This window comes from Chrysemys picta, chromosome 12 (assembly GCF_011386835.1).
Source record: "Chrysemys picta bellii isolate R12L10 chromosome 12, ASM1138683v2, whole genome shotgun sequence".
Lineage (NCBI taxonomy): Eukaryota > Metazoa > Chordata > Testudines > Emydidae > Chrysemys > Chrysemys picta.
Genome location: NC_088802.1, coordinates 2,931,171 through 3,000,309, shown reverse-complemented (window position 1 = coordinate 3,000,309; position 69,139 = coordinate 2,931,171). Strand labels below are relative to the sequence as shown.

At 54.4% G+C, this 69,139-nt stretch overlaps 4 protein-coding genes across 8 annotated transcripts in view; 2 read left to right on the top strand and 2 right to left on the bottom strand.

The window, feature by feature from the left end:
- The window catches only part of LOC101940633 (uncharacterized), a 10,703-nt gene extending 2,535 nt beyond the window's left edge, over positions 1-8,168 (bottom strand). The window contains exons 1-2 of the mRNA XM_065564104.1: positions 8,045-8,168; positions 1-1,374 (exon numbers count right to left, since the gene is read on the bottom strand). The exon at positions 1-1,374 is cut by the window's left edge and continues 2,535 nt beyond it. Of these exons, the coding sequence (XP_065420176.1) occupies positions 1-1,189 (1,189 nt within the window). The 5' untranslated portion in view covers positions 1,190-1,374; positions 8,045-8,168. The remainder of the gene's footprint in view (positions 1,375-8,044) is intronic.
- A 12,108-nt stretch (positions 8,169-20,276) lies between these two features.
- Positions 20,277-23,870, top strand: LOC112061335 (uncharacterized). Of its 3 annotated transcripts, none has more exons than XM_042846755.2 (3): positions 20,277-20,405; positions 21,198-21,343; positions 21,925-23,870. In XM_042846755.2, exon 3 carries the CDS (start codon positions 22,004-22,006, stop codon positions 22,928-22,930), a length of 927 nt encoding a protein of 308 aa, XP_042702689.2. In that variant the 5' UTR covers positions 20,277-20,405; positions 21,198-21,343; positions 21,925-22,003; the 3' UTR covers positions 22,931-23,870. The 3 variants fall into 3 exon arrangements, with proteins under 3 accessions (XP_042702689.2, XP_065420174.1, XP_065420175.1); XM_065564103.1 differs by having other exon boundaries at positions 20,306-20,405; positions 21,198-21,318; XM_065564102.1 differs by lacking the exon at positions 21,198-21,343 and having other exon boundaries at positions 20,279-20,405.
- A 5,267-nt stretch (positions 23,871-29,137) lies between these two features.
- LOC135974679 (uncharacterized) lies at positions 29,138-39,134 on the bottom strand. 2 transcript variants are annotated; one of them, XM_065563098.1, is made up of 2 exons: positions 38,609-39,134; positions 29,138-36,838 (listed from the first exon to the last, which is right to left on the bottom strand). In XM_065563098.1, exon 2 carries the CDS (start codon positions 36,739-36,741, stop codon positions 35,806-35,808), a length of 936 nt encoding a protein of 311 aa, XP_065419170.1. In that variant the 5' UTR covers positions 36,742-36,838; positions 38,609-39,134; the 3' UTR covers positions 29,138-35,805. The 2 variants fall into 2 exon arrangements, with proteins under 2 accessions (XP_065419170.1, XP_065419171.1); XM_065563099.1 differs by having other exon boundaries at positions 38,904-39,134.
- Positions 39,135-49,283: 10,149 nt separating this feature from the next.
- On the top strand, positions 49,284-63,436 carry LOC135974678 (uncharacterized). Of its 2 annotated transcripts, XM_065563095.1 has the most exons (3): positions 49,284-49,603; positions 54,896-54,981; positions 56,440-63,436. In XM_065563095.1, the coding sequence occupies exon 3, from the start codon at positions 56,898-56,900 to the stop codon at positions 62,700-62,702; it is 5,805 nt and encodes a 1,934-aa protein (XP_065419167.1). In that variant the 5' UTR covers positions 49,284-49,603; positions 54,896-54,981; positions 56,440-56,897; the 3' UTR covers positions 62,703-63,436. The 2 variants fall into 2 exon arrangements, with proteins under 2 accessions (XP_065419167.1, XP_065419168.1); XM_065563096.1 differs by lacking the exon at positions 54,896-54,981.
- Positions 63,437-69,139: the final 5,703 nt, after the last annotated feature.

The window sequence follows — 69,139 nt, the reverse complement described above, 5'->3', positions numbered from 1 at the left end:
TCTCCTTGACCTTCTCGGGAGTCCCTGACAGACCCCTCACCTCCCTCCGCACGCCCTCCAGGTTCTCAATGCTCAGTGGCTGCTCAGAGAGATGCATCCTCTCCTGATACATCGCCCAGCTCTTCACCTTCACCTCGTAGCTGGGTTTCCCGTCACAGCAGGTCACGGAGACCTCGCAGTCCCCATCTTCGGAGATCAGCCGCAGCTTCGTCTCGTCCCAGGAAACGCACATCTTGGCGTTCTCCCGGACGCACTCTGGCTCCTTGGGGAATTCCCTCAGCACCAGATCAAAGGAGCATCTCAGCTCCTTGGTCATCACCCCCCAGGACTCCAGCCTGTCCCGAATTCTCTGCAGGCTCCCCACGCTCAGCCTTTGTGGGTGGGAACGTAACCACTTCCAATACACCATCACTGTGGACTCCTTCACCTTGTAGCAGGGCTCCCCGTCACCTTCAGACACAGTGATCTCGCATTTCCCCTGGCCCGACACAAACACCAGCTCGGTGTGGTCATGCCTGATCACCATCTGGGCGTTGCGCTGCACACACCGAGGCTCTCGGGGGAACTCCACCAGGGCCCGCTTAAGGCAGGCTACCAGCTTCTTGTCCGGCACCCCGCGCTTCTCCAGCGCATCCTGCACACCCTGCAGGGTCTCCACGGTCAGCGGCTGGGGACGGGAGCATAACCTGGCCAGGTACACATCCCCTGTGGGCTCTTGCACATGGTAGTGGGGTTCCCCATTGGTGTGGGACACTGTGATCTCACACCTGGCTGCTCCAGAGACAAACACCAGCCGCTGTCCCCCCAGCTCAATGACTAACTGGGCGTTGTTCTGCACACACAGGGGCTCCCGGGGGAACTCCTCCAGGGCCAGCTCAAAGCACCTTCTCAGCTCTGGGTTCATCAGTCCCCGGGACTGCAGTCGGCCCTGAGCTTTCTTTAGGTTCCCAACGTTCAGCTGCTCTGGCCCCTTCCACCTTTCCACTTTCTGAATCAAGGGCTGCGGGGCAAAGCGGTACCAGGCACTGAGCATCAATTCTGTGGCAATAATGAACATCCTGAAGGGCCATTTGGGCCAACGGATAGGAACCCCGGATTCTGTGCGCAGTTCGGCTCCTGCAGATTGAGCTGGCGGGATTCTCTCGACCCCTCGGATCCTGGAGGTGCGCTGCCTCAGCTTAGGAAACATGTTCTGGAGGGACTCGAGGCCTCTGGACCCAATGAGTCTGAGCTACCAGCTGTGCTTCACCTGATGCGTCCAGTCCTCGCTCTCTGGGGATGATCCGAGGGGTGTGTGTGTGTGTGTGTGTGTCATGCACGAGCCATGGTGTGTGGGAAATTCCTGCTTCACCCAGTGCCTGCTTCTCTTGGGATCTGGAAAATGAACGAGATCATCTCAGCTGGGGCTCGATGGGGAGGGACAAAGAGCTACTCGAATAGATACAGTCAGATCTCCAACAGCAGTAACTCAGCACCGCTCCGCTGTCAGAGCTACACCAAGTAGCTGGCCCCATTGACTCCAATGGAGCTACGGCCCATTGACTCCATCTGGATCTGGCCCCATTGAGTCCAATGGAGCTATGGCTGATTTAGACAGTCCTGGTGAGAGTGAGGTGGGGGGGGGAGCACCATTTCAAATTTTTTGGGGGCAGGGGTAACTTTCACTGTGATTCTAGGGGCCACACTTAAGCCACAAGTAGATTTGAAAAATTATAACCCCCCACCACTACCCTGCAGATAACTACTTCAGACCTTGTGGTCCTGCAACGATTTGGATGATGCCCATGAACCATATTTCATTACACCCTAACGGAAAGACTGTCTCATGGTACCCGGCAACTGAAGCGTTTTTTCTAGCAGCGGTTTCTGTATTTTTACATTCCCAATGCACAAATGATTGATGGACATTCTAAACCGAGTAGAATTTCAAATCTATTATTGAAAATCTTGGAGCCCCAAGATCAACACTAAAAAGCAAAGAAGAGGGGCCATATTCTGTTCTCATTCACACAATTCCAAGTTCAGAATAATGGGTGAAACCCAGGCAGTTACTCCAGATTTCCAGCAGTGCTGAGGAGAGCAGAATTTGCCCCTTTCTGTTTGTTAGTTGCAATTTCTGTCGGAAACTGTGCTAGAGACAGTGATGGGGAGGGATTCTCCACTAAAATCCCTCATGAAGTGAAGAATTAAGTTAGCACAATGTACGGTAAGTGTTAAAGTGTACCTCATTACTAGCACTTACTGATGTTTCTTTGTAAAACTGCTATGAAGTAGAGATTGGAACAAACTCAGGCCCCCGGTAACATCAGACCTTTGTGTAGGACCGATTGCAATGAATTAACTATGGTAAAAGGTCCATCTGTATGGACATCATCCACAACAGACCCTTTCATTGGGGTGGGGGGGGTGAGGGAAGGGGGTACCTAGATATAAAGTTGAACTGGGGGCTAGATCCTTAAACACATACATCCCACGTTATTCTCATCCAATGCTTGTGCCTAGGGAAACAAAGGTGGTGGCTGCTGCTCTTTTTGTTGAAACGGAGGAGATTGGAAAAGAAACCCCTTCAGGTAATTCAGAACCAGCCCAGTGTCTTGCATCTCTTCCTGTCTCTGAGCTTTTTCTGATCATTTTTTTAGGGCTCTGTTCTAGGCATTTCAGAAATGGGGCTACGTCATGCCCGTGAAAGCACTGGCATTCGGGACTGCCTGGCAGACAGCCATAGATGTCATCGGTGAAAGGTCAGAAAACTTCTTGAAAATACGACTGACTCAGCACAGGTGACATAAATCCATTGGGCAGATAAGGGCTTGAGAGCGGGCAATTAAACCCTCTTTCGGGGAAGGGAGGTTGCAATTTGCAGCCCGGAGGATGAAGGAGAGGCAGGATCCAGGGACCTACAATCCACCCCTGCCCTGTCCACCCCAGGAAAGTTCAGCGAAATAGTCACCCAGAATGGTGCAAGCCCAGGGCTTTGGCCGGGGGAGACAGGGCAGCACCTGGCACAGAGCTGTGTGTGAGAGGCAGGCAGGGAAGAAGTGAAAGCTGGTTCTCACACACACACACACACACACACCAGCAAAATGGGCCCCAGCAACACTGTAGCAAGTGACTACTAGTCTGTTTTAGAGACCCATCGCGGACACTCACACAAGACAAATTGTGCAGTTTTATGTTACGTTGTTGCTTTTTTTAACCTTACTGCTAGCCCGGCGCCATAGTCTGGACTCCAGGGATGAGAACTGCAGAGCGCTCCAACGTGAAAAAACAAAATCCTGGCATGTTAAATCTTTTAACTGGCAAGGCAGCACAAAAACTGGCCAGGTGGCAACCCTAGTACCCCCCAGGGTCATCACATTGCCCGCGATAGGGTGGCAAAGGAGCTGTTCCGGCTGGGTGTCCTACGGGATGGGGAGTCTTCTAGAGGCAGAGGACTGTGGGCTCAGGACTATGTGGGCGGAGCCAGGGCCAGATTAACTTTTTGCGGGCCCAGCGCCAAACATATTTGTGGACCCCCATTGGGAAATAAGGCATGTGCTGGGGGCGGTCCGCAGCACGAGGGGCCAGTTGGGGGCAATGAGGCGCAGCGGGAGCAGCCCCCCTCAGCCCAGCACAAGGGCACTGTTTACAAACCCACAACTGCTATATGCACACTGGCCCGCCCATCCCTGCACTCCCAGTGTGTCCCTTCCACACTGCCCCCTGCCCAGTGCCCTGATCTCATGCCCAGCACCCCCTCACCCAGAGACCTCCGCCCCACAGAGCCCTACGCCCGGCGCCCCCTCACCCAGAGACCTCCCCCGCAGATCCCTACGCCTGGCACCCCCTCGCCCAGAGACCTCCCCCGCAGATTCTTACGCCTGGCTCCCCCTCACCCAGAGATCTCCCCCGCAGATCCCTATGCCCGGCCCCCCCTCGCCCAGAGACCTCTCCCGCAGATCCCTATGCCCAGCACCCCCTCGCCCAGAGACCTCCCACGCAGATCTTTGTGCCCAGCCAGCACTCCCTGCCCAGAGACCTCCCCCCATGGATCCCTACGCCCGGCGTCCCCTCGCCCAGAGACCTCCCCCACGGATCCCTACGCCCGGCGCCCCCTCGCCCAGAGACCTCCCCCACGGATCCCTACGCCCGGCGCCCCCTCGCCCAGAGACCTCCCCCGCAGATCCCTACGCCCAGTGCCACTGGATCCTCTATGCCCAGCACCCCCTGCCTAGAGACCCTTCCCACTGACCTCCCACCACAACTGCACAGCACCCTGCACACCACACCCCCTGCCCATATCCGCCCCCCCCCAGATCCCCGACTGCCCAGCAACCCCTTCCCAGTCCCACCATCACAGCTGTACAGTGCCCCACAGTCCTGAGGGGATTCGGCATCAAATTCTGTGCATCATATTTTAAAATTCTGCCATTTTTTGTTACAATAAATGAATGTGGAAGCTGCACCATGGCAGGAGGGAGCACAGGCCACTGGGGTGGGAGATCCCTGCAGCCTCCCCCTCCCCCTGGAACAGGGACTTGGCCGTGAGGCTGAACCTGACCCTATCCCAGCACAAGGGTCAGGCCTGCCACAGAAACACCCTGGGCCCAGCCCCTTTTGTGCCAGGCGCCCCAGATGTGGGCAGGGAGGCTCAGCCCGGCAGCAGGATCCCAGTGTAGAGGGACTTAGTGTGGGGGGTTCCAGATGGGGATCAGAGGGGTCTGTGGGGGGGGTAAGAGGGGTCTGTGTGTGGGGGGCAGTCTGGGTGCAGGCAGCTCCGTGGGGGATCTGGATGCACAGGGAGGTGCCAGGTGCAGGGGCAATGGGAGTCTGCAGGGGGGACCAAATGAAAGTGTTTGAAGCTCAGAGGGGGATGGGGTCTGGGTGTAGGGTGACCAGACAGCAAGTGTGAAAAAGCAGGACAGGGGGTGGGGGGTGATAGGAGCCTATATAAGAAAAAGACCCAAAAAATGGGACTGTCCCTATAAAATCGGGACATCTGGTCACCCTATCTGGGTGCAGGGGAGATGGGGCTCATTTGAGAGGGGGTCCAGGTGTAGGTGGTTGTGACTCAGTGGGGAGGGTCTCTGCGGGGGGCTCATTGGGGTGGTACAGATGCAGGGGAGGTGGGGCTTGTCAGGGTGAGGGTTTGATGGGCCTGCTTAGCAGGGGAACCCCAGCTGCTGCCAAGGGGATCTGCATGCTGGGCTCCTGCTCCTCCCCCGCTTCCCCTGCTCCCCTCTTTCCCTTCCCCACCGCTCCATCTCCTCCCCATCCCACCCCCTTCCTTCCCCACTGCCTCTTCCCCCTGCCCCCGCATCCCCCATCCCCTTCTCTTCCCCACCGCTCCATCTCCTCCCCATCCCACCCCCTTCCTTCCCCACAGCCTCTTCCCCCTGCCCCTGCATCCCCCATCCCCTTCTCTTCCTCACCGCTCCATCTCCTCCCCATCCCACCCCCTTCCTTCCCCACTGCCTCTTCCCCCTGCCCCCGCATCCCCCATCCCCTTCTCTTCCTCACCGCTCCATCTCCTCCCCATCCCACCCCCTTCCTTCCCCACAGCCTCTTCCCCCTGCCCCCCATCCCCCATCCCCTTCTCTTCCTCACCGCTCCATCTCCTCCCCATCCCACCCCCTTCCTTCCCCACTGCCTCTTCCCCCTGCCCCCGCATCCCCCATCCCCTTCTCTTCCTCACCGCTCCATCTCCTCCCCATCCCACCCCCTTCCTTCCCCACTGCCTCTTCCCCCTGCCCCCGCATCCCCCATCCCCTTCTGTTCCCCACCGCTCCATCTCCTCCCCATCCCACCCCCTTCCTTCCCCACTGCCTCTTCCCCCTGCCCCCGCATCCCCCATCCTCTTCTCTTCCTCACCGCTCCATCTCCTCCCCATCCCACCCCCTTCCTTCCCCACTGCCTCTTCCCCCTGCCCCCGCATCCCCCATCCTCTTCTCTTCCTCACCGCTCCATCTCCTCCCCATCCCACCCCTTCCTTCCCCACAGCCTCTTCCCCCTGCCCCCCATCCCCTTCTCTTCCTCACCGCTCCATCTCCTCCCCATCCCACCCCCTTCCTTCCCCACAGCCTCTTCCCCCTGCCCCCGCATCCCCCATCCCCTTCTCTTCCCCACCGCTCCATCTCCTCCCCATCTCAGCCCCTTCCTTCCCCACTGCCTCTTCCCCCTGCCCCCGCATCCCCCATCCTCTTCTCTTCCTCACCGCTCCATCTCCTCCCCATCCCACCCCTTCCTTCCCCACAGCCTCTTCCCCCTGCCCCCGCATCCCCCATCCTCTTCTCTTCCTCACCGCTCCATCTCCTCCCCATCCCACCCCTTCCTTCCCCACTGCCTCATCCCCCTGCCCCCGCATCCCCCATCCTCTTCTCTTCCTCACCGCTCCATCTCCTCCCCATCCCAACCCCTTCCTTCCCCACTGCCTCATCCCCCTGCCCGGCTTCCCCCATCCCCTTCTCTTCCTCACCCCATCCGCTTCCTTGTCCCCACCCCACCGTGGGAAGTCAGTGTTGTACAAAATGAAGATGGCCCCCAGCTCACAGAAGGGAGCTCGACCAGCACAAGCACCCAGACGATAGTGTCCAGCTGCAGAGTCCAGGGAGCTGAGCAGAACCTTCTCTTTTCAGCCGGGCTGTGCAGCTCTGGGGTCACAGAAATGGGGGGGGGGGGGTCAATGTCATGTGACCTTGCACCCCCATGTGGCCCCATGGAGCAGAAAAGGTGGTTCCTGCCTGGGAGGAACACCCTGCTTTGGAGGTGACAGCGCCAGCCGCAGGAAACAGAGGAGGAGGGGGGGCTCCATCTCTGCTCCCAGAAATGAAACAGGGTGTTTACAGCTCCAGCCGGTCTAAAGGATCATCCTAAGTGCAGGCTGCAGGCCGGGCCGGTGCAACCACTAGGTGAACTAGGCAGCCGCCTAGGGCGCCAAGTGGTTGGGGGGTGCCAAAAAGTGCACTCAGGGGAGGTGGTGGAGTGGAGGTGAGCTGGGGCAGAAGAGCACGGGGAGGGCTGCCCTCAGCAAGTAATGGGGTGTGTGTGCGCGCATGGGAACCGCTCCCTGCCCCAGCTCTTTGCTCCGCTTTCTCCCCTGAGCATGCAGCTCTCGCTCTAATTCTCCTCCCCTCCCAGGCTTGCCATGCCAAACAGCTGATTGGCACTGCAAGCCTGGGAAGTGGGAGAAGTGGAGCAGTGCCGGCGTGCTCAGGGGAGAAGGCAGAGCGGAGGTGAGCTGGGGAGGGGAGCTGCTGCGGGGGGGGGCCTGCCTGGGCAGAGGGGGGGGCTGCCACAGGGGGTGCCTTAGGGTGGAGCGGGAAGCTGCTATGGGGGAGCTCCCCAGGTGGAGGGGGGCAGGGAGCTGCCGCGAGGGGGGCTCCCTGGCTCTTCTCCATGGCCCCTGCCCTGGCACAACCCCACCTCTTCCCTCCCCTGCCCTGCCCCGGCTCTGCTGAAGACTGCAGCCAGGCCCGACCCTGCACTCACCACATGGTAAGTGGAGCGACCTGGCCCCAGCCTGCTCTGCTCCCCTGGCTCCCAGGCTTGGGGGGAGGGGAGAACCGCCCCACCCCCGGCACTCGCTGGCGGTGTGGCTGGGAGCCAGGGGAGTGGAGCAGGGTGGGGCCAGGTCACTTCACTTCCTGCAGGAAGTGGCCATCCCCCCAGTCCCTCATGGAGGCCTGGGGCGGGGCCCCACACAGCCCCCCCACGGAGGCCTGGGGCCCCTCCTTCCCCCTGTGGAGGCCTCGGGCCCCACACAGCCCCCCACAGGGGGCTGCGTAGGGCACCAAAATAGCTAGGGACGGCCCTGGCTCCCCGGGCAGAGTGGGAGGGCGCAAGGTGGAAGTTTCGCCTAGGGCGCAAAATATCCTTGCACTGGCCCTGGCTGCATGCAAGGATCACGGGGGGGTGGGGGGGTGAGTTTCCCACCCTGTGCTGCGCAGGCGAGATCATCGGAAGGGCCCTTTGTGTGTTTAACACCCACGCCAGCCCTGGGGCTTTGCAGGGAATCGGCGCAAAAACCAGGATAGAGAAAAATGTGAGAAACATCAGTGCTACTTACTGGGGGGCAGCCAGCAGTGAAACTCCCCTGCTTCTTCCAGCTCCTCCAGCGGGCAGTGGGCTGAAGGATTTCAGACACACCCCAGCTGTGACAATTTTCCCTTTCACTTTCCGTTGTGTTCACAGAAAGCACGCCGAGACGCTGGAGAAAAGCGGAAACACTCTTGGTTGAAAACTGCCACGTCACATGACGTTATCACTGAAAATTCAGACACAGGCTGGTCCCGAATGCGGTGGAGCAATAGCTGCGTTCGCCAAGGACGCGGGGGACAGGTCTTAACCAGGCCGCAACTTTATTAGTTTCCCTCTCCCAGCCTGATTTTCCCCCGGGCAGCAAGGAGCAGGAGTGCCAGAGTCTCCCTAGAATTGGAGGAACCACTGTCCCTGTCCCCACTCTGCCCCTTCTCCTACACCTGCACCCCACTTGCTCCTCTCTGTCTCCTCCCCACATCGCTTGCTTTTAAGGCAGGAAAAAACTCATGGGGCTACGGTCCTCTGGTCCCCTCTGTTCAGGTGTCCCTGGCAATGCCCCGGTAATAGGAAAAGGAGGGGCTGATGTTTGACAGCTGGGTCGGGGTAAACTGAGGCTGGGCCAATTTACAGTGGGGAGGAGGAGCTGGGCCACCTCACCAGGGACTGGGCAATCGTCCCCCCCCCCGACCTCTACTCCGGGTTCCAGCCCAGGGCCCTGTGGATTGCAGCTGTCTGTAGTGCCTCCTGTAACAGCTGCATGACAGCTACAACTCCCTGGGCTACTTCCCCATGGCCTCCTCCAAACACCTTCCTTAGTCTCACCACAGGACCTTCCTCCTGGTGTCTGATAACGCTTGTGCTCCTCAGCCCTGATTAGCCTGCCTTAATTAATTCTAGCAGCGTCTTCTTAATTCTTAATTGGCTCCAGGTGTCCTAATTAGCCTGCCCGTCTTAACTGGTTCTAGCAGGTTCCTGATTACTCTAGTGCAGTCCCTGCTCTGGTCACTCAGAGAGCAGAAACCCTGTCTGACCTGGGACTCATAGATCACTCTCCTGTAGCCCTCTGCCCTAGAGGGAGGGGGCTGCTCCTTCTTCTTCTCTGCTACCTGCTTGCTGGCTGACTAGCTGCTAGACCCACCCACACCTTGGGTGCTACTGCTCCAGCTACAGCCCCTTGGGGGGGGCCTGCTGGCCCACTCCCCAGAGGAGCGGAGGGAGAGACCCCAACCATTGCTGCTGAGGATGCCACCACCATCTCCACCTAAGAAGGGTCCTTCCTGCTGGTCACCAGACTATCACCTGGAGCTGCTGCGTTTGCTGCTGGGGAGCTGCTGGAGCCCTGAGGAGAAGAAGAGACCATCTGCCAGTGGGGGAGCGTGTAGTAATTCTACAGACCACCGTGGAGGGGGCCCTCCCGGACTGAGTAACTTTTGAACTGTGCTCTTGTGGTGGGGATCTAGACTGTGTTTGTGGAGACACAGGGGGTGTGGTGTGGAGCCTGCCCCCTGGTCCATCTGTGTCCCCCCCCCGTCCCCACCACCACCATCATCGTTGCCCCCTCCACCACCCCCACTGGCTACTCACCATCTGCCTTGGGCTCCTGCCTCTGGGACTCAGCTGCTCCCCAAGGCTTGCCACGCCCTGTTGCCACCATTGGGCCTGACGCAGCAGCCAGCTTGCAAGGACTTTCTTTTTTGTTGCAAGCGCACGTGGGTGCACGTACCCCCCGCTTTTGACTGACCCCCTCCCCCCTGCAGCAAGCCCCCAGCTTTGCCCCTGCTGCCTACCCATTTGCCCCTTGCTGCCTTTTGCCCCTCCCCCTTGCCCCAACCCCTCGCTAGCTCCAGTTTGTTTGCCTGCCCCGCCCTTTCCCTCTGCAGCCTTTGTCTGTTTGACCCGCCCCAGCCTCCGAAGCTAGTCCCGTGGTTCCTCTGCCCCATTTCCCGCCTGGTTACTCCCTTCCCCCTGCGGTCCCCTTGCCCTGATTAGCGCCTCCCCTCGTACACCCATGTCCCCTCCTATGCGCTTGTGCCCATCTCCGTTTTAGTTTGATCTATCTCACTGCCCCCTCCCCCCAATGCTGTGTTATCCTCTCTTCCTTGGTGCAACAAGAGGAGCCGGAAACCTTCCCTGAGTCGGTGACTGACCCCTAGCCCTTGATAGACCCCCATCCACCCCCCCTTTTTTGGCGCCCTCCTCCCCTGCCTACAGCCTAGCGGGGAGGAGTGGTCGACCTGCTTCCCCCTTCCCTACCCCCCTCCAGTGTTTGCTCTCCCCCCGTCCTCATTATGGCAGAGGATGAGGAGAGTGAGACCCCTCGGGCAGACCCTGCTGCCCCTCCTCCACCCGCCCCACCATCTTCCCCCATAGCCTCTACCTCAACCGCCGCTGCCGAGTCACCTGCTACCATCCCTGCTGGAGCGCCGGCAGCGGTGGGTAACGAGGTGACCTCCGCTGCTGCCACGTCCCTCGCCCCCTCTGACTCTGGGGGAATCCCCCCAGCCAGCAGGAAGGGCCAGGGCACGAAGAAGGGTAAAGGCCCTGCTAAAAAGCCAGGCCCTCCATGGCAGGGGGTGCCCCCACTGCCACGGCCCCGCAACAAGCCGCGGCGTCCCTCCCTGCTGTTCCCTCCACCAGCTCTATGGGTGTCCCATCCCCAACTCCCAGGGCATACGCCCAGGTGGCGGCGGCCCCCCCCGCCTGCCGCTACGTCATCTCCCCCATCCACCACCTCCGCTACCATCTATAGCGGCCGGGGCCCCTTCCCCACCTTGACCAGGAAGCACGGCGTCCGTTGCCTCCTGGTACCCGCCTATCCCCACGTGGAGACCTACGTGTGGGCATTGGCGAGGGTGGTGGGGCCCACGGCCATTGTGGCGGCCTCCAAGATGTATGGAAAAGTAGTCTTCTTCCTAGCATCGGAGGCCGCCGCCCAGGAGGCAGTGGAGAAGGGCCTGGTGGTGGGGGGCATGTATGTCCCCCTGGAGCCGCTAGAAGACCTGGGCGCCCGACTGGTCCTGACTTCTGTCCCTCCCTTCCTTCCAAATGCTGCCCTGTTACCCGCTCTCTCTACCCTGGGGAGGCCGATCTCTGTGGTCAGCCCTCTCCCATTGGGCTGCAAAGACCCCGCCCTCCGTCATGTCCTCTCCTACCGCCGGCAGGTACAGTTACAACTGCCACCGGCGGCACGTGACGGTGAGGCGCTCGAGGGGTCCTTCTTGGTCCCCTACCAGGGGGCCCGCTACCGGGTACATTATTCAACGGGGGAGGCCCGGTGCTACCTCTGCCGGGTGATGGGACACGTCCGGAGGGACTGCCCTTTGGCCCGGCACAGAGGGACATCCGGGACCCCCGAGCCCCGGCAGGGCGCCGGCCCCATCATTGCCGGCGCCCCGAGCTGCCCGGCGCCCGAAGCCGCCCCTCTTCCTTTCCGGTCCACCAATGCTCCCGCTCGGGCCCAAGGGGTATCTCCCCCAGTGCGCCCAGACGAGCGAGAAGGCCCCGTCTCTGCCGCCTGCGATCTGGCGGGGCCTGTGGAGGAGGGTGAGGTAGGGATATCGCCGGCATAGAAGACGGCATTCCCCAGAGAGAATCCTCCCTCCTACATGCTGCCCCACCATTGCCTCTCCGAGTCCCTAAGCCTTCGCTCTTGCTCCCTGACCCGACTCCTGTTAGCCAGCCCCCGGATGATGCCATGGAGGGCTGGTCCTTAGTGCAGGGGAAGCGGGGCAAGCGGAAGGCTCGAGCTCCGCTCCTTCCATCTGATGCGGTAGCCCCCCCGGAAGACCAGGAAGGGGGGAACAGACGCTGAGCCTTCCGCTTTGCCTCCGGGTGGGTTTTGTCCACCATTGCCGGCTAGGGAAGACGTGGCAGCATCGGAGGAAATCACTACCCCTCCTCCGGTGTCCCTTCCTATGGAAGGCCCTGATGGAGCCCCTCTCGCCCCCTTACAATCTGAAGCCCCTGCACGCACCAAGGCAAGCGTCGCTTCGGGTGCAGGAGGGGAGAGCCCTGGGGTGGTGGAAGGTGATCTCCCTTCCATTCATGAGGAGATCGAGGCCCTGGGTCTGACCCCGGTTACCCAGGGGGAGGACAACCCTCTGCCAGCGGGCCTCGATCTGAGCGACCTCGCCTTGGCCCCCCTTTCCCCGTATTCCGTCCCCTTACCCACTGCTTCCACTCCCGCCTCCGAGGAGCCCCGGGACTCTTCCACCATCCCAGCTGCAGATGGCACCCCGCTAGCGGCCACCGAACCTCTTGAGGCAACGGCCAGTGCCACGCAACTGGGACCCGAGTCGCCAGGGGACTCCCTCATGGCTGAGGGACAGCCGACCTCCTTTCCGGGTGGGGGCCTCATCGTTGATTCTCCACCTACGGATGCCGTGGCCTTACCGTCTGCCTTGGAGCACGAGTCTGGCATCGCCGAAGGCCCACCTCCCTCCCTGCAAATCCCTGAGCCCCTTTGTGGGGTGCCACCCCCCCCACCCAGTGGCCTGGCTGCTGAGGCCCCGATCCACTATCGCCCCTTCCCCTGTCCCTATTCCTGACTCCGACCCTGCCCCTGTCACCGACCCCGTCCCTGTCCCCTCCACTTCCCATGATGCTATTGCCGCCCCTGGGGCTGTCTCCTTCCATATCCCAGAGGATGACCCCTAAGGAGCGGCCTTTGTATTTCCCTGTCCCGACCCACCAGGGGCTGCTATTTTCCCTCCACCGCCCCCCATTGAGCCAGGGTCTGAGGCGGGCCACGTGGCGCCAGCCCATCGGACGCCACGTCGAGGGTCTGCCCCCTGCTTGCCCGTCTCGGTGGGCCATGGGGCTGTGACAGGGGCCCCGCTGGGGGATAGCCATAGATCAATAACCCCACCCCCCCATACGCTGAGAGAGGAGCTACGGGAGTTCCTTGAGGACGTCCGTGGCTCCCGCAACAAGGTACAGCTTGCACTCTAGCGATGGGGGGATTTCCATCAAATCCTCTGGGCCGCGAGGGCCCTCATGGGGGAGGGTAAGAGGACCGGGAGGCAGGCCGCCGCGGCCTACCAACGGGTCCGCCTCTTCCAAGACTCCTTAATCGCCTATGGGGTAGGTCACGGATTGTTGCACGGCCCGACTGAGGCCGTGGGCATCTCTGCCGGCGAGGATCCCCCCCAGCCCTCCTCATGGCACTGATCATCTTTGCAACATTGAACACCCGGGGCTGTAGGGTGGGTCTCCGCAGGAGCCAGGTGCTCTCCTTCCTTCGGGAGGGGGGGTACTCTGTGATTTTCCTGCAGGAGACCCATACGGATCCGGCCGCTGAAGCTAGCTGGCGGCTGGAGTGGGGGGACAGGGTCTATTTTAGCCACCTCACAGTTCATACGGCTGGAGTGGCGACCCTGTTCTCCCCCGACCTACGGCCCGAGATGCTGGGGGTCACCGAGGCTGTGCCGGGCCGCCTGCTGCACCTCCGGGTCTGCATGGAGGGGCTTGTAGTTAATCTCGTCAACGTTTACGCCCCGACATTGGGCCCGGAGAGGTTGTGTTTTTATCAGCAGGCGTCCGCCTTCCTCGGCACCTTGGATCCTCGTGAGTGCCTGGTCCTGGGCGGGGACTTTAATGCCACTTTTGAGGAACGGGACCGCTCGGGGACCGAGCAGCATCCGGCCGCAGCGGATGTCCTCCGGGAGATCGTCGAACATCACTCCCTGGTGGACGTCTGGCGCGACCACCACCCGGATGACGTTTCGACATTCACTTTTGTCCGGGTGGAGGTCCATCGGTCGTACCATTCCCGGTTGGACCGCATCTATGTGTCACGCTTCCATCTTTCCTGGGCCCACTCCTCCAGCGTCCGGCCGGCCCCTTTTTCAGATCACCATCTAGCCACCGTGACAGCCTTTCTCTGCGCGGAAAGGCCGGGGCCGGCTTATTGCCACTTTAATAATAGCTTGTTGGAGGATGTGGGCTTCATGGCGTCCTTCCGGGAGTTCTGGCTAGCCTGGCGAGGGCAGCGGCGTGCCTTTCCCTCGGCGCGACGGTGGTGGGACCTGGGGAAGGTGCGCGCCCGGCTCTTCTGCCGTGACTACACCAGGGGCGCCAGCCAACGGAGGGATGCGGCGATAGGGCAGTTGGAACGGGAGGTCTTAGAGAGGCGTCTGGCCGCCAGCCCCGGTGATCCATCCCTCTGTGGAGCGTGCCGGGAGAAGCGGGAAGAGCTGCGGACCCTCGAGGACCATCGGGCCCGAGGTGCCTCTGTTCGATCCCGCATCCGCCTCCTTCGGGAGATGGATCGCGGTTCCCGCTCCTTCTACGCCCTGGAGAAAAAGAGGGGGGCTAAAAAGCACGTCACCTGCCTTCTAGCAGAGGACGGCACCCCCCTCACGGATTCGGTGGAAATGTGCGGGAAGGCCAGGGCCTTCTACGTGCACCTTTTCTCCCCGGATCTGACCGATCCTAACGCTTGCAGAATGCTCTGGGATGAACTCCCGATGGTCAGCGCGGGCGACCGAGACCGGCTGGAGCTGCCTCTCACTCTGGCAGAGTTCTCTGAAGCCCTCCGCCGCATGCCCACCAATAAATCCCCGGGCATGGACGGGCTGACCGTGGAGTTCTACCGCGTGTTTTGGGATGTCCTCGGCCCGGACCTTGTCACCGTCTGGGCCAAGTCCTTGCAGGGCGGGGTGCTTCCTCTTTCGTGCAGGCGAGCTGTGCTCGCCTTATTGCCGAAGAAGGGGGACCGCCATGATTTACGGAATTGGCGTCCCATCTCGCTCCTCAGCACGGACTATAAAGTCGTGGCGAAGGCCATCTCGCTGCGGCTGGGGTCCGTGCTGGTGGACGTGATCCACCCAGACCAAACCTACACCATCCCAGGCCGCACCATCTTTGACAACTTGTATCTGGTCCGGAACCTCTTGGAACTCGGGTGTAGGGATGGTCTGTCGTTTGCCCTCCTGTCCCTGGATCAGGAGAAGGCGTTCGACAGGGTGGACCACGGGTATCTCCTGGGCACGCTGCGAGCGTTTGGCTTCGGGCCCCAGTTTGTGGGTTTTCTCCAGGTGCTGTACGCCTCCGCAGAGTGTTTGGTTAGGCTCAACTGGACCCTGACCGAACCGGTCAGCTTCGGGCGAGGAGTACGTCAAGGGTGCCCCCTCTCAGGCCAGCTGTATGCTCTGGCGATCGAGCCCTTCCTCTGTCTCCTCCGTAGGAGGTTGACTGGGTTGGTGCTGCGGGAGCCGGAGCTGCGGCTGGTCCTGTCGGCGTACGCCGACGACTTGCTCCTCGTGGTCCAGGACCCGGATGACTTGGTGTGGGTGGAGGCTTGCCAGACCATCTATTCGGCAGCCTCCTCCGCCCGGGTCAACTGGGTCAAGAGCTCTGGCCTGGTGGTAGGGGACGGGTGGCAGGCGAGCTCCCTCCCACCCGTGCTTCAGGCCGTCCGGTGGAGCGCGGGTCCGCTGCTCTATCTCAGCATTTACCTTTCTGCCACACATCCGTCTCTGCCGGAGAATTGACTAGGTTTAGAGGGCAGGGTGTCGGAGCAGCTCCAGAAATGGACAGGACTGCTCCGGTGTCTCTCCCTTCGCGGGAGAGCACTGGTGCTCAATCAAGTGGTCCTGGCCATGCTATGGTACTGGCTCAACACCCTGGTCCCGGCCCCGGGTTTCCTGGCCAACCTCCGAACGTCGATTCTGGAGTTTTTGGCCAGGACTGCACTGGGTCTCTGCGGGGGTTCTAAATCTACCCCTGGAGGAGGGAGGGCAGGGCCTGAAGTGTTTGCACGCTCAGGTCCACGTCTTCAGTCTCCAGGCCCTGCAGAGGCTCCTTTATGGTGCAGGTAGTCCGGCATGGAGAGTACTGGCACATGCCTTCCTGCGCCACTTCCGAGGGCTCCGATATGACCGGCAGCTCTTTTGTCTCCATCCGAGAGGTCTTCCGGGAGGCCTCTCCGAGCTGCCAGTCTTCTACCAGGACCTCCTCTGGACCTGGAAACTGTTCTCAGTGACCAGGTCCGTGGCGGCCACCGTGGGGGCAGATCTCCTCGCGGAGCCCCTGCTACACAACCCCCAGCTCCGTGTGCAGGTGGCGGAGTCCCCCGCGGTGCGCCAGAGGTTAGTCCTGGCAGAAGTCACTAAAGTCTGAGACCTCCTGGATTACGACCGAGGAGACTGGCTGGATCCCCTGACGCTCGCTCAGCGCATGGGGCTCTCCAGACCTCGTACTCCCCGGCGCGTGCTTCAGGAGGTGAGGGCCGTTTTACTGCTTGGGACTATCTCGACCGGGTCCTGCGAGAGGGCACGCCCCGCCCACCCTCCACTCCGAGCCCTGCAGACCTTTTCATCGGGCCCTTGCCCCGTAGACCTAATCGGCCCCCCCCCACGTCCCTTCACCATGAGCCGGCTGCACGATCTGCAGCCGGTTCTGTTCCGGACTGCGCCAAGGAAACATCTATACACGCTCGTGCTCATGTTCTTCATGTCCTCACCCTCGTGTCCTGCCCTGATACAAAGTGGCGGGACCTCCTGCCACCTGTGGAGGGTGAGGAGCCCCAGTGGGCCAGCCTTTATTCTGCTCTGATCCCGAAGCCCACTGGGGACATCAGTTGGCGGCTCCTTCACGGAGCCGTGAGCACGGGCGTGTACTTGGCATGGTTCACCCCTATCCCAGACACCTGCCCCTTCTGCGGCGTGAGGGAGACCCTGGCGCATGTTTACCTGGAGTGCGCCAGGCTGCAGCCCCTATTCCGGCTCCTCACGGATGTTTTGTTAAGATTTTGGTTGCACTTTTCCCCTCACCTTTTTATTTATGCACTCCCTATCTGTCGCCCCACAAAGTCACGGGACCTCCTGGTCAACCTCCTCCTGGCCCTAGCAGAACTGGCCATCTATAAAACCATTGAGAGGAGGTTGGCCAATGGAGTCTCCTGTGACTGTGGGGCCTATTTCCGGTCCTCCGTTTGTTCACGTATCCGGGCAGAGTTCCTCTGGGCGGTGTCCACTGGCTCCCTTGACGCCTTTGAGGAGCAGTGGGCACTGTCCGGGGTTCTCTGCTCGGTGTCCCCATCTGGTTCCCTTCTTTTGACCCTTTGACCTCACTCCTGTCCCTGTTCTTTTATTAGTTGTCCCCCGTAATTTTTGGTCTCCAGGCCCTGTGGACCCCCCCTTAGGCTGGGGGGGATCCTTTAGCAGCCTGGATCCCAATAGGACCAGACTCCTGTACCCCACTGGTCTGGGTCTGTCACACTTACACTGTATAAAATAGTATGTGGTACAAGTTCATATTGTTCATCTCTTTATCAACAAAAGAGATGCACAAACTGTTTGCCCCCAAGTAACAGTTACTTACACTCGGTTTATTAATAAACAAAAGTGATTTTATTAAGTATAAAAGGTAGGATTTAAGTGGTCATGAGAGATAACAGACAGAATAAAGTAAGTTAGCAAAATAAAACAAACACGCAAGGCTAAGCTTAATACACTAAGAAACTGGTTATAAATGATCATTCCTCACCCTAGATGTTATGTCAGGTAAAGTCTCTCTCAGGTCAGTTGCCTTTTCTGAGCTGGGTCCAGCCTGTTCTCTCCCATCCCTGTAGTTACAGTCCTTTTGTTTCCAGGATTCTCTTTGGGGTGGGGAGGCCGCCTGTTAAGCCATCTGAATACCCTCATTGTTTGCTTCCCCTGCCTTAAATAGAATTTCCCTAAGGGATTTGAGCACCAAAAAGCCAGACATGTCCGGGGAAATCCAGACATATGGTAACCCTAGGAAACCTATGTTTGATTTCCCCACCTCCCTGTGGAAAAATACCAGCTTCAAGATGGATTCCCATATCAGGTGACATGGTCACATGTCTCTGAGACCCCAGTCTCCATTCTTTATTGGCTGACCCACACGTACACAGGAAGGCTTGCAGGTAAACAAAACCATTTTCAGCCAATTGTTCTGGTAAATGAGAGCCAACGAGTTCCTAAAGCACCATTAATGGCCCTTAGATTTATCCTTCATATTCCTAACTTCTAATACAGGAATGATACATACATAGAAATAGGAAAATCACATTCAGTAGATTAGAACTTTTCCAATGATACCTCACATGAGACCGTTCGCCTAAAGCATATTCCAGTTATGTCATATCCATATTCATAAGCATATTTTCATAAAGCATGTGGAGTGCAACGTCACAATACATCCATAGACAGGTGTGAAGACACAGCTACACAAGGGGAGAGCTGATAAATGAAGAGATAATGAAATGTGTCAAACTTAGGAATTCTGGTTGAATGGTTTTCCAGTTGCTGTATCATTGCAGAGCTATCGAATATTCAAAAGCTATTTACGGAGCTGGGACAGACGCTATGGAATCAGGACGCATTCAAAGACTGTCGTGTCAGCTTTATAAAATGTTTAGTGTATCTTGCTGGGTTTGTTACTGGCTGTCTTCATAGCTCTAGGCTTCCTGTAATGCCAAAGGGTCCTGAATGCCAAAGCAATGCAGAGAACAAGTGCTTTTTAGTTCCTCCCCTTTGGGGAAAACAATCCAGGCTGGTGTGACCTGGTTCAAAAAGTTTAAGAGGACAGAGGATGTGAAAACCGATCTAAAAATGACAGGGAGAGAAAGATCTCACCAGAGAACTGATAGGCGTGAGACCGTGACTACCAGAACTAGGTCTTATGGGAGGACCTGAGGTCTCTTCCAATCCTAATCGTCTATGAGTCTATGTCCTGAGTGATTTTAGGTTGCTCAGGAGCCCTGGTAAGCTCGGCACACTAAGAAGCTGTTCATTGTTCTAAGATCAGTTTTCTCTGCAATGCTGTGAGGGTTTATGCCCCTCGTCACTGGGCAGCATGGCCTAGTGGCCAGAGTCCATAGAATTGCCCCTGATAGCAGGGCAACACGGCCTAGTGGCCAGAGTCCATAGAATTGCCCCCGGTTGCAGGGCAATAGGACCTTACTATTAGCTCAGCGGGGTGTGTGTGTGTGTGTCCTACTGAAACACGCTGAGGCTTACCGGGGGCAAGGTACCAGTCCATCACCCCCCCTGGGTTGCTTCCTACCAGTTTGGAAGTTGGGTGTCTCCCACGATTCCCTGGGTTCTCCGCGGGTTTCCGGATCTCTCTCCTCCCCTGGTTCCTCCCGCAGTAGGGGTCCGCGCTGGTCTGTAGAAGACTCTGTTCCCAGCAGCTTCAAGAGTGTTGTCTGGTCATCTGCAGGAGCTTCCCGGTTATGTCCTTCCCCTGCGGCCACCAGCCCAGACTGAGCTGAGTTCCCTCCCTTTATACTCTCTGAGCATCTGGAGCATGCCCAGTACGATCGGGGCGGGACTTACTCTGTCAGAGCTACTGGTCTGACGCCGCTGGGGCTAGTGCGGGGCGGGGCTGCCCCGTCACAAATGCTCTTGTCCTGAATTAATAGTATTTTGCTTAATGAAAACCACCTGGCCACTGGATATCCCTGCAATTGTCCCCAATGATAACAGAACTCCGCCCACAATTTCAACTCCTCCCACCACCCAAGCTCCACCCTGAAGTCTCTCACAAAAGATTGTGAAGATTTTATAATAGACTAATCCCCCTTTCTTCTTGATTGCTTGGACCAACAGCAACACAGTTAACAATCAAACCATATAAATAGTTACCATTAAGTTCCAGAGTTAACATCCTCCTAAAGTGAATCGAGGTAGCTCACAGCCTTCAGAGGGGTTACTGAAGGCTGCCTGCAGATTCACACAGATGTCGCAGCCTCAGTGATACAAGTTAGAATATTCATTGTCACCATGAAGGCCAGAGATGAAGTGTTTTTAATGAAAGCTGAGAGGTGGGTTTGTGTGAGTGTGTGTTGAGTCACGTGTGTTCTGAGTACATCTCTGCAGTGTGTATTTTGTTATCTGCAGATGGTTATGTGTTTGTTGCATAGTTGATCTGTGTGCGTGTATTGATCTGTGTCTGTTGTTTATGTGGTTGTGTAGATGTGTCATCTGTGTGCATTTTGTATATGTTTTTGTTGCGTCTGTGTTGAAATTTTGTGTAGATTGCACGAGGGGGGGTTGATTTGTGTTGATTTTGTGAGTGAGCGGCACGTGGTGATCTGTATCTGCTGCATGCAGGCAAGTTGGTCTGTGTGGTTTTTGAGTACATGGCTGTCTGTGTGTGTGTTAAAGACCCAACAAACACTCCCTCTCACATCCCATCTCCCTCCCACAGGTAGCTTTGAGCCGGGCACCCAGCCCATTTGGCTCAGGGAACCCTCAGCTCCGATTACAGTAACGGGAGTCAGCGCCTGTGTTATTCAGAGCTAAAAATAAGGGTCTGAGAGCTTGACATTTGGAGAGAAAGTGAAAGTGTCGGTTGTTGTGAGGCAGGGGATAGAAGCTGGGACAATTCCCCCCCAGACGCTTCCCCAAACCTGGCAGGTAGGTCACATTACTCTTCCTTTCCTCATTGTATCTGCCCCAGCCGTCCCATCTCAGCTCTGCTATGGTCCCTGTGTCCCTTCATCCCCGGGTCCCCTCGGGAGCAGGCAAGCTTGTTCTGTGGCCTGAATTACCCCTTGCACTCTGAGCTCCGGGGGAGCCGGGAATACAAAGCCTACAGGTGAGAGGAGTCATTTTGTCGTCCTGTCCCACCGCTCAGGGGGCTCGGGGCAGAGCCACGTTCAGCATCACCTCTCAAGACAGTTCTGAAAGTTCAATGCGTTTCTGCCCCTCTTCCTGCATTGTCGCCACAAACAGGCCTCAGCTGGAGGGAGGGACCGGGAGCAGGGAGTTCCTATTGCAGGCAAATGTCTTTGCTTCTCCGTGAACCTTACACTTAGTTTGAGGAGATGTGCAGGTGGTAACAGTCTGGTTGAAGGGCTGTACCAGCTGTAGGAAGAGTTAAATTAAGACCCCGGGCCTGTTCCGGCCGCCCGTTGGGCCCTTGGCCCGGTCTGGCTGCCTGTAGTGTTGCCAACCCTCTGCATTGTCCTAGAGTCTCTAGAAATTGAAGATTAATTTTTAATGAAAGATGTCACAGGATGAAACCTCCAGGAATATGTCCAACCAAAACTGGCAACCCTACATTGGGCGCAGGCCCCGGGCTAGCTCTTTGAAGGCCCTTAGGAGTCAGAGTCCAAGAGAGAGGCCTGTTTAGTAACTCAGGGGGATCAGAGAAGGAGGTGTCTAAATTCAGGGCCCTTTTCAGAACCTTGTTCCCTTATGTTCCAGCTGGAAACACCAGTCCCAGGAGGGAAGAGCACTTGGGGATGGAGGGACACGGCCCCTTCGTTGGGACCCTGCGTCCGGCTGAGACAGAGGAGACGGACCATTCCTCACGCACACCCAGCAGGCGGCTCCAGGAGCTGGAATTACAGGTGGGAGGCTCAGACGGGCTGTGGTGAGGGGGATTTGGGCACCGGGAACATCAGCAGCTAGGCACGCATGGTGGCCATGAGAACCCCTGGGGTGAAGTTGGTGGATGTCCCAAGCTAACGAGATGGCTTCAGTTGAGTGCAGAGGAGGCACGGAAGGATTATCGTGTGCTTAGCCAGCCAGGCAGGGACTCAAATCTTGGATAGTCCCACACACAGCTGTGCCTGTGCCTCTCAAACCTGACCCACAGCCCCTGCTAGCCCAGCCCTGGGCTCCCCCCAGCTCTACTAGTGCCCCTCACTCCCGACCCGCAGCCCCTGCTAGCCCAGCCCTGGGCTCCCCCCACACACAGCTCTGCCAGTGCTCCTCACTCCTGACCCACGAGCCCCTGTTGTCCCAGCCCTGGGCTTCCCCCACACACTGTGCCCATATGTGGTGGGGATTCCCTGTTATGGAAGAGCCCCACCTTCTAGCAGGCACCTACGATTACAAATCACGCTTCACTCACCGGGTCCAAGTTTTGCGACATTCACCAACCCCACTGCCCTCAAACTGAGACCGTTGTCCCTTTCGTTGGCTTCAGGTCCCGAGCTAAGGAATTGCACCCGAGCGTGAGCTGGGCTGCGAGGTCCAGGAACCGGGACCTCCGGTGAGGAACCAGAATGAACGTGGGGCTGAGGAGCTGCGTGAGGCTGGTCTTCCACTTCCTGCGGGGAACATGGTACATCCTGGTGCTCTGCATCCGAACTCGGATTTGGCCGATATTCTTGTCCTTCACCAGGGGTTTGAAGGATGTGGTCAAGAGGGTCTGGAGATTGCTATTAAGCCAAACACATCAGAAACTGGTGCTGTTACTGCTGCCTGCAGCGATAGGGCTCGCGGTATTTTTCTTTCCCCATGGGACAGTGAATTATGAAGCTGGAGAACCAGACCCCTTAAGTGTCGTCGACCTCCTGAGAGTGCAGGGTAGACTAGAAGCCCAGGGGAAAATGACTGACAATCTGAGAACCTGCATGGACCTCGCTCTGCAGGAATTCATGAGAGAACCTCCAAGCATACAGGACAATGCCCAGATGCTGATCCAGTGCAGAGGAAGGGTGGTGGAATTTAAATCCGGAGATGGGAAACACGAGATCTACATATATTACCTCAACGGGGAACCCCGGTACGACGTGAAAGAGCCAAGAATGGACGTGTATCTATCCCGGCTGCACTCCCACCCGGAACGGCTGAGTGTCGAGAACCTGCTGAAGGTGCAGAACCGACTGGAGGCCGGAGAGAAGATGACTGAGGTGCTGAGACGATGCTTTGAACTCACCCTGGAGAGATTCCCCAAGGAGCCGGTGTGCCTGCAGAACAACGCCCGGCTGGTGATCAGCACCGTGGGAATGAGGATGGTCTTTCTCTCTGGAAGAGGGGAGAATGAAATCAACGTGTATCCCGACAACACGGGGCTCGTTCAGTATGTGGTCAAAGTGCCGGGATGGTTGGCCTGGGTAGCCAGGAATAAGGTGATCATAGTTCTTGTTACAATCCCAATCTTCATTTGCCAAATGATGATCTATCAGAAAATTAGGCAACGTCCTTAAAAAACACTTAGCTTTAGAAAACTACGTCCACCGAACACTGAGTCCTCTGTCTCCAACCAGACAAATTTCAATGTTGCCAACTCTTGCAACCACAATATAAGGAGTTTTCCTCAAGGCCGCCTGCCATTTATCGGCTAGCTGAGAATTTCAACTTCCCTTTAAAGTACAAAGTAAGTTTCTAGCTCTTACGGTAGCTGAGCGAGCCATGGGAATGAGACCCCTAGTGGCTCAAAATTTAGAAATGGAATAAACAGAATCCAGCACAAATACAAAACGGGGAATGCCTGGCTAGGGGGAAGTATTTCAGAAAAGGATCTGGGCGTTATAGTGGATCACACATTGAATACGAGCCAACAATGTGATGTATGTGCAAAAAAAAAAGGCTAATATTCTGGGGTGTATTAACAGGAGTGTCCAATGTAAGACACGGGAGGTAATTGCCCTGCTTGGCACTGATGAGGTCTCAGCTGGAGTCCTGTGTCCAGTTCTGGGTGCTGCATTTTAAGAAAGATGTGGATAAATTGGACAGAGTCCAGAGGAGAGCAATAAAAGTGATAGAAGGTTTGGAAAACCTGACCTAGTGAAGCAAATGCCAAGACATCTATTGATTTCAGGAGGTGCTGTAACAGCTCCAAATGCATATTACAAAAACATAGACACATTATTCCCAAGGGCTAGTCATCGGATGCCTGTACACGACAAAATTCATTGCCATAGAAGCAATGGCCAGTCGTACATCAAAATCCAACACACACTCTTCCATTCTGAGCATAGTAACTATGTATTGACCAAGCGACATATGGTGATTGTGGTACATACCTAGTTTCCATGCAATCCACGGCTCCACACGCATGTTCCATTTGCTCTTTCGTGCTGTTCCAGCTACTTTGCATGTACAATTAAAAGAATAAAAACCTTTACTTAAAAGAAACAAAACAAACCTATACTAGGCGGAATAGTGAAATCTGAAAGAGAGTAAGTGAAAAGGATGGATTGATCCTACAGAGATGAGGATATAGATCGATATGAAGAGAATGTGAGATGTAGGTATGAAGACACCAAGAAGAATAAATGAATAATATGGAGGGTGCAATAAAGGAGAGAGAATGAAAGCCTGATATAGATAGACCGGAAGAGAACAACAGTGATCAGATAGATTGGTGTGGAGACACTGTGATAGACAGATATGAAAAGAGAGTGAGAGATTAGATACGTACGGAGAGAGGGACAAATTAAGAGAGAGAGAAAGTTAGATATATAAAGATACAAAGAGAGTGTGACAGACACAGCTGAGCATAGAAACATGAGAATGTATAAGGATGGTGTAAGTGACCAGGGCGTAGTCGGTCTGGCCTAGTGTTCACAGCTGGGCTGAGGTCTCCCCACCATGGACAGGAGTCACCAGGGCAGAGGGGGAAGAATTGCAAGGCCAGATCCCATAAACAAGAGTCAGGGTGAGGCTGGCTACCAGGTTAGAATCCAGGGGGAAGAATTAGGGTCAAGTCAGGCTGGAGTTAGAGACCAAAGGTCGGCAGATGAGGTGAAGTCCAGCAGGCCGTGAGCCGTGTGGTTGCTCAAACAACTTCCTGGGCTTACTCCTGGGGTTAAGTAGGGGCACTTGACCAATCAGAGGGCTGCAGGGTCCTGTCACTCTGGGTCTTGTGGGCAGTATTTCCTGCAGTGCCTGCTCTGCACATGCTCCCTAGCTATACTATCATAGGGGCTCCTGATGGCAGTGTGGGACTATCAGCCTCCCTCAAGCTCTGTAGATGTGGGTTCTAGTCCCCAGGTCCCTAGAAATAGAAGGAACTGGGAATAGCTGGGTACCTGAGACTAGATTAGGCTGTCTCTTTGCTCCATGAAAATTATTCCAGACCAACATAGGGAGTGAATTTAAAGTAAAATAACTCTGTCTGGGGATACTTAGTCTGGCATAAGTCTTTGTTTCTGTTTAACTCGTCCATTTTTCAAACTGGAACAGGGCACTCTTATTCCAGAAAGCATCCGCCTATGGGGTTATTCCGGAATAGACAAATTGTATGCATATGTGTGGGGATGGATAGATGGGTATATATGGGAGCGGATGGATAGATAGGCAGGCATGCATGGAGATGGAGAGATTTCTGTAAAGTGTTACCAAACTTTGACAAAGGCAAGACAACCCCTACTGCTCCAATAACAGAAAGTGGGGTGGATTTTTTGCTACTCATTTTCTGATGAATTGCTGATTGTACTAACGACGAGATTATAGGCTTCACAAAGGGAAAAGGTTAACAAATGAAAGACACAATCTTTCCTACTGATCCCAATAGCCTGAATATTGAGTCATGAGCTGTCTTACGTCCTTCAGAAATTCATCCTGCTTCTCTGCTGTTTGCAGAGGTCAAACGAGATCTACAAACTACTTAAAAATGCAGATTCTTTGGGATGTTGCTGGTCTCTGATGCAGAGCCAGCGAGTTATCGCTAAGTACTGGTGGGGTTTGGGAATCACAGTTTGGTAGGAGCTGTCAATCCAAGCAAGGAAGAAACCAGCTCCCCCCCAATTAATAGAATAAGCATGTCACTTTTAACGAGGGCTCAGAGAAGAAGCATTTGGAACAATAGCAGCCTTAGGCCAGGGGCATTGCCCACCAGCAAAGTCTCTGGGCCCAGTCAAACTCCCACCCCACAGCCTGAGAGAAACCAGCAGGCTGTAACAATGAGACCCTGCTTTCTGGCGGTATTTTATGGGGAGTGCCTGTCCCCTTCTCAGCTGTGTCTGGTTAGTGAACAGAGCTGGCTGGTCTTAATGGGGCAGCCTTCCCTGTTATCTGGGGGGGCCTGAAACCAGGACTCCAGGGTTCTATCCCCGGCTTTAGGAGGGGAAGAGAGGGGGGTCTAGTGGTTAGAGCCAGGGAGCTGGCCAAGGGAAGCTCTGACCAACCGGATGGCCTTTCTCTCTCTGTCTGCAACATGATAACTTTTGAAAACTGCCTCCCATCCATTCCCAAATCCCAGGGAACGTTCTGGGCATGGAGGGGCAGGACCCTGTTGATTCTGGTGAAAATTGGAGAACCGTAAAAGCCTGGATTTCCACTTAAATGAGGCCCACAGCGCGCCCCCTGGTGGTGCTGGAAGAGGAAGGTCTCTGGCGCCCTCTGCTGCTCTCTGCATAAATCACTCCCTAGATTTTAAAAGAACGAGGAGTCCTTGTGGCACATTAGAGACTAACAAATTTATATAAACTTTCGTGGGTTATGCTCAAATAAATTTGTTAGTCTCTGAGGTGCCACAAGGACTCCTCGTTCTTTTTGCCGATACAGACTAACACGGCTGCCACTCTGAAACCTGTCACTAGATTTTGTGACCTTTGGGTGGGATAGATCGGTGGGGTTTCAACCTTTTTTTCATTTGCAGACCCCTAAAAAATTCCAAATGGAAGTGCAGACCCCTGTGGAAACCTTAGACGAAGTCTGCGGACCCCCAGGGGTCTGCGGGCCATAGGTTACGACTGGGTTGGAGTTTACGCTGCCCTTCTCCTAGTCCCTAAAAACGCCTCCCATGGAAAAGCACCTGGGGACCTAGAATTCAGTCACTGAGGGTTTCCAGCAAGGATCACACAGGGGCGGCCTCCCCGCATTCAAATCCAGACAAAGAACAAAGGGAAGGAACTTAATTCTTAAGTACCAACTTCATAAAGTCTTGTCATGAGAAAGAAACATAGTAATAACTTAATTTCTACAACATAACGTGGCCACTGTATAATTCAGCTACATTATCATCACTGTTCTACATGAATGTAAATAAAGAAAACAAATTGAATCTAGACAAGTCCGTCATCACAGAAACAGTGAGAAGAAACTCAGGGTTCCCAAAAGTTTAGGTGGCGTTCACCTGAGTCCCCATCTTTGCTCACCAAAAATCTATGGACTTGGCTGAGTCCAAAGCAAGGTAACAAGATCTTCCCTCCTTTGGCTTGTAGAAATCTCCAGCTGGAATCCAGACAGATGCTTCCACATCCTCTGGTGAAATCTGTTCGCTAGTCAGTTAATTAATTAACCCACCGCACAGGTTAAGTAGATAGATTCAAAAAGCCTTGTTACTAATAAAATACAAAACTGAGACCAGCGAAATCTCGACAACTCTTTCCCCATCATCACACTGAATGAAGAGACGAGTTAGTTCAGAGGATTTTGCTAACACTGTTTGCTATCGCACAAGATTCAAAGCATAACATTAAAATAAGAAAAATGAATTTTCCCACCCAATTGTCCCTTTCTGTAAGGAACACGCCGGGGATTCCTTGGCGGAGAGTTAACACTACCACTGACCTGCTGCAAAAATGCTTCAGAGCCCGGGGGGAAACGCAGCCTGATTTCTCCTCCTGTGACTCGGTTTCTCCGGACTTACCCCAGGGCACGTGGCCTTTTGCAAAGCAGCCGCCCTGATGACTCGCCCTCCCCGGACTCAGACTCTGGCTACGGGGTCCCCTAAATGACCGCCCCCGATTCCACCCACGTCTGGGTGTGGAACGGCTAATTGTGAATCTGCCTCACAACAGTGACCCCGACTCAACTTCTCCCACTCCCCGCCCCATAGATCTCGCCCTCTTAGGCACCCACCTCCAGCCAAGCTCCCCCAAGCTGGTCACCTGGTCCGCTTCCCTCTGGGCAAGCCCCCCCATCTGGGTCCCTGGCCCCCACCACACTGCTGCCAAGCCCCCATTCCCCCACTCCAGCCGCCCTCCAGCCAGGCCGCTCCCCACCCTACAGCCAAGCCCCCCCAGCCAGTTCCCTCCCCCAATTCTGACCAACCCCCTCACCCAGCCAGACCTCTTGCCCCGCACCCACTCCAGCCAAACTTCCCTCCCCACCGGAGCCAGGACCCTCTGCCCCCCACGTTGGCCAAGCCCCCAGCCAGACCCGAATAAGGCTCCCAAATAGAAGAGACTCGTGCCGTCTTCATCTGCGCCCAGAGAATTTTCAGCTCCTCATTTTCTATAAAACAGTAATGATAACGAGCTGCCCAGCCCCGCCCCTTGCTTCCCTGGGGTCTCGAAGACCCGGTTCCTCCTTGGCCAGGTCGCCGTGGCGCCAGGTTGCTAAAAGGCCCAATCGCCATGGCTCCGGGTTGCTCAGAGGCCTGGTTGCCATGGAGCCTGGTTGCTCAGCGGCCCAGTTGTCATGGTGCCAGGATCAGTTGATAATTCAGGTGTTTAACACACACACACACACCTGCCCGTGCACATCCCCTCTCAGAAACTGAGGAGACCCTGGGCGGGAACCCATTAAAAAGGGAGCAGAGCAGAGGAAGGAGACAGGAAGCCTGCGGTGGGAGCCACTCTCTTCTCGTGAGTGCCTCCTACCACCGTATCCTCCATTGATATCTCTAGCCTGACCTCTGAGCTCCATCCTCAGCCTCTGGTGGGGCTGGCTCGCGAAGGATCCCTGCTCTGGGGTGGAGCAGCATCCCCAGGGCTTCCTCCCTGGGAAGCCTCGGCTCACCCCACCTCTCCCACTGAGCCACTGGTTCAGTTCTGCCCTATTTTGGGGTGTCCACATCCAACCAATGCTGATCCTCTTCCAGGTCTTCAGCTCCGTCTCCGGGCTCATTTAACTCCCCTTCTCATCCAGCAGCTGGTACGGGGGGGGGGACCCGAGCCTGGCCAGTACTCCAGGTCCCAACCCGGGGACCCTACAAACAGCTGCCACCCACTGGGTCCCTTTTAACTCTTTTGCTGCTGCTCCTGTTCCCTGGGCACTTCCCTGTGGTCCCAGCACCTTCACCCTTAGCTCGGGACTGAAGTCCTGCTTGAGTCCCTCCAGCCAGCCCGGGGCACACTCCTTGCTCCTCTGGCTCCAGCCAGCAACTAAAACTGCCCTCGCTAGCAGCTCCTTTTATATGAGCCTGCTGGATTCTGATTGGCTGCTCCCAGCAGCCTCTCTCTGATTAGCTGCTTCCCCCAGCTGCTCTAGGTGGCCTGGAGGACTCAATTCTACTGCTCTTTTCCTGGCATGGGGTGCGGTAGGACCTCCGAGCCTAAGACACCCCATCACAAAGCCCTTGCATTTTTCGCCATTAACAAAAAGCAAGAAAGGGCGTGCCCCTGATTTATTTTCTTTCTTTGATTGCCAAATTTTAACCATGAATCTTCAAAATCTGGGATACCATAAGGGCAACCCACTCCCCACCCCACACGCTTAAGAAGTGAAAGTCATAAAAGCTCTTATCTGTAGAGAATTATAGTGGTTTTTATTAAGCCAGTTGTTACAAGTGCAGAATAATTCTAAAAAGTAATTATCTGATGGGGAAAAAAGCTGGTATCCCTTTTGTAGGACAACTTCATTGTTAAAATTCTGCCATCATCGGCACACATCACTGTTTCAAAGCCAGATAAACCGCGGTGAAGTTGCATAGGCAGCTAGATAAGAGAATGTTTTCAAAATCAACCACACATTTGTCATTTCCTCTTAGCCCTCTGCAAACACCAAGCACTGCTTTACAAAATTCAGCCGATAATCTATTTCAAAGCTAAGTTGGGGTAAATATACGTAAACGTGCCATTACATGGATTTAAATAATAGGTAAATGGGTGCATATAGTCAAAGCTACAAGCAATTCTCTAAGATTTTATCAGCGCTAACATGGCTTAATTGTATTTTCTTAACACGAGTCATTAATAAGCATCCAGCAGCCCACATGTTTCATGTTATGCTCCACCCTAAAAGCGGTCTTTGACTAATTAAAGTGGGATATTAAAATAATCTTGAAGCAAACCTCGAAGAATATGCTCACTGATCAATTAGTAAAACATCCAGCCACAGCTCCGTCCATCTATCCAACCAGCTCCATCCTTCTATGCATCACTAACTCCATCCACTAGGTGGGGATGTTGGTTGATCTAAACTCATTACGGCAAGGTAAAAAATATCGTCCTTTGACTTCACTAGGATTTTACATTGAGATTGTTATCCGGGTGTAAAAACACACTTTTCTGTAGCGAAGGCTCGTAACAGGGGTTAATTAACTTGGGTCAACCTCCCTGGCCACACAATAGCAGATGTAAAGGTAGCCATCTTACAGCAAAAAAACCTTCAGGACCAGACTCCAAAGAGAAACTGCTGAGCTCCAGTTCATTTGCAAATTTGACACCATCAGATCAGATTAAACAAAGACTGTGAATGGCTATCCAACTACAGAAGCAGTTTCTCCTCCCTTGGTGTTCACACCTCAACTGCTAGCAGAGCACCTCACCCTCCCTGACTGAACTAACCTCATTATCTCCATACTGATTTATACCTGCCTCTGGAAATTTCTATTACTTGTGTCTGATGAAGTGGGCATTCACCCACGAAAGCTTATGCTCCAATACTTCTGTTAGTCTTAAAGGTGCCACAGGACCCTCTGTTGCTTTTTACAGATTCAGACTAACACGGCTACCCCTCTGATACTTAACTTGGGTTAGTTCGACATAAATGAATAACACACCTCTTTTTCCTAGTTGAAACATGTTTAACTCACTTTAAAAACTGAAAATGTGTCAATCTCAAAATTCATTTTTGGTTTTCAGGCAAAGGTGATCAAGAAACAAAATAAAACCTTCTGCCTCACCCCCATGTCCCTCCCCCGCAGTTTGACAACTGAAAACAAAGACGATTGAACACAAAAAGGAGATGGTTGTAGCACACATTAAGGTTTAGCTCTCTGTCCTCCCCTGGTGGTCAGACAGCGTAAAGATCCTTTACTAGCAGATCTGGGTTCTTTATTATTTGGGGGGTGGGGCAGGTTGTTTGGGGTTTATTTTGCTTAAAATATCTGAAAATTTTTGAACTGAAAATGGCCAAAAATGTCCAGCCAAAAAGTGCCAAAAATGTGTGATCCAAAACTAGGCAAACTTTCAGTTTTCTGACAAAAAATTGAAAATGTTTGAGCAAAGCAGACGTTTTTCAAAATGTTCTTTTTGACAAAAAAAAATCCAATTTCCTATTGGAAAAAGGGCTTAATGAAAATTTTGGACCAACCCGAATAATGGATCTAATTTTAGTCCTGTCCTATTTTAGATGTAGTGGTTTCATTCTGCACTGCATCACGCTATGGTGACCAAAAACAAATGGAAAATGAAAACTGAAAGAAAGTGTGTGTGTGTGTGTGTGTGTGTGTGTGTGTGTGTGTTTAAATTCACATAAAATTAATTTCTTGAAAATTTCTAAAAAAATAAGACGTTTGGGAAAAATCTTTTGGATTCTGTGAAAAAATACTTGTTGGAGGGGAGAAATAGGCTATTTTTTTGACAAAAAAAGTTTCTCTTTAAAATTTTTTAACCATCTCTACACATGGAGCTGGAGGATGTGAAGGAATCCTTGGAAAAGTGTTGGTTTCTCCTTTAGTCCCAGTCTTGCCAAGCCCAAATGATCAAAAATCATGAATCAGGACCCCAAAAGCATGAGATTGGTTTAAAAATGGTGAGATTTTAAACAAGAACAACACGTGTTTCATCCTATTTATTTACTGCCTAGTTTTGCAATTTTAGGTGTCACTTTTCTGGCTTGTCCATACAACCCCCATCTTTTAAAAAAATGAAAGTTGAGATTCTCAGGAAATCACTTGACTCCGGGAGGTGGGGGCTTTGAGCGTAACACTAAATATGGTGATGAAATGGAGAAAGTTGTTGACACTGGGATCCAGCGAAGATGCTCTAAAGTTGAGTCCCGTTCTGAAGGTCGAAGCCTCTTGGCAAGTTCCAATTTTGTTTTCTCTTCCTCCTCACTTTCTCGGCGGGCGGTTGGTTTTGGGCATTTTGACATCATGCATGAATTCCCCGTTCATGGAGAAGACGATGATTGTAATCTCCCCTTTCCCAGACTTGAACATCGTCCTGCCTCTGGTGGTGTCGAGCAACATCAGCGCATTCTCCTGAACATGCCTCCTCAAATGCTTCCAGAGCATATTGAAAGCAGCCCCTCAGCGCCTGCGTCATCATCCCAAAGGATTGCAACTTGTTGCGAGCCTTCACCAGGCTTGGTACGCTCAGAGGTGCAGGGCGGGTGCTGAGCCACGCCAGGTAAACCTCTGCCGTGGGCTCGTTGACGGTGTAGACCGGTTTCCTGTCACTGTAGGTCACGTTCGCCCTTCCCGGAGATGAACGGCAGATTTCTCCTGTTGCACTGGATTCTAGTTTCTTTTGGACCGCACTTTCTGGCATCCTAGAGCCTTCCTGCGCTTAGCCTAGCCGACCCCAAGAGCTAGAAAGAAAGAAAAAAAAACAGCTTGTGAATTCCCTTGCAGGAACTTAACTACTCTGCCCTCCGGCAGAGAGAAAAACCTCCAGCTGCTAAACCTCCCTGTTTTTCAAGCAGCCAAAAGGAAAAAAAATTGTGTCCATTTAAAATCCTGAGGTCCGTGCTTCTGGTTCAAAATGATCCCACCCCGCTGCCACCGTGTCAGGGTTCCCTCCCCCACTCTGAACTCTGGGGTACAGATGTGGGGACCTGCATGAAAGACCCCCTAAGCTTATTTCTACCAGTTTAGGTTAAAAACTTCCTGTTGCGGAGTGTGGGGGAGTCAGGGCCCTGCACCCCTCTTCCCGAGATTCACTGCGACTCTCAACCAGCCAGTAAAGCAGAAGGTTTATTTAAGGACAGGAACACAGTCTCAAGCAGAGCGTGTAGGTACGACCAGACCCCCTCAATTAGGTCCCTCTGGGGGGTTCAGGGAGCTTAGACCCCAGCTTGGGGTTCCCTGCGTTGCACCACCCAGCCCAAACCGAAACTAACTCCCAACTCCTCCTGCTGCTCCTCTCCTTTGTTCAGTCTCCCGGGCAGAAGGTGTTAATTCTCCCCACCCCCGTTCCTGGCTCAGGTTACAGCTCAGGTAGCTTCCTTCAAGGGAAGTCCCCCATCCCCACTGCAATCCCCCTGCAACATTCCCAGGTCAAATCTGCCCTGCTCCCTGCTCCGTCACACTTCCCCAAGGCACAAATCCCTTTCCTTGTCCTTGGACGGTATTGCTTCCTCTGTTGTACTTAAAGTACTGCACAGGAACTTTTCCGGGGGGATAAGGCAAAGCACCACATTTATTGATAATACATATATCAATTAATGCTGTATCCTATGCATATGAGATATATTACACTCATGCACTCACGTGCACACACACACACACACTCCGTCTTGTTGTTGTTACCAACTAGTTGCTCCCCTTAACTGCACTGGCCAGGTGAGTTAGATGGGGGAGGGGTGGAGCCGGGCTTCTGTCGATCTGGATCGATGATCTGATGTTGACGAGACCCGGTGACCTCTGCAAGACACCTCACATTTGTAGCAGCTTCACTCCCATGCAAATCTATACCAGATGCAAAATCTGTGTCTGTGTCAGTTGGTTCTTTGTGCTGCTTCCTTCTGGGTGTTTTATTGTTCTTGGGTCTGGCTTCCATCCCCCTTCCAACTGTTGCAGCTGTCTGGACGTGCCTGCCTTCCACGCCTTCCTCATTCACACCTCATTCATTCAACAGGGCAATTGATTAAAAGGGGGGAGATCTTATTCTACTCCTAGCGAAAAGACATTTTTCTTCTAACTTAACTATCCTTAGGGGCTATAACATTATACCAAGGCTCAATACAAATTTTCTCTATACGGATTTGATATAAAGTTCCTATATCAAAGGACTTGATACAAGGTTGTATGAAAACAGATGTTATATATGGAAAGACTTAATACAAGGTTATATGAAGAGGCATAGTACAAAGTCATATGAAAATAATGCACAATTATGCAAAGATGCTTAATGCAGAGATTTAACTACACCACCACGAAGTGATTTAGACAAAGAATGAGGAAAAGGACCACTTTGAGTTCCTATTTCCCCAAAATATCCCCCAAGCCCCTTCACCCCCTTTCCTGGGGAGGTTTGAGAATAATATACCAACCAATAGGTTAACAAAGTGAGCACAGACCAGACCCTTGGGTTTTTAGGACACTAAAAACAATCAGGTTCTTAAAAGAAGAACTTTATTATAAAGAAAAATGAAAAGAAGCACCTCTGTAAAATCAGGATGGAAGGTAATTTCACAGGGTAATAAAAAGATTTAAAACACACAGGATTCCCCTTTAGGCTCAACTTCAAAGTTACAAAAAACAGGAATAAACCTCCTGTTAGGATAGGGAAAATTCACAATTTTCTCTTCTAATTCGCCTCTTCTAATCCTACCTCATTTTCACTGGTATTCACTATGTCCAATTGCCACCAACCTTCTTGCTGAAACCCAAAACAAAGAAATTGTTAAGCACCTCTATCATTTCCACATGTTCTGTTATTGTTTTTACCTCTTCATTGAGTAACAGGCCTACCGTGTCCTTGGTCTTCCTCTTGCTTCTAATATATTTGTAGAATGTTTTCTTGTTGTTCTTAATGTCTCCAGCAAGTTTGATTTCATTTTGCATCTTGGACTTTCTAATTTTACCCCTACAAACTTGTGTCGTTTGTTGATATTAATCTTTTGTAAGTTGACCTAGTTTCCACTTTTTGTAGGACTCTTTTTTGATTTTTAGATCATTCAAGATCTCATGGTTAAGCCAGGGTGGTTGCTTGCCATACTTCCTATCTTTCCTACACAGTGGATAGTTTGCTCTTGCGCCCTTAATAATGTCTCTTTGAAGAACTGCCAACTTTCTTCAATATTTTTTCCCCTTAGACTTGCTTCCCATGGGATCTTACCTACCAACTCCCTGAGTTTGTTGAAGTCTGCCTTCTTGAAATCCATTGTCTTAATTTTGCTGTTTTCCCTCCTACCTGTCTTTAGAATCATGAACTCTGTCATGTCATGATCGCTTTCACCCAAGCTGCCTTCCACTTTCAAATTCTCAACCAGTTCTTCCATATTCGTCAAAATCAAATCTAGAACAGCCTCTCCCCTAGTACCTTTCTCCACCTTCTGGAATGAAAAATTGTCTCCAGTACATTCCAAGAACTTGTTGGATAATCTGTGCCCTGCTGTGTTATTTTCCCAACAGATGTCTGGGGAGTTAAAGTCCCCCATCGCCACCAAGTCCTGTGCTTTGGATGATTTTGTTGTTTAAAAACAGCCTCATCCACCTCTTCTCCCTGGTTAGGTGGTCTGTAGTAGACTCCTACTGTAACATCACTCTGGTTTTTTATCCCTTTTATCCTTACCCAGAGACTTTCTACACGTCTGACTCCTATTTCCATCTCAACCTCAGTCCAAGTGTGCACATTTTTAATATATAAGGCAACACCTCCTCCTTTTCCCCCCTGCTTGTCCTTCCTGAGCAAGCTGTACCCTCCTATACCAACATTCCAGTCATGTGTATTATCCCACCAAGTCTCTGTGATGCCAACTATGTCACAGTTGTGTTTATTAACTAGCATTTCAAGTTCTTCCTGCTTATTCCCCATACTTCTCACATTACTATACAGACATTTTAGATACTGATTTGAATCCCGCCCCCCAGTTCTGTCTTCTCTCTCCTCGATCCCTGCTGTAACAGCCCATGCTCCCCCCCAATTCTGACCCTTCTCCCAGTTCTCCATATTTTTTACTTACTTCTGGGCTTTGGTCTCCTGCACCCATTAAACCTAGTTTAAAGCCCTCCTCACTCGGTTAGCCAGTCTGTGTTCAAATATGCTCTTCCCCTTTTTCATGATTTTGAAACAGATCCATTTCATATGACTACTTTAGCTTATAAAACAAAATACTACTAACTTAATCAATCCAAAACAGCTTAATAGATCAAGACAACTTTGTCCAGGCTTGGGTTCTTTGGCTAACACCCTCTGGCCCCCCTGCTGCATACCAGGATCACGGCCCCCCCAAGACACCCACAGCCCATTGACCATCACTCCAGCCGGCTGCAGAACCTCTCCCCCAGCGGCCTTCACTACCGGGGGCCGACGTTCAGGGTGTGGTGGGGTTGGTTGCCATTGAGGAACCGCGCGGTGTGGGCCCACAGCCCCGATGCCCGGATGCGGTAGTGGACGCGGCCGTCCCGGTCATCGTAAACATTGATCTGGTTCCCCCCAGCCCCCGCAGAGAAGCTCAGTGCCCGCCCAGTGCAGTCCACCACCATCCTGGCATCGTCCTGGACGCAGAGGGGCTCCTCTGCAAATTTCTGCACGGCGAAGTCCAGGCAGCCTCTGAGCTCCTCGGTCAGCGCCCCCCAGGCCTGGAGCCGGCGCCGCACCCTCAGCAGCTCGTCCACGCTCAGCGGCTCCGGGCGCACGGCCAGCCTGGCCAGATACAGCTCAGCCGTCCGCACCTCTGCGCTGTACCAGACGCGGTGGTGGAGGAGATAGACCGAGATCTCGCAGTCCCCCTGGCCGGAGAGGAACTCCAGCACCCGCCCCGCACACTGGACGCTCAGCCGGGCGTTGGCCTGGACCGCCGGCGGCTCCTTGCTGAACTCCTCGATGGCCCGCTCGAGACAGGCCCGGAGCTCGTAGCTCCCCTCGTCCAGGCCCTGCAGCCGGTCCCGGTGCCTCAGGAGGTTGGCAATGGTCAGAGGCTCCCGGAAGGACAGCAGGGCAGCAATGTGGAGCAGGGCGTCCCTGAGGAGGCGGAGGACACCCTGGGGGAGGCTCAGCGGATGGACCATCAGAGCTGTGGGGTCCCCGGCACTTGAAGGGGAGAGGCCCAGCGTCTCCTGGTGCAGCACAGGCGCCAGGATGCAGAGGACGATGGAGACCAGCATCACGGCCAAGGCCGTCATGAGACACTTTCGCAACAGGTGGCCCAGCTGCCTCCTGGCCCAGTCCAGGAGCAACCAGTGGAGCCAGTTAACGGCCCAGCTGTAGCTGATGGTCAGTGGCTGAGCCATGGCCCTCCAGTGCCCACGCACAGCTGGCTGGGGGAGGGGTCAACGCAACTCAGTGTCCGGACGACCAGCTCAGCACTGCCCAGCCATGGCCTGGGCCCTAAGGGGTGGGAAGGAGACTGGATCAGTTCAGGTGACCCTCACTCCCAACACACAGCCAGTGGTGAGCTGGAGCCGGTTCGCACTGGTTCGCGGGAACCGGTTGTTATATTTAGAAGCCCTTTTAGAACCGGTTGTCCTGGTTCTAAAAGGACGTTTAAATTTAATATAAGCTCCAGCAGCTCCCTGCCCTGCCCCCGGCCCCCGGCCCCCGCTCACCTGGCTCCGGCTCCGCCTCTGCCTCCTCCCCTGAAGGCTCCGCCTCCCAGCTTCCCGCCAATCAGCTGTTCAGTGGGAAGCCTGGGAGGGCTGAGAAGGAAGCAGCAGCTTCCTCCAGGTGAGCTGGGGCGGGGGGCGTGAGGAGGGCTCCAGGCGCCGCGTGGCTCCGGCCGGCCCTGGCCCTGACTCCAGCCGGCCGGGCAGCGTGGCTCCAGGCCAGACCCCGGCCCCGACTCCAGCCCGGGCCCCTGACTCCGGCCCGGCCCCTGAGTTCGGCTCAGACCCCGGCCCCGACTCTGGGCCAGCCCCGGCTACGGGCCCTGGCCCCCGGCTATGGGCCCCAGCGCCCGACTCCAGGCCCTGGCCCCCGACTCCGGCCCGCGGCTCTGGGCCGACCCCTGGCTCCGGCCTGGCTCCCGGCCCCGACTCCGGGGCAGCCCCCGGCTTCGGGCCGGCCCACGGCTCTAGGCCAGCCCCTGGCTCCAGCCCCCGACTCTGCGCTGGCCCCTGACTCCGGCCCGGCCCCCGGCTCTGGCCCGGCCCCGACTCCAGGCTGGCCCCCAACTCCGGGCTGGTGCCCACACCTCCTGGCTTTGACTCCGGGCAGCGCAGCCCCCACCTCCAGGCAGCGCGGTAAGGGTGGTGGTGGGGTGGATTAGGGTCGGGACTGGTGGCGGTCAGAGGGCAGGGAACAGGGGGATTGAATGGGGGCAAGGGTCCCGGGGGGCAGTCAGGAAGGAGCAGGGGTGTTGGATGGGGCGGTGGGGGGCAGTCATGGGCAGGGGTTCCAGGGGCAGTCGGGACAGAGGGAAGGGGCGGTTGGATGGGGCAGGGGTCCTGGGGGGCCATCAGCAATGAGAGGAGGGGTTGGATGGGGCGGCAGGGGGCAGTTAGGGGACAGGGAAGGGGGGTGGATGGGGCAGGAGACCCGGGGGTGGGGTGTCAAGGTATGTGGGGGGTTGGATGGGGCAGGAGTCCCGGGGGGTGGGGGGACAGGACCCCCTCGTGGGGTGAGGAGGAGGGAACCGGTTGTTAATATTTTGGCAGCTCATCACTGCATGCAGCCCCCTGCTAGCCCAGCCGTGTGCTCCCCCCGCCCCCAACCCTGCCTGCGCCCCTCACTCCCGACACGCAGCCCCTGCAAGCCCAGCCCTGCCGGTGCCCCTCACTCCCGACACACAGCCCCTGCAAGCCCAGCCCTGCCCCCACCAGCTCTGCCGGTGCCCCTCACTCCCGACACACAGCCCCCTACTAGCCCAGCCCTGTGCTCCCCCCGCCCCCAACCCTGCCTGCGCCCCTCACTCCCAACACACAGCCCCTGCAAGGCCAGCCCTGGGCTCCCCCCGCCCCCAGCCCTGCCTGCGCCCCTCACTCCCGACACGCAGCCCCTACTAGCCCAGCCCTGCCCCCCCCAGCTCTGCCAGTGCCCCTCACTCCCGACACGCAGCCCCCTGCAAGCCCAGCCCTGGGCTCCCCCAGCCCTGCCCGGGCTGCAGCTGGGGAGTGAGGGGCGCCGGCGGATCTGGGTGGGGGGTGTCAGTGACATTCCTACCCCAGCACTTCCAGTGTCTCCTGTTCTCTCAGCACAACTTGCTTCTCTGGCTGTGTCTCTGCCCCAGCATGAATTAAAATCCTCTCCCCCCCCCGCCACTTCTCCCGTTAGTTTCGGTTTCCTTCCTTCCCCTGGAGCGGGGCGTGGGGCCGGGCAGGAGGCAGCTGGTTCTCTGGTCTGTCCATCCTCTCCGCCTTGTGATCTGTGTCCCCCCATCCTGCCCAGGGGGCCCTTGCCCCCCCGCACTGTTTCCAAGGTGGGGCGTGTCCCAGACTCCCAGCTCCATCGGGCTCACCTGGGATTTTCCGTTCACAGGAGATTTGGCTTTTCTCCTACTCTGTTTTCGATCTGATCTGGAAAACTCGCCCTGCTGACTTTCAAATTCCCCACAAACTGCAGCCCCCCAAAAGTTTGAGAGCCACGGGCCCTGAAATGCAGGGGTCAGAGCCCGGCTGATGGGGGTGAAAGCAGGGTCTGAATGAGCGCTCCCCGGACAGGTATCTGGGGAGGGGAAAACGCTTCAGGCCCAAGACTGTATTTACTGTACTTGAACACACCTTCTCTGCCCAGGTATCCAGCAGACACAGCTGTGTTTGCCCAAGTGATCAACTTTGGTTGGTGTTGGGTTACAGGCTACACTCATTACTCTAGTTGCTTTCCACACACCACTCTTAGTATAACTTGCTATAGGTGATGCACCAAAATATTTGGACGCTAATATTTTCACTGCATCATTCAATGTATTAACCTTTTGGGGGATATTGCAGGTTATATACAGTATGTGTTTAATGACTTTTAAACCAAACCTTGTACTTTTGGATAATTTTAAGCATTATGCCCCGATGGATAAAGACTCTTTCCTTGACCTGTGTATTAGATCATTTTAATATCAGCGTTAATAAAAAATGTACATTTGAATGCAGGGGCAGTGAAATGTTGTTATCCTTCCTGTACGAGTATCGGGGAGAAGAACCGCATTTAGCCTGAGGGCGTCACCCAGAACTGGACTGAACTTGCTGGATGCCAGACACCTCTGAAGCGGAAGAAGGGGTGGAGACAGGTGTCCCTGCTGGGAGGTGTGGAGCCTACCTAAGAGTCCTAGGCATGGTTTAACCTGCCTCTCCCCACTGCTCAGAGACAGAGCTAATTAAGGCTCCAGTAGGAGTCTTTTGTTAAGTGCTCACTGGAGCTGGAATCACTGGTGGTGGGACGGCGTTTCTGCCCAGCCTCCTTCAGCAGTGAGGTTCCCCCACTAACAGCTGAAAATAACTGAAAGTCGAGTGGAACCTCAAGAGACCGACCTGCAGAGGTCACAGTAGAGAAGCAGGTAGTGAGTGGCTGGCAGGGTGGGGCGGACGGCGAAGCAGTGAGCGGCTGGTGGGGCGGACAGCAGGGTGGTGAGCGGCTGGCGGGGTGGCCAGTGGGGCGGTGATCGGCTGGCGGGGCGGACAGCAGAGCAGCGATGCCAAAGGAAGTGGTCAGACGTGGAGTGAGAAAGGTGCCTTTTCTCCCCACCCCACCCTCATGGGAGGTGAACTCACACAGATCCCCTCTGAACTTTGGGTCCTCACTGACCAAGGGGAACCACTGTGAGTGGGGTGCGGTGGAGGGAGAAGAGAGGGGCATGGGGAAGTAAATTTTGGTTGAACGCAAGAATCTGAGGCAAAAGACGCTGCCCCACGCACTCTGGGGTGGGGGTTTTGCTCAGGGTTGAATGATCCTTGCAGCATTTTCCAAAATGAATTCTGGGTGACTTCTGTCCTTCATTAAAAGTTTCTTTCCTACATTCCTAAGTTCCTACACTCAGACTCCGTGCTTGCGAGTGGGGAAGTTTTGCCTCTCAGAGACACCCAGGGGTGGGGTGTAATTTTCCCACGTCACCGGGTGGGGGCTCAAGCCGGGTTTGTATTGTATTGTTGAAAAGGAACCACTAGATATTGAACCCAGCCCTGGTTGCTGCCGGCTCCACCTGGCAGAAGGGTGATGGGAAGGGTCCTGCTTCAAGGAACCCAGGAGTCCGTGGAGAGTGTATGTCCCTCCCCCCAGCCCACAGAGAGGGGAAGTGGCTGGCAGAGCTTGGAACCCTTCACCTATCCCACCCTGTGTCTCTGGATAGGAGGTTGCTGGTTCTGAACCTGTAAGGGCATAACCAGGACCTCACCCAGGCCCTTCCCGGCAGCCCCTAACTTCCGATTTCCCCGTTAAGTATAACTGAGACGCCTCCTGGTTTCTGTCGCCCACCCCAGGCAGGGGAGGAGGAAAGGACTTGTCGAACCATCGAGCAATTCTGCAGTGAGAGCGTGCCTAGACAGAATCAGGAAGAGCAACTGCGCTTTACGTTTGCACCCGGCCTTAATCCAAATTAGGCGTCAGGTGTAGCCAAATGCTAATACAATCCAGGAGTCCTGGCTCCCAGCCCCCTACCCCCCTGCTCTAACCCACCAGACCCCACTCCCCTTCCAAACCTGGGTTAGAACTAAGGCATCGTAGGGATGGAGATCAGGACCATATTTGGATATGAGTGACCCAGGTGTAAATCCAGAAGCCAGTGGAATTGCTCCAATGTAACTGAGGGTGAAATCAGACCCGATGTTTCATTTTCCACCATCTCCATTCCCCCAACGAGGCTGAGTCCTCCACACACTCATCTCCCCTGTGCCTCAAAGGGAGATCTCCGACCCCATGACCTGTTTCCTCTCACTGCTACAGGCTGTGTACAAATGTGTGCATTATTTGGAAACTAAAAGGAAACATCATGTGTTTTGGGTGCAGCTAAATCTTCTCCGCTGTATGTATACTACAGAGAATTCTTTCCTGGGTGTCTGGCTGGTGAGTCTTGCCCACATGCTCAGGGTTTAGCTGATCGCTATATTTGGGGTCGGGAAGGAATTTTCCTCCAGGGCAGATTGGCAGAGGCCTTGGAGGTTTTTCGCCTTCCTCCGCAGCATGGGGCACGGGTCACTTGCTGGAGGACTGAAATCTTTAAACCACAAGTTGGGGACTTCAATAGCTCAGACATAGGTTAGGGGGTTGTTACAGGAGCGGGTGGGTGAGATTCTGTGGCCTGCGTTGTGCATGAGGTCAGACAAGAAGATTATAATGGTCCCTTCTGACCTTAAAGTCTGTTAGTCTATGTGTATGTGATGCCGAGAAGAGAGGGAAAGCGCAGAGCGTGGCTCATCTCTTTGGATCATCCCCCGCTGGGTAAGTAGGTGAGATTTCTTGCTTTCTCTGTCTTCATTTTTCCTTCTCGATTCTGCTTTCAATTGACCTGAAGTGCATTTCCTGGTGGAACAGACATATACATCTTGCAAAAATCATGGTCGTTGATGATTCCCTCCTTAAAATGTCAGTGGAATAAGGCTCAAATCAGGGAGCCAAATCCTCAAATATAACAACCGCTGTCTTGGTCGATGTCAGGGATCCAATCGGTAACCTCCAGAGCGAGGCTGATGTACCCCGAGAGCTTGAAGTAAAGAACCAACTTCTACAGCAGGGAGCTGAAGTTAACTCGTGTTCTCTTGAAAGAGACAAGGTAGGTGAGATAATATCTTCTATTGGACCAACTTCTGCGGGTGAGAGAGACAAGCGCTTTCCACCCACACAGAGCTCTTCTCCGAGTCTGGAGACGGGAACCAGAGTCTGGACTTATTACAAAGCTGGTTAAGCTCCCCTGTTGTGCAGGTGTTTCCTTTGATCACGGGCGGCGGGTATCACAGGCCAGGGCAGGCTTAAGCCTCCCCTAACCCAGGCCGGGCCCCACCACACTCCCCCTCTCCCCCGAAGCCAGCGGGGGCTCAGCTTGGGACAGCAGCCTAGAGCGTGGGGCTCAGATGTCCAGTGGGCTTGGGCTGGCTGGTGGCCCAGGCTTGGGCCAGTGGGAGGCTCAGGCCGGTCCCGGGGTTGGGCCAGTGCTTGGGGTCATCCGGCAGCCCGGGGGTTGGGGTGTTTTGGCCAGGGCCCTCCGGCCATGAGGGTGGGGCCTCTGGGCTCTGGCGGGTGAGAGGTGGCGGGGGGGCTTGGGTGGGAGGAGCAGGGCTGGAGAGACTCGCCTCCCCGAAAGGGGGGGAGTTTTCAAACACTGCCCACGCCTTTGGGGGTGACAAAAAGATCAGAGACGGATCGATCGCTTTGTGAAGAGCATTCACCCACTGTTGATTTTGTTTTTGTCTTTTAGCATTTTTACCCTCTGTGAGTTCATTCGAGAGCACAGTGATTGTCTGGTCGTTGGGGCATTTTGTGCCCTGGGCGAGGTACCGCAGGTTTTGTGGTAGGCAGGTGTGGGACCCTTGGATCTTGAAAGGTGTGTTGTGGTGTGTGGGGGTGAGATATTGCTCATCATAGCAGTGGAGATACGGCTGCAGGCTTTGCCTCTGTTGTCCTGACCCAGAAGTCGATGGCAAAGGTTTAAAGATCCAAGATCAACACCTAAGAAACATGCACCCAGGGTATTACACAGAGCTGGATTGCCTTGTGTCATAAATATAAAGGGAAGGGTAACAACCCTTATGTATACAGTAACATAAAATCCCTTGTGGCCAGAGGTACAGAATCCCCTTAACATTTAAGGGGTTAATCTGTTCAATTAACCTAGTTGGCACCTGACCAGAAGGACCAATGGGAAAAGAAGATACTTTCAAGTCGGGGGGCGGTTTTGTTTGTGCTCTCTTTGTTTGTTCCCTCTCGGACAGAGAGAGGGACCAGGGCAGGAAAAAAACATCTCCTAAAAACATACCTGAAATGAGCATCTAAGATTACAAACATTGTAAGTAAGGTCAAGAAAATGTGTTAGGTTATCTTTTGTTTTATAACAGCGTAGCTGAATTCGACGTATCCTATTCGACTTACCCCGCTGTGAGGACGATGGCAAATCGATCGCCGCGGCTCCCCAGTCAACGGAGCTTACTCCTCCTGACGAGGTGGGAGTACGCGCGTTGATTCGGGGATCGATTTATCCATCTAGATGAGACGCAATAAATCGATCCCCGAGAGATCGATTTCTACCCGCCGATCCGGGCGGGTAGTGTAGACTAGCCCTTAGACAAGTTAGATGTTTTCAAGTCACCAGAGCCTGATGAAATGCATCCTAGAATACACAAGGAGCTGACTGAGGAGATATCTGAGCCATTAGCGATTATCTTTGAAAAGTCATGGAAGGTGGGAGAGATTCCAGAAGACTGGAAAAGGACACATACGGTGCCCATCTATGAGAAAGAAAATAAGGGCAACCCAGGAAATTACAGACCAGTCAACTTAACATCTGCACCAGGTAAAGTAATGGAGCAAATCATTAAGGAATCAATTTGCAAAGATCTAGAAGATAATAAGGTGATAAGTGATAGCATGGATTTGTCAAGAACAAATCATGTCAAACCAACCTGATAGCTTTTTTTGACAGGGTAACAAGCCTTGTGGATGGGGATAAGTGGTAGATGTGGTATATCTGGACTTTAGTAAGGCTTCTGATACTGTCTCTCATGACCTTCTCATTAACAAATTAGGGAAATACAACCTGGATGGAACTACTATAAGGTGGGTGCATAACTGGTTGGATAACCATTCCCAGAGAGCAGTTATCAGTGGTTCACAGTCAGACTGGAAGGACATAATGAGTGGGGTTATGCAGGGATCAGTTCTGGGATCAGTTCTCTTCAATATCTTCATCAATGATTTAGATAATGGCACAGAGAGTACACTTATAAAGTTTGCGGAGGAGACCAAGCTGGGAGGGGTTGCAAGTGCCTTGAAGGATAGGATGAGAATTCAAAATCATCTGGACAAACTGGAGAAATGGTCTGAGGAAAGAAGGAGTACAGTGGAAATGGATCTGGGGTCATAGTGGACCACAAGCTAAATATGAGTCAACAGTGTAACGCCGTTGCAAAAAAAAGCAAACGTCATTCTGGGATGTATTAGCAGGAGTGTTGCAAGCAAAACATGAGAAGTAATTCTTCTGCTCTACTCCGCGCTGATTAGACCTCAGCTGCAGTTTTGTTTCCAGTTCTGGGTGCCACATTTCAGGAAGAATGTGGACAAATTGGAGAAAGTCCAGCAAAGAGCAACAAAAATGATGAACCGTCTGAAAAACATGACCTATGAGGGAAGATTGAAAGAACTGGGTTTGTTTAGTCTGGAGAAGAGAAGTCTGAGAGGGGACATGATAACAGTATTCAAGTACCTGAAAGGTTGTTACAAGGGGGAAGGAGAAAGATTATTCTCCTTAACCTCTGATGATAGGATGAGAAGGAATGGGTTCAAACTGCAGCAAGGGAGGTTTAGGTTGGACATTAGGAAAAACTTCCTAACTATCAGGGTAGTTAAGCCCTGGAATAAATTGCCTAGGGAGGTTGTGGAATCTCCATCATGGGAGATTTTTAAGAGGAGGTTTGACAAACGCCTGTCAGAGATGGTCTAGAGATGGTGCTTGGTCCTGCTATGAGTGCAGGGGACTGGACTCGATGACCTCTTGAAGTCCCTTCCAGTCCTATGATTCTTTGATTCTGTGATGTTCTGTTACAAGCCTGTTTGTTAGAAAATTGTTTAACAACCCCTGTGCACTTTCCTCTAATTGCTCAGTAGAAGAATGTGTAGCTGGTCTTTGTGTGAATGAGGTGTGTGTGTGTGTGGCAAATAAGAAATAGGCTGTTAGTAGCAGAAGGGCCTAACTGCAGAAGAAAGAGTGAAGGAAATCCAGAGGCAAGCACCACCCTGCCTTGGTGATCCAAGGGGTACAGATATAACCCTGAATTGCAAAGGCGTCCGCCTCAAACTAAAAACAAAGTATAAGATGAGGAGCAGCTGTGCAAACATCCAGCACCCAGTTTGTAATTAAGGATCCAAACGTCACTGATGGAAGATAATTGTGAGAACGGCAAATTTATAATTATCTAATCCCAGCTGAGACAGCAAAATCTAGAGCCTTACATCAGAGACAACTGATAGAATGATGGGTGGGAGCCAGGAGGCATTGGGTTCGTTCTGCACCAATGACGGAGCATCGGATGCGTCTGACGGAGGCCCGGCTCCCACTCGTGTTCAGTCGAGCTGGCAACTCGGCTGACACAAGCAACGATAAAGGCCTTTTTCATAGCATCCAAACCAGTTGTTCATTTGGGATCCTGTTCAGTTCCATAGCTGTAACCAAATTCCAGGTTGAATAGAGTCTGGCTGGACTTAGGAGGGCAATTTTTCAACTTGTTATATCATAGGAGAGGGCTTTCCCTAAATTCAGGAATCTGCACATGGGAAGTGAGAGTTCCTGGGCAGGAAGGAATAGTTCTTGCCTCAAAACACCATATGGAACATGGACAAATGACACCACACCCAACAGGGAACCTTTGTATTCTACGGAATCCGCCTTCCTGGGATTCCCATGGCTGCCAGCTGAATAGGTTTGCCTGGCAGCAGAAAGACGTGGATGATCTTGTGTCTTGAATGAAAACCTAAGATCCATGAAGATCTGTGAATCCAGGGGACCAGACATGATTCTTCCATGGGAACAGTGGAGGAGGGAACCCAGCCCTGGAGGGAATGAAGCTGGAGGAAACACCATAAGGGGAACACCAGCTGCAGAACCCTTTTTGGTGCGTGTGTGTGTGTATGTGTGTGTGTGTATAAATATATGCATACACTGATATTAATAGTTGTGTAGCATTTTAAATAAAGGCGGCGTATTGCCTTGTCCCCTGAAAAAGAGTCCATGAGTCTTTACAAGCATAACATTAGCTCCAGCCTCTCCCCTAGTCTCGGGCCCAGGTTCATGGCATTGACTCAGCGCACCTGTAGCTCCCCAGCCACACGGCCCCTCCAGGAAGGTCTCTGAGCCCTGGCTCCCGGCCCGTACAGCTCAGCATCCCTGTCGGATCGTTCTGAGGCTGCTCCCTGCCCTTTCCAGGGGCTCCGTGAGCAAATGCGGCTGCCTCTGGGGCTTAGACCCCCCCCCCACTGTAACACGGGCGCTGGACCAGGGTTCTGCTGAGGGTCAGCTGCCGTCCTGGGTTAATTTCCTGCCTGTGGCCAGGGGAGGGAGCCTTTGCCGGGCCCCCTGGATGGGACAAGGCAGCCCAATACCTGTGGTTAGAGCTGGGCAGGTTCCAGGGCCAGGTATCCTCGCTAGGAGGAAACAGGATGGACTCAGGGTGCCGGTTTCACTCCCCGCTCCTGGAGAATCATCTCAAAGGGACCCCGATCCCCCCACTTGGACCTGCTGGAAACAGGAGCACACGTGAGCTTTTCCCAAGCTCTGGGAATGGAGTGAGGGATAGAGGTTAGAGAAGGAGGGGGCTGGGAGCCAGGACTCCTGGGTTCTCTCCCCAGCTCTGGGAGGAGAGTGGGGGCTGGTGGTTAGAGCATGAGGGGGCTGGGAGCCAGGACCCCCGGCTGTCTGAACCCACGGCTCAGTGCTCATAGGCGAGAGATACCAGCAACCACCAAACTCAGGGGAGTCTGATCATCCCTCATTGACCCCCAGGACGACGGGAGTGCCCTGGTTGCCCCTGGTGTGTGTCCCCACGCTGGCGCTGTGTGTACAGAACAAGACAATTAAAAGGACAACAATGCATAGCATGAATGGGTGGGCCTGGATGCCTGGGTTCCCCTAAGGGAAATGGGCTGGCCTGGCTGTTGTGGTGTGAAATTGATCCCCGCCCTAGGCGTGGGACTGAACCCAGGAGGAAGGTGAATTACTCTCTACGGGGAAATTGAAAGTTAGATGCAGCCTGTAGAGTGTGCGTGTGCGGGGGGCGGGGCTGGGTAGAAGTTGTGGAGGTGGGTGGGAGGGATAGTTATGGGGGGACAGAGGATGGGGTGGTTGGGTACAGGACATGGGGGGCTGAGGGGCTGGATACAGAGGATGGGACGACGGGGGGCTAGTTACAAGGTGTGTGGGGTGTTGGAGCGGGGACTGCAGGGTGGTGCAGGGCTCTTCTCAGACACCCTCCCCTCTCTCTGGGGTGGAGGAGGGACATAGAGTCACCTCAGACTCCTGGGTTCCTTAACGCTGGAGCCCCCTCCCCAAATCGCTCGGGCTCTGAGTGCCGTATTGTGTCTCACAATTCCACAGGGTCATGGGGGACGGGGCGCGGCAGGAACAACTTGTGGCCAGAGCATCACGGTCAACATCAGCGAGTGCCCGGTGGGGCACCTGACACGCCGGGTTGAGCTGGGCTCGGCCATTGTTCCATTGCAGTCAATGGGGACAGACCCAGCTGATTTCAATACAAATTTCTCCCAACATTTTCCTCCAACCTTTTCGTGTCAGACCCGTTTGCCTATCTATCCTATCTCCTAGAACTGGAAGGGACCTTGAAAGGTCATCGAGTCCAGCCCCCTGCCTCCACTAGCAGGATCAAGTACTGATTTTGCCCCACATCCCTAGGTGACCCCCTCAAGGATTGAACTCACAATCCTGGGTTTAGTAGGCCAATGCTCAAACCACTGAGCTATCCCTCAAGTTCAACACACAGCCCCCCTCCCTCCTTCCTCTCCTCTCCTCTCCTCACCCCCCCATTTAAAAGGCAAGACTCAAAGTTGCGGCTTCTTTGACGTGCCTCTGTTCGGGCTCGGCAGATAGGGCTCATTTCTCCCGTGTCTCGTCCCCTCGAAACAGCTCCACGCCATGGGGTCCAGCCAGAGCCAGAGGTTTATTGCAAGCAAAGGGGGAAGAAGAAATACAATCCCCTAGTCCAGCCACAGCCTCGCCTTGAGTGTAATTAAAATCACACACACCTGTGTTGGCAGCTAATCCAGTCCCCCGTAATCCACCAGACCCCACTCCCCTCCCAGAGCCGGGGAGAGAACCCAGGAGGCCTGGCTCTGGCTCCCAGGCCGCCCTGTTCTAAACACCAGACCCCCTCCACTCCCAAAGCCAGGATGGAACCCAGGCATCCTAGGGATGGAGATCAGGGCCAGATTCCGATCTCTGTGTCCCCAGTGTGAACCCGGAGGCCGACTGACTAACTTCAACATAAGTAAAGGAAAACTCTGCCCCAATGTTTCATTTTCCACTGGCTTCATTCTCCCAGTGGGGCTGAGTCCACTACAAATCATCCCTGCTGTGCCTCAAAGGGGGAGCTGAGAGCCCACAACCGATTTTCCCACGTCCCCCAGAGTCTCCCAGCTGCATCCCAGCCCCCCGAACCTAACCGCCTGCACCCAGCTCCCCAATCCCTCTGGCTCCATGCAGCACCCTGTACTCATCCCCCCCAGTAGCCCCACCCCCCAGAACCCTGCCCCCTTGGACCCAACTCCCCGCGTAGTGCAGGTGGCTCGTAACAGGACAGACAGACACACTAACCCGGGGCCCCTGCCTCCCCATGTCTCTGGCCACAAGTTGCTGTTTCTGAACCCCTCAAGATGTCCCCAGAACACCCTCACACAGACGCACAGAAACATCCTTCCCGGAAGACCCTAACTTTCGATTTCCCCGTCAAGGGTAATTCAGACTCCTCCTGGGCAGGGGTGGAGAAAAGGGCCTGTTGAAACGTGGCGTGATTCTGCAATGAGAACACACCTAGATGGAGTCATGAAATGCAAAGGAAGTTCACGTACATACCTGGCCTTCATCCAAATTAGGCTTCAGTGTAGCCAAGTTCTAACAGGATCTAGGAGTCCTGGCTCCCAGTCCCTGCCTCCTCTAATCCACCAGACCACAGTCTCACTTTGACAGGTTGTATCAACCCTCTGGCTCTGATGACGGAAGTACTTTGGGGCCAAGAGTCCACACCCCCTCACCCTTGCTGGGCATACACCCGCTGGCGGAGGGAGCGTATAAAAGGGAACAACTCGACTCAGTCTGCACTGTCAGGGGAGGAGAGCGGACGTGCACGGGGAGCCCCTGCTGAGAAACCACCGGGATTCCAGATCACCAAAGCCCAACTCCCAGACTACGGTGCAGGAGCCCAGTCAGTCGCTGGCACCAAAGGGGACGTCAAGCTGTTACCGGTGGAGAGACGCCCGAGACAGCACTAAGGGTGGGAAGTGACCCAGCAGATGCCTGTGAGTAGACGGAGACCTGAACCCTGGTAACGGGTTTAATAGGGCCCTGGGTTAGAACCTGGAGGATAGGGTGGGCCCGGGTTCCCCTCCCCTGCCCAACTCGTGACAATAGGCAATGCTGACTTGGGAGAAGGGGTGGCTCCTTTGAACCCATGCCAGGAGGCACCGCGGCTGCTGAGCTAAGCTGCCAGAGAGGGGTCAGCCCCTGTGATAAATAACGTGGGGGGAAGCTCCCTTTCATGGACATCCAGTCAGCCAGTTAGCTGTAAAATCCCTCTTAGTAGCTGTGTCATGGAGTGTGGGGGAGTCAGGGCCCCGTGCCCCCCACTTCCTGCGATTCACTGGGACTTTCAGCCAGCCAGTACAACAGAAGGTTTATTAGACGACAGGAACATGGTCCAGAAGAGAGCTTGTAGGTACAGAAAACAGGATCCCTCAGTCACGTCTATCTTGGGGGTTGGGGAGCCCAGACCCCAGTTCTGGGCCTCCCTCCATTTCCTCAGCCAGCTCCAAATTGAAACTCCCCCCAGCCCCTCCTCTGGCCTTTGTCTCTTTCCTCGGGCCAGGAGGCCACCTGCTCTCTTTGTTCTCCAACACCTTCAGTTGGCACCTTGCAGGCGCGGGGCCTGGGCCATCAGTTACCAGGAGACAGATTGTCGGCCATTCTCTGTGCAGACCCCTGCACACCCTTGCCCTCTTGGGCTCTGCAACAATCACAAACCCTTATCCCTCCACCAGTCATCATTACCAGGTTCAGGAGTCCCCTCACTATCCTCCTGTACAGCAGCTCGAAAGGGAAGAACCCTGTGGATTCCTGGGGCATTTCCCTGTATCAAAGGTGGGGCAGGTACTTGTCCCAGTCCCATGGATGCTGATTGATAAAAGTTCTCAGCATCATCCTCAGGATCCCATAAAATCTCTCCACTGGCCCGTTGAACTGAGGGTGAAATGCAGAGGCCAAGGTGGGCCAGACCCCACATTTTTCCCACAAGCCCTGGAGCAGGGCTGACATGTAATTAGACCCCTGGTTCGTAAGGACCTCGCTGGGGACCGCCACTCTGCTGAAGATGGGCAGCATCGCGTCGGCCATGGTGTCTGCCTCGGTGGAGGACAGAGCCACTGCCTCTGGGTAGCGTGTGGCAAAATCCATCACCACCAGGATGTATTTCTTCTCTGGCCAGGTCATCTTGAGGAGGGGCCCCACTATGTCCATAGCCACCTTATTGAAAGGCTCCTCTATGAGGGGCAGGGGTCTCAAGTGAGCTGCACTGTTATCCTGGCCTTCCCCACCCTCTGGCAGGGGTCGCAGGACCCGCAGTACTGCTGGACGCGTCACCGACTCTGGGCCAGTAAAAGTTCTGCAGCAGCTGGTGCCTGGTGCGCTGGATCCTCTGGTGTCCCAAGAGAGGAACATCCTGGGCCATGTACAATAGCCTGTGGCAATACTTCTTGGGCACCACCAGCTGCCTCCCGATTCCCCCCAGTTCTACTTCCCCTTGGGGAGCCCATTCCTGGTACAGGAATCCCTTCTCCCACAGGACTCTGTCCCTGGGGCCTTCCCCAAGTTGGTTTGGAGCGCTGTGGCCAGCAAGTTCCCTCAGCTTCTCCAAGGAGGGATCCCTCTGCACCTCAGTCTGGAATTCAGCTGCTGGGGGAGGGAGTGGGACCTGTTCCCTCTCACTGGCTGGGCCTGGGGTCACAGCCCTGCTGAGCGCTATCCCTGGTAGCTCCCTCCCTGCTGTGTAATCACTTCCCAGCAGCACGTCTGGACCAGGCAAACCTGGTTGGCAGCCGACCTGCCCTGCCTGTGTCCCCCCCCACTCAGCTGGGGTCTCAGCTCCCACCATGCCCAGCACTGTCCTTGTTGTCCCAGTGGGGGCAGGCGGCGAGCTCCATGCTCTGGTCACAGCATCAGAGCCAGCGTGAGCCCCCTCTCCAGTGTGCAGGGGGCAGGGAACATCTCTCCCTCCCACTCAGCCCCAGGGGTCTGGTTACAGGCAGGCAGGTATCCTGAGCCTAGCAGCTCCTCCCCGCTGCCAGCCAGGTCATTTGCATTTTCACTGACAATTTCAGGCTCTGCCAATTGGTTCCCTGGATTCAAATTCAAATCCTCGGCCATTACAGGAGCCGGGCCTGGATCCTGTCCCAAAGAGACACAGTCATCCCCTAACAGGACCTCACCGCCGATACTTTGGAGAGCCCCAATGACCAGCCAGCCCGACCCCTCCTGTGTCTGCACAGGGATCCGGGCCATAGGCAGGGCGAGGGGCTTCATCCCTGGGACCTTCACCCAGGTCCCACAGCCCCTCAGCATCTGCGGCTGCACCACCCAGAGCCTGACAACAGTTCTCTCTGTCCCAGGGTCTCACCATCCCAGGCATGTCCCCCCCCCATTGACCACCACCTTCTGCTCCCCCTGGGGGGCTGAGCCCAGGAGACTCCACGCAGACATATAGGCTGGGGTCAGGAGTGGGAGCCCTTCCACCACCCCACCCATCTGGTTGACAGTGTCTATAGCCTTGGGACCCAACAAGGGAGCTAGATACCGGGGCTTTTCCGCAGGGTCCCCTGGTTCAAATCACCAGCCTGCTCAAAGGCAGTAAGGTGGGCATCCCCACCCCCCCCCACCTCCTTAACCAGGGGCAGCAATTTAGTATTGAGTTTCCCTGCAGGACTGGCACCCCGGTGTTTATCCCCACTCACCCTTGGGAAGTCCCCTATGCCTCTCCGCTCCACCATCGCGAGGGTTCAGCCCCTGTTGTAAATAAAGTGCAGGGAAGCTCCCTTTGATGGACACCCAGCCAGCCAGTTAGCTCTAAAATCCCTCTAGGTAGCTGTGTCACGGAGTGTGGGGGAGTCAGGGCCCTGCACCCCCCACTTCCTGCGATTCACTGGGACTTTCAGCCAGCCAGTACAACAGATACTTAAGAAATGCATAGGGGAAATTGAGGCACCCACAGAGTATTCAGAGAAAATATTAAGAACATTCCCACTTTGTTACACATAGAAACCAGGCCTTAAAGAAACCCAGTGCCATGGAAACCAGGCCTCAGGGAATCTGGGTGACATAGAAACCAGTTGCCATAGAAAGCAGACCTTAGACAAAGTAGGTGCCATGGAAACCAGGCCTCAGATAAACCAAGTGCCATGGAAACCAGGTCTTAGACAAACTAAGTGCCATGGGACACCAGACCTCAGAGAAACCCAATGCCATGCAACCAGGCTTCAGGTAAATCCGCAGCCACAGAAACTAGGCCTCAGAGAAACCAGGCCTCAGGAAAACTAGGCGCCATGGAAATCTGGCTGTACAGAAACTGGGCCTGAGAAGCCAGGCTTCATGGACAACAAGCCTCAGGTAAACAGGCCCACTAAGAAGCTGGGTGCCATGGAAACGAGAATTCAGGGAAACCAGGCTGTGTAAAAACGAGGCCTCAGAAACCAGGTTCCAACGAAAACAGTCCTCTGGGAAATTGGGTGCCATGGTAACCAAGCCATAGGGAAGCCAGACTATACAGAAACCAGGCATCAGGGAAACTGGGTACCTTGGCAACCAGGTGTCAGGGAAATCATGTGTCATGGCAACCAGATCTCAGAGACACTGTACCATGGACATGGCATCAGGGACAAAGGGGTACCATGGAAACCCGGCCTTAGAGAGATCCAGGTGCCATGGAAACAAGACTGAACACAACCCAGTCCTCAAGGAAATGGGCACCATAGAAACCAGGTGTCAGGGAAAGGGGGCAGCAGAGAATAATATTGCCCCAAAAAGCCAGTGAGACACCAGGGCCCAGGGAAAGCAGCTCATGGAGTCAGGGGCCAGACAGCGAGTCTATTTTTATTACTATGTGACAGCAAATAAGGAGCCAGGCACTGTAGGTAATTCCCACGTGGGGTTCAGTAGCGGGTGATTGTATATGACAGTGGTTCTCAACCAGGGGTCCGGGGCCCCCTGCGGGGCCATGAGCAGGTTTCAGGTGTCCATCAAGCAGGGCCAATATTAGATTTGCTAGGCCCAGGGCAGAAAGCTAAGGCCCCACTGCATGGGGCAAAAGCCTGGGGCCCTGAGCCCTGCTACCCAGGGCTGAAACCAAAGCCTGAGCAACTTAGGCTTAATTCACCTTTCTCTCCCCAGGGGGTCTGGGCTTCCCATCTTTCTCTGTTCTGAGATTCCCCCCTAATTTCTCTTCTTCATTAAATCCCACTCTCTCTCCTTCTGGAAGGCATTTGACTTAGGCTTTAAAGCTAGGCTATGTCAACATAGCTACGTCGCTTGGTAGTGTAAAAAATGTACACCCCGACCAACTTAACTAGGCCAACAAAACCCCAGTGTAGATGTGCAGATGATACAAATACTGATGGGGAGATGTATACTGGTGAAGACAGGTCACTGATGCAGGCCACCGTGGATCATTCAATAATCTGGGTGCAAACAAAAACCCTGCATTTGAGTACAGGCAAATGCAAGGTCCAACATCTGGGAATAAAGACAGTAGGCCACACTTACAGGGAGGGGGACAGTGTCCCGGAAAGCAGTGACTCTGAAAAAGACTTTGAGGTTGTGGTGGATAATCAACTGAACATGAGCAGCCAATTCAATGCTGTGGCTAAGAGGGCTAATGCGATCCACGGATGTATCAAGAGGGAAGTGGACAGGGGATATTACCTCTCCGTCTATGGCACTGGTGAGGCCAATACTGGATACTATGGCCTGTTCTCAGGTCCACATTTTTAAAAGGACGGAGAAGACATATGAAAACAAGCACAGAAGTAAAAATATATAGAAAGATCAACACACAAAGGTAGTGAGGTTCCTAGTTTCCATCTGGGTTGGAGAGACTTCAGAAGCTCAATCTATTTATATACGATCCTACAGAAAGACTAAATCCCTGATAGTAGAGGGCACTTTAATCAAGCAGACAAAGGCTGAACAAAATCCGAGGACTGAAAGTTGAAACTAGAAATATTGGATCAGGAAATAAGGCACAGATGTTTAACGATTAAGGGTAATTAACCGCTGCAACAGGTGATCATGTGGTGTGGTGGGATCTCCATGACTGGGAACCTCTAAATTAAGATTGGATTGGTCTTTCTAAAAGATCCGCTCTAGTTCCACTGTAAGTTATTAAGCTTGATTCCGGAGTCACAGGATAACATTCTCTGTCCTTTGTGATACAGGAAGTCAGGCTAGATTATCACTGTGGTCCCTTCTGGATTTAACGTTTATGAATCTATGACAAATGGACAAGACAAGCTTAGAACGTCTAGTTATTGGGAACGGTTTTGTTTTAGGGTCAGAGTTAAGGACGTTTGGGTGTGGATCATTGACATCAACTGACCTGTGGCGATTGACATCACTTGAGGATCTGATCTGACTGGTGAGGTTTATGTCAAAATTGTTTGCTATGTCACCTTATCTTGCAGTTACCTTAGTGGGCAGCGTTTGGGTGCTTTTAGCCAGGGGGGGATTGTTTTGGCTGGATCTGAGAGGCATTCAGCAAACTTAACTCTATGTGACAGGAGTTATTTGCATGGGGGGAATAACTAACAATAACTAATCCCAGTTAGGCGGCCGGAATTGCCCTCAGAGAGAGCGCAGCTGGGAGCGGGGAGGAGGCTCCCTGTATCCAAAACAGCTGATGTGACAGTGCCTGGCCCAGGCTCCCAGGGGGAATTTCCATGTCCTCCGTATATCGCTGTCCCTTCCTTTCAGAACCAAAGACCTTGGACGGGAATATCAGGCAGCTCGGGCCGTGTGACGGCCTTACACCCTGCGCTGTGTCTCTCCCCTCCCAGCACAAGTGACAGACACAGACCAGAACTGACCCTCCTTCCCCAAACTCTATGTTTACAATAAATGACACAGCGGTAGTGGAAGTGGATAATCCAGCTCTGCAGCTCTAATTTGAATTCAAAGTTCATGTTGATCAGAAAAAGCCCAGCCCCAGTTCTGAGCAGCCTCTCTCAGGTGGTGTCTGGTGTCAATTGGAAATGAGGATAAAGGCATCGGCGGTTCCTGGGCTGGTGGAGAGAGATGGAATCGGGGAGATTTCAGGGCTTTCCCCTGGAGCCCCCCTGTAAGCGGATGACATGTATTGAGGTTACTCTCCCTTTGTCACCATCTAGTGGGGTTGCCAAGCCTCCAGCATTGTCTTGGGGTCTCCAGAAATTAAAGCTCCCAAACCCTGCACAAGCTGAACATGTCATGCAGCCACATACACGCAGAGCGAAGGCTAGATGCGGCCCCGGGCTGCATGTTGGACACCCGGCCTGGTGCCGTTACAGACAGAAATACTTCTCTCCTGCATCTGCTCCGTGGGAGCCAATGCCTGGGGCTGAGCCCTACAGCTCTGGGAGACTCCAGACTCTCCCCCTGACCACAGGCGCTGACTTTACAATGTACTGGGGGGTGCTCAACCCCTGGCTCTGCCCCAGACCCTGCCCTCAATCCACTTCCTCCTCCAGAGCCCCACTCCTCACCGCCTCTTCCCAGTCCTGCCTCTTCCCTGCCCCGCCTCTCCCCCGAGCACGCCGTATCCTCATTCCCCCTCCTTCCCGCCAGAACCTCCAGCACACTGCGAAACAACTGATGGCAGTGGGCGGGAGGCGCGGGGAGAGAGGGGGAAGCGCTGATCTGCCAGATCCACCAGCAGGCGGGAGGCATTGGGGAAGAGAGGAGGAGTTGACATGTGCGCTGCCGGTGGGTGCTCAGCGCATCCCACCATTTTCCCCTTGTGGGTGTTCCAGCCCCGGAGCACCCACAGAGCCGACGCCTGTGCCTCTGACCAGCCCTAATGTTCTCCAATTGAAATGGGCATCTCTCGTTTTGTTCTCAGGACCTGCTGGAGCAGAGCAGAAGAGGAGCTGAGCGGAGCCCTGGGGAGGAGGACGCTCAAGAAGGACCCAACTGAATCCATGCAACCTGCATCTGCTCTGCCCTGAGAACCTAGTGGAAGCTGCAATCCCAGGGGGATGCGACGGATGAGCTGAGAGCCCATTTCAGCCCCGCTCTGCAGGACTCCAACCTAGAGCCGCACTCAGGACAACACAAAACCAAACTGTGACCTGGATCTCGGGCCCGTACTCAGAGAGGGGAGAAGGCGGGTGGAACAGGCAAGTCACCGACGGGGCCGTGGATCAGCCTTCAGCAGGGTCCAACCCAAAGTCTCTGAGTGTCGTGAAGCTGCACATCACAGCGCAGAGAGTGACTCATCAGCAGGAAGCATCCAAATCCCAGAGAAGCTGCTTCGACTGAGTCCAGCAGGGAGCCCTCGTGCGTGGGGGAAGCGCCAGGATGGCTGACCCCAGCGAGGGGGCAGACCTGACCCTCACCTCAGGGGATGGGGAGTGTGAGATGCGCGTGTGTGACACCGATGGGGAGCCCCGGTGCCACGTCGCTGAGCCCATGGGGGACGTGTGTCTGGCCAGGTTACGCGCCCGCCCCCAGCCGCTGAGCATAGAGACCCTGCAGGGAGCGCGGGACGGACTGGAGCGACGCGGGGAGCTGGGCGAGGAGCTGGGCAGCTGCCTGGACCTCGCCCTGGAGATGTTCAGACGGGAACCCCGGTGTGTGCAGGAGAACGCCAGGCTGCTGATCCGCTGGGACGGGGAGGTGCTGGAGTTTGTCTCCGGCCAGGGGCAGTGTGAGATCTCAGTGCTCCTCACCGATGGGGAACCCCAGTATCACATCACAGAGCTGGGAGGGGACAGGCCAGTGACTTGGTCACATGCCAGCCCAGAGCAGTTGAGTGTCACAGACCTAGAGAGGGTGCGTGACAGACTGGGGTGCTGGGGGGTGCTGGGCGAGGAGCTGAGAGGCCGCTTTGGGGAGGCCATTTCCCAGTTCAGCCGGGAGCCCCCGTGGGTGCAGGAGAACGCCAGGATGAGGTTATGTTGGGACGGGGGGAGCCTGGAGTTCCTGTCGGGGGAGGGGCAGTACATTTTCACTATTTCCTATGAGGAAGGAAATCCCCGTTATTATTTTCACGTTGAGACTTTCCCTGCAAACTTGTATGTGACCCGGTTACGTTCCCGCCAGGACCCACTCAGTGCTGACAGCCTGTTCAAATTTTACACTGAGTTGGGTCTCTGTCAGGGAGACATCGCTGTGCTGAGGGCCTGTTTGTACACAGCCTGGCGGGGATTCAGCCGGGAGCCCCGGTGTGTGCAGGAGAACGCCAGGCTGCTGATCCGCTGGGATGGGCAGGAGCTGGAGTTCGTCTCCGGACAGGGGCAGTGTGAGATCAGTGTGTCTGGTAGCGCCGGGGAGCCCCAGTACCTCATTACAGAGAAAACCTGGGATGTGTTTTTGGCTTGGACAAACTCACACCCAGAACCGCTGAAAATCAAAAACCTGGAAAGGGTTCGAAACAGACTGGAGCACTGGGGGGTGCTGGGCGAGGAGCTGAGTGCCTGCTTTGGGGAGGCCATTTCCCAGTTCAGCCGGGAGCCCCCGGGTGTGCAGGGGAATGCCAGGCTGAGGTTGTGTTGGGACGGGGGCAGCCTGGAGTTCCTGTCGGGGAAGGGGCAGTATGAGATCTCTGTTTCCTATCAGGAAGGAAATCCCCGTTATCATTTTCATTTTGAGACTCTCCCAGTGCACTTGTATGTGGCCCGGTTACGTTTCTGCGAGAACCCACTCAGTGCTGACAGCCTGTTCAAATTTCACACTGAGCTGGGTCTCTGTCAGGGAGACACTGCTGCCCTGAGGGCCCGCTTGCTCACAGCCTGGGAGGGTTTCCACCAGGAGCCCCAGTATGTGCAGGAGAACGCCAGGCTGCTGATCCAGTGGGGCAGGAGGCAGCTCGGGTTCACCTCGGGGAACGGGGAATGTGAGATCTCCGTGCGCTGTGGGGATGGAAAACCCCAGTACCACGTTAGGAAGATCCCAGTGCATGTGTACGTGGCTCAGCTACGCGCCCACCAACAGTCACTGAGCGCTGACACCCTCCAGAGAGTGTTGAGTGAACTGGGGTCCTGTCATGGAGACACTGATGCTCTGACCACCTGTTTTGACCGAGCCTGGCAGGGTTTCTGCCAGGAGCCCCGGTGTGTGCAGGAGAACGCCAGTCTGCTGATCCGGTGCGATGGGCAGGAGCTGGAGTTTGTATCCGGCCAGAGGCAGTGTGAGATCTCAGTGCTCCTCGCTGATGGGGAACCCCAGTATCACATCACAGAGCTGGGAGGGGACAGGCCAGTGACTTGGTCACACGCCAGCCCAGAGCCGCTGAGCGTCACAGACCTAGCGAGGGTGCGGGACAGACTGGGGCGCTGGGGGGCGCTGGGTGAGCAGCTGAGTGGCTGCTTTGGGGAGGCCATTTCCCAGTTCAGCCGGGAGCCCCCGTGTGTGCAGGAGAACACCAGGATGATGATCCGCTGGGACAGGGGGGAGCTGCAGTTCCTCTCGGGTGAGGGGGAGTGTCAGATCTCTGTGCGCTGTAGTGACGAGAGACCCCAGTACGAGGTTGAGCAGCTCCCCGTGCACATGTATGTGGCTCGGTTACGCATCCACCCAGAACCATTGAGCGCCGACAGCCTACGGAGAGTGTTGACAAAATTGGGGTCCTATCAGGAAGACACTGGTACCCTAAGAGCCTGTATTTCCCAAGCCTTGGACCAGTTTGTTCAGGAGCCCCGATGTGTGCAGGAGAACGCCAGGCTGCTGATCCGGTGGGACGGGAGGGAGCTGGAGTTTGTCTCTGGCCATGGGCAGTGTGAGATCTCGGTGCTCGTCGCCGATGGGGAACCCCAGTATCACATCACAGAGCTGGGAGGGGACAGGCCAGTGACTTGGTCACATGCCAGCCCAGAGCCGCTGAGCGTCGCAGATCTAGCGAGGGTGCAGGACAGACTGGGGCGCTGGGGGGCGCAGGGTGAGGAGCTGAGCAGCTGCTTTGGGGAGGCCATTTCCCAGTTCAGCCGGGAGCCCCCCTGTGTGCAGGGGAACGCCAGGATGAGGTTGTGTTGGGACAGGGGGAGCCTGGAGTTCCTGTCGGGGGAGGGGCAGTATGAGATCTCTGTATCCGCTCATGAAGGAAATCCCCGTTATCATTTTCATGTTGAGACTCTCCCAGGGCACTTGTACGTGTCCCGGTTACGTTCCTGCAGGAACCCACTCAGTGCTGACAGCCTGTTCAAATTTCACACTGAGCTGGGTCTCTGTCGGGGAGACACTGCTGTGCTCAGGGCCTGCTTGCTCATAGCCTGGGAGGGGTTCAGACAGGAGCCCCGGTGTGTGCAGGAGAATGCCAGGCTGCTGATCCCCTGGGATGGGCAGGAGCTGGAGTTCATCGCCGGGCAGGGGCAGTGTGAGATCAGTGTGTCCTGCAGCGATGGGGAGCCCGAATATCACATTACAGAGAAAACCTGGGACGTGTTTGTGGCTTGGACAAACTCACACCCAGAACCTCTGAGCATCAATAACCTGAAGAGGGTGCGGGACAGACTGGGGTGCTGGGGGGCGCTGGGCAAGGAACTGAGCAGCTGTTTTGTGGAGGCCATTTTCCAGTTCAGCCGGGAGCCCCTGTGTGTTCAGGGGAACGCCAGGATGAGGTTGTGTTGGGACAGGGGGAGCCTGGAGTTCCTGTCGGGGGAGGGGCAGTACATTTTCTCTGTTTCCTATCAGGAAGGAAATCCCCGTTATCATTTTCATGTTGAGACTCTCCCAGTGCACTTGTATGTGACCCGGTTACGTTCCCGCAAGAACCCACTCAGTGCTGACAACCTAGTCAAATTTTACACTGAGCTGGGTCTCTGTGCGGAAGACACTGCTGTGTTGAGGGCCTGCTTCAACAGAGCCTGGGAGGGCTTCGGCCGGGAGCCCCTGTGTGTGCAGGAGAAGGCCAGGCTGCTGATCCGCTGGGATGGGGGGGAGCTGGAGTTCGTCTCCGGCCAGGGGCAGTGTGAGATCAGTGTGTCCTGGAGCGATGGGGAGCCCGAATATCACATTACAGAGAAAACCTGGGACGTGTTTGTGACTTGGACAAACTCACACCCAGAATCGCTGAGCATCAATAACCTGGAGAGAGTTAAAAACAGACTGGGGTGTTGGGGGGCGCTGGGCGAGGAGCTGAGCAGCTGCTTCGAGGAGGCCATTTCCCAGTTTAGCCGGGAGCCCCCGTGTGTGCAGGAGAACTCCCGGATGAGGTTGTCCTGGGACAGGGGGAGCCTGGAGTTCCTGTCGGGGAAGGGACAGTATGAGATCTCTGTTTCCTATCAGGAAGGAAATGCCCGTTATCATTTTCATTTTGAGACTCTCCCAGTGCACTTGTACGTGGCCCGGTTACGTTCCCGCAAAAACCCACTCAGTGCTGACAGCCTAGTCAAATTTCACACTGAGCTGGGTCTCTGTCGGGGAGACACTGCTGCCCTGAGGGCCCGCTTGCTCACAGCCTGGGAGGGGTTCATCCGGGAGCCCCAGTATGTTCAGGAGAACGCCAGGCTGCTGATCCAGTGGGGCAGGAGACAGCTCAGGTTCACCTCGGGGAACGGGGAATGTGAGATCTCCGTGCGCTGTGGGGATGGAAAACCCCAGTACCACGTTAGGAAGATCCCAGTGCATGTGTACGTGGCTCAGCTACGCGCCCACCAAGAGTCATTGAGCGCTGACACCCTCCAGAGAGTGTTGAGTGAACTGGGGTCCTGTCATGGAGACACTGATGCTCTGACCACCTGTCTTGACCGAGCCTGGCAGGGTTTCTGCCAGGAGCCCCGGTGTGTGCAGGAGAACGCCAGGCTGCTGATCGAGGGGGGCTGTGGGGACCTGCAGTTCATCTCCGGCCGGGGGCAGTGTGAGATCTCAGTGCTCGTCGCCGATGGGGAACCCCAGTATCACATCACAGAGCTGGGAGGGGACAAGCCAGTGACGTGGTCACACGCCAGCCCAGAGCCACTAAGCGTCACAGACCTAGTGAGGGTGCGGGACAGACTGGGGCACTGGGGGGTGCTGGGTGAGGAGCTGAGCGGCTGCTTTGGGGAGGCCATTTCCCAGTTCAGCCGAGAGCCCCGGTGCATGCAGGAGAATGCCAGGATGGGGATCCGGTGGGGTGGGGGGGAGCTGAAGTTTGTCTCCGGCCAGGGGCAGTGTGAGATCTCAGTGGTCCTCGCTGATGGAGAACCCCAATATCACATCACAGAGCTGGGAGGGGACAGGCCAGTGATGTGGTCACATGCCAGCCCAGAGCCACTGAGTGTCGCAGATCTAGTGAGGGTGCGGGACAGACTGGGGCACTGGGGGGTGCTGGGTGAGGAGCTGAGTGGCTGCTTTGGGGAGGCCATTTCCCAGTTCAGCCAGGAGCCCCAGTGTGTGCAGGAGAACACTAGGATGAGGATCAGGTGGGATGGAGGGAGCCTACAGTTCCTGTCTGGGGAGGGGCAGTGTGAGATCTGTGTGTGCTGTAGGGACGAGAGCCCCCAGTACGAGGTTGGGGAGCTCCCCGTGGACATGTACGTGGCTCGGTTATGCACCCACCCAGAACCACTGAGCGCCGACAGCCTACAGAGAGTGTTGAGAAAATTGGGGTCCTGTCAATATGACACCAGTATCCTAAGAGCCTGTATTTCCCACGCCTTCGACCAATTCGTTCAGGAGCCCCGGTGTGTGCAGGAGAACGCCAGGCTGCTGATCGAGGGGGGCTGTGGGGACCTGCAGTTCATCTCCGGCCGGGGGCAGTGTGAGATCTCAGTGCTCGTCGCCGATGGGGAACCCCAGTATCACATCACAGAGCTGGGAGGGGACAGGCCAGTGACTTGGTCACACGCCAGCCCAGAGCCACTGAGCGTCGCACACCTAGCAAGGGTGTGGGACAGAATGGGGCGCTGGGGGGCACTGGGCGAGGAGCTGAGCAGCTGCTTTCGGGAGGCCATTTCCCAGTTCAGCCGGGAGCCCCCGTGTGTGCAGGAGAACGCCAGGATGCGGATCTACTGGGACAGGGGGAGCCTGGAGTTCCTGTCAGGAGAGGGGCAGTGTGAGATCTCTGTGCGATATAGGAACAGGAGAGCGCAGTATGAGGTTGGGGAGCTCCCAGGTCACATAAACCTGCCTCGGTTACACGCCCGAACAGAGCCAGAGTGCCAACCCCTTGTGACACCGCATGATTGAAATAGGACCGAATCTCTTTGCTGCTACCACTGTTATACAGTTTGCACCAAAACTTGTAAGAAGTGTATCCTGTAAGGAATCAATGGAAAAGTTACTATCCTCAAGTATGATTGTCCTGTTCACATACATGTATCATCCTTGTATCCAAAGTGAGAAATATTGACTCTATCCTGGCATCCTACCTGCGTGCTATGTTCCCGAGCAATACCCGCAAGGCAGTTTACATCCAGTCTACCAGCCACTTTGAATGGACTCTTCAAGTTGATGGCCCATTAAAGAAAACATTTAACTCTCTCAATGGGCCACAGAAGAAGCTCGTCCTGGTGCCATGAGCCTTCCTGTGTCCGCTTTAGCCAGAATATGGATAATAGCTCATCGAAGCATGCAAGTGCCTGTGACTCACTCAGGTGACCCTGGACTCCATCTTGTGCCTGTAATTTTCCACAAACAAAGACGGAGAGCACGCCCTCCACTTGGGAGAAGGTATAAAAGACTCTAGAAGCATCTCTATTTTGCCTCTTTCCTGCTCTGACCTCTGGACTTGCACTAAAAGGAGCACATTGACTATGGACTGAGGACCTTTAGGACCTTACCAGAGACTGTACAAGCCAGCAGTCTGTAACATCACTGCTATAAACCTGATCCAAGAACTTGGCAATGATGATATGTACAATGATTTCTTTAAGTGTTTTAAATCTCTCCTCTTTCTTTTTGCTTATAAATAAACCTTTAGATGTTAGCTACTAAAGGATTGGCAGCAGTCTGATTATTGGGTAAGATCTGAGTGACAGATTGACCTGGCTGTATGACTTCTTGTTCGCCAGTGTGGTGAGACAGAAATTTACTGCTGTTTCTGGCTCGGTATATCCATGACAGAATAACTGCCGGTTTGGGGTGAGCCTGCCCCATTGCTCAGTGGTGTGTCCTCAATCTGGTATTCTCATCTGTGACCCATGGAGACATGGTGACACCCTCCCTGTGGAGAGTGATGAGAAAACTGGGGTCCTGTCAGGGAGACACCGCTACATCCTATATTCCCCAAGCCTTGAACCAATTCATTTTGGAACCCTGGTGTGCACAGGAGAACACCAGGCTGCTGATCCGGGGGGACCGGGCGGGGAGCTGGAGTACGTCTCCGGCCAGGGGCAGTGTGAGATCTCGGTGCTCCTCGCCGATGGGGAACCCCAGTATCACATCAAAGAGCTGGGAGGGGACAGGCCAGTGACTTGGTCACACTCCAACCCAGAGCCGCTGAGCGTCGCAGACCTAGCGAGGGTGCGGGACAGACTGGGGCACTGGGGGGTGCTGGGCAAGGAGCTGAGCGGCTGCTTTGGGGAGGCCATTTCCCAGTTCAGACGGGAGCCCCCGTGTGTGCAGGGGAACGCCAGGCTGCTGATCCAGTGGGGCAGGAGGAAGCTGGAGTTCCTGTTGGGGGAGGGGGAGTTTGAGCTATCTGTGTACTACAGCGATGGGAAACCCCAGTATGAGATTGGTGAGCTCCCTGTGGACATGTACCTGGCTCGCTTACTCACCCGCCCAGACCTACTGAGCGCCGACACCCTATGGAGAGTGTGGGAAAAACTGGGGTCTTGCAAGGAAGACAGAGATGATCTTAGAGCCTGTTTTCACTGAGCTTGGGAAGGATTCTGCTGGGAGCCCCCGTCTGTGTAGGAGAACACCAGGCTGCTGATCTGGTGTTGCGGGGAGAAGCTGGAGTTTGTCTCTGGGTGAGGGGAGAATTTAATCACCGTGTGTAAAGGTGAGGAGGGGAGAATCCAATACATGGTTCAGGTGTCAGGATGGTGGACTCAGATTCCTAGACTTCTCCCATAAACTGCAAAGTGTTGGGCAGAGACAAAATATGAGTCTACATGGGGGCTTTAATCCAGAGCTTTTTGATGTTTGTCGGGTAACTTGCAGGATGCAATAGCATGCAGGGCCCATTCCACTTTCAGTTCATAAAGTGGGAAAATAGAACGGTCATTTGCTGTGAACTGACGGCATAGCATCCTCCAGGAATATCCCATGGTCCTTTGCTTCACTCCTGAGCGGTGAACATCCTGGGATTGCTTTTGCTGTGCACTGTGGGAAGCCACATCTGGTGGTGAATTGTGGCGAGTTGTGGAAAAGAACTTCAGGGGCTGATCTTGTTTGCATAGGCACAACCATCCCACCTAGCATGAGCCCATAGCAGCCCAAATGGTCACTTTGGCTGCTGTGGGATCCCCAGTTTCTCAGTTATTGGGGCAGGAAGAATAAAGTATTGTTACCCTGATTATGTGAATCAAGGACAGTGGAACTGTTTTATGACAGAGGGACTCGCCATCAACTAAGTAGCACTCGCTAGACAAGGGACATGGGTTCCAAAGCCCAGTGAATGGAGAGAGGCTGGGAATAGGTATTTGTACCTGATGGGCTGTGTGCCCCTTGAGAGCCTGAAACACCAACTGTGCTGCCTTCTTCTCTCTCTACTGTGGCATATCAGAGCTAATTTTGATTCCATTAGGAGTCTAGTTACAAGCTTCTGGGCTGAGTTCACTTTAGGCCAATAGTGCACCACCACTGAGACTCCCCTACTACAATCTGAAATAACTAAAGAGCTAAAATCACTGAGTGCTGTGCTAAGTAGTTGGGGGGCCTGAAGATATATTGCTGAGTGGCTGGCAGAGCAGTTCATGGGATGGCTGGTGGAGTGGAGTGGAGTGGCTGGTGGAGCGGAGCAGTTCGTGGGAAGGCTGGAGCGGCTCATGGGACAGCTGGTGGAGCGGAGCAGCTCACGGTAAAGGCTGCAGCAGAACGCTATGGAGAAGCGGGGCAGTCGGCTTTGGACCACATAAGGTGCCCCTTAATACCCCCGCTCCCTCCCCATTCCCACCCAGGCTGGGAGGTAAAACTCTGCAGAAAAACTTTTGAACTCTGGGGCTGCACTGACCAGGGGCTGAGACTTTTCGGGTCGTTGGACTTTTGGGTGATTTTTGGATTGCTGAACTCAAGAGCCTTTTGGGGTGTTGGACTTTTGGGACCTTGGGTGATTCTTTGGGTTGCTGCACTTAAGACCTTGAGGGGAAAAGGACACTGCCAAATTTACTTGGGAGTGGTTATTTTGCTCATGGTTTGTGTTATGAATCCTGTTTGTGGTGTTTCCCCAGCATAATGTGTTTCTCTCTGTCAGGGTTCCCTCCCCACTATGAACTCTGGAGTACAGATGAGGGGACCCGCATGGAAAATCCCCTAAGCTTATTTCCACCAGCTTAGGTTAAAAACTTTCCCAGGGCACAGATTTCACCTTGTCCTTGAGCAGTATGCTGCCACCACCAAGTGGTTTAGACAAAGGATCAGGGAAAGGACCACTTGGAGTCCTATTCCCCCCAAATATTCCCCCAAGTCCTGCACCCCCCTTTCCTGGGGAAGGCTTGAGAATAATATCCTCACCAATTGGTACAGGTGAACACAGACCCAAACCCTTGGATCTTAAGAACAATGAAAAATCAATCGGGTTCTTAAAAGAAGAATTTTAATTAAAGAAAAGGTAAAAGAATCACCTCTGTAAAATCAGGATGGTAAGTACTTTAGAGAATAACAAAAGACTCAAAAACACAGAGGATTTCCCCTCTAGGCAGAACTTTAAAGTTACAAAAACAGGGATAAACCTTCCTCTTAGCACAGGGAAAATTTACAAGCTAAAACAAAATGTAATTTAATGCATTTCTTTGCTATTACTTACCATTTTTACAAAACTAAAAGCTTAGTTCAGATATGGCTTAGGGAGATGTATTTTCCCTGCCCTGTTTCCTTGTTCACTCTGGGAGAACCACAACAAAACCCCCTCCCCCTCCCAACAGATTTGAAAGTATCTTCTCCCCTTATTGGTCCTTTTGGTCAGATGCCAACCAGGTTCTCTGAGATTCTTAACCCTTTACAGGTAAAAGAGGAATTAACTCTTTACAGGGTAAAGAGGGATTTTATGCTACCCGTAGCTGTATGTTTATGACACCCTCCTTTATTAAAAAGATTTTGCTACACTCAGACTCCGTGCTTGTGAAAGGGGTAGTATTGCCATTAGAGGTGCCCGGGGGGTGGTGTGTAATTTTCCCATGTCACTGGGTGGGGACTTGAGCCAGTTTTGCAACAGAACCCCTAGATACTGAACCCGGCCCTTGTTGCTGCCAACTCAGATGGGCAGAAGGGGGTTACACTTGTAACCCAACACTAACCAAAGTTGATCACTTCGACAGCTGTGTCTGCTGGATACTTGGGCAGAGAAGGTGCGTTCATGTACAGTAAATACAGTCTGAGGCTGAAGCTTTTCCCCCTCCTCATCTACCTGTCCGGGGAGCGCTCATTCAGACCCTGCTTTCACCCCCGTCAGCCGGGCTCTGACCCCAGCATTTCAGGGCCTGTGGCTCTCAAACTTTTTTTTGGTGGTGGTGGTGGTGGGGGGGGGGGGCTGTGGTTTGTGGGGAATTTGAAAGCCAGCAAGGGGCGTTTTCCAGATCAGCTCAAAAACGGATTAGGAGAAAAGCCAAATCTCCTATGAATGGAAAATCCCAGGTGAACCAGATGGAGCTGGGAGTCTGGGACATCCCCCCCTGGGAAACACTGGGTGGCCGGGGCCCCCTGGACAGGATGCGGGGAGACACAGATCACAAGGAGGAGAGGCTGGACAGACCAGGGAACCAGCTACCTCCTGCCCCCCCATCCTCGACTCGAGGGGAAGGAAAGAAACTGAAACTAACAAGAGAAGTGGTGTGTGCGGGGGGGGTGGGGGTGGGGAGAGATTTTTATTCTTGCTGCAGCAGAGCCAGAGCCAGAGAACCAAACTGAGCTGAGAGAACAGGAGACACTGGAAGTGCTGGGGTAGGAATGTCACTGACACCCCCCACCCAGATCCGCTGGTGCCCCTCACTCCCCAGCTGCAGCCCAAGCAGGGCTGTGGGGAGCCTAGGGCTGGGCTAGCAGGAGGCTGCAAGTCAGGAGTGAGGGGCACTGGCAGGGTGGGGGTGAGCCCAGGGCTGGACTAGTAGGGACTGCGAGTCAGGAGTGAGGGGCACCCAGACTGATTCAGTCTCCTTCCCATCCCTTAGGGATCAGGCCACGGCTGGGCAGCACTGAGCTGGGCATCTGGACACTGAGTTGTGTTGACCCCTCTGAGGGCCCCCAGCTGCCCATGCTTGGGCACTGGAGGTCCATGGATCACCCACTGACCATCAGCTACAGCTTGGCCATTAACTGGATCCACTGGTTGCCCCTGGACTGGGCCAGGAGGCAGCTCGGCCACCTGTTGTGAAAGTGTCTCGTGCTGGCGTTGGCCGTGACACTGGTCTCCATCGTCCTCTGCGTCCTGCACCAGGACATACTAGGGCTCTCCCCGCCCGCTGCCGAGCGTCGAGGACCCCATGGCTATGATGGTCCGTCCACTGAGCCTCCCCCAGGGTGTCCTCAGCCTCCTCCTCAAGGAGAGACAATACAGAACTGGGGTGCGGAATTCAAATCAGTATCTAAACTGTCTGTATGCTAATGCGAGAAGTATGGGGAATAAGCAGGAAGAACTTGAAATGCTAGTTAATAAACACAACTGTGACGTAGTTGACATCACAGAGACTTGGTGGGATAATACACATGACTGGAATGTTGGTATAGGAGGATACAGCTTGCTCAGGAAGGACAAGCAGGGGGGAAAAGGAGGAGGTGTTGCCTTATATATTAAAAATGTGCACACTTGGACTGAGGTTGAGATGGAAATAGGAGACAGACATGTAGAAAGTCTCTGGGTAAGGATAAAAGGGATAAAAAACCAGAGTGATGTTACAGTAGGAGTCTACTACAGACCACCTAACCAGGGAGAAGAGGTGGATGAGGCTGTTTTTAAACAACAAAATCATCCAAAGCACAGGACTTGGTGGCGATGGGGGACTTTAACTACCTAGACATCTGTTGGGAAAATAACACAGCAGGGCACAGATTATCCAACAAGTTCTTGGAATGTATTGGAGACAATTTTTTATTCCAGAAGGTGGAGAAAGCTACTAGGGGAGAGGCTGTTCTAGATTTGATTTTGACGAATAGGGAGGAACTGGTTGAGAATTTGAAAGTGGAAGGCAGCTTGGGTGAAAGTGATCATGAAATGGTCAAGTTCATGATTCTAAGGACTGGTAGGAGGAAAACCAGCAAAATTAAGACAATGGATTTCAAGAAGGCAGACTTCAACAAGCTCAGGGAGTTGGTAGGTAAGATCCCATGGGAAGCAAGTCTAAGGGGAAAAAATATTGAAGACAGTTGACAGTTCTTCAAAGAGACATTATTAAGGGTGCAAGAGCAAACTATCCCACTGTGTAGGAAAGATAGGAAGGATGGCAAGCAACCACCCTGGCTTAACCAGGAGATCTTGAATGATCTAAAAATCAAAAAAGAGTCCTACAAAAAGTGGAAACTAGGTC

Coding starts and splice junctions, on each gene's coding strand:
- LOC112061335 (XM_042846755.2), top strand. CDS start 22,004: ATGAACGTGGGGCTGAGGAGCTGCGTGAGGCTGGTCTTCCACTTCCTG.
- LOC135974679 (XM_065563098.1), bottom strand. CDS start 36,741: ATGGCTCAGCCACTGACCATCAGCTACAGCTGGGCCGTTAACTGGCTC.
- LOC135974678 (XM_065563096.1), top strand. CDS start 56,898: ATGGCTGACCCCAGCGAGGGGGCAGACCTGACCCTCACCTCAGGGGAT.